Below are 72,089 nucleotides of genomic sequence, written 5' to 3'. Positions count from 1 at the left end.
CATTATAATATTAATTCTTATTATCACTCTTAAAATAATTTTTGAATTTATTTACAAACTTTAAAGATCAATTGAGATAGTGCCTTATTATTATTTTTGTTTTTATTTTATTATCTCTCTTATCTGGCCCTGCCAATGCTTCCCCAATTACTCATCTCTCTCCCTTTTCTCTATTTCCCCATTGTATGTGTTATGGCTCCTATTAGATCTCTCCTACATGAATAAACAGTCAAAACTACTCCTATACAGGCAAACAAGCAAAACTACCCCTATACAGGCAAACTACTCCTCAACATATGAATCCCGAGGGCAACTAGGCAACAGAATAGCCACCTATAGAGAAAACTGGGAAGAAGAAACTGAGTCTTCTCAGCCATATATGTGAGCAAGAAGACAGTAGGCAATATGACATACATCATATTCTATAAGAAAATAAACATGCTATCTAAGAATTCTATATCCAGCAAAACTACCTCTCAAATATGACACAGAAGAAGAGGTATTTCCAGACAAGAAAGAAAGTTTTAAAAATTTGTCAAAACAAGGCCAGCATCATAGAAAAATATCAATGTGATCAGTATATAAAGAGACTCAACACTCTTAAGAATAACATACGGGACAACATCACCCAGAGTTCCTCACAACTAAAGCACCACTCAAAACAACACGGAATTAGAAAAAAAGCAGAGACACCAATAAAATCACAAAAAAGAGAAAGAAAAGCAAGCAATGCAAGCAGCAAAATGACAAAAACGAAATTGCATATATCATTAAAATAGAATATCAATGGATTAAATGGATCAATCAAGAGGCAGAGAGTATCAGACTGGATTAGAAAACAAAATCCATTTATATGATGCCTACAACCTCAGAGGACAATAGCCCTGTTCAGAGCGGCCAATGCACAGGGATGACCATATGACTGGCCCCATTGCAAGATGCAACATCCTGCACTGACCCATTGCCCTACATGGGACAGCACTGGAGACGCAGTGTAGGATGTGTGATTGAGCTGACCCCACTAAACCGAGGCAAAACACTAAAGCCATGCAATAGCATGGCAGGGGAAACAGAACAAGGAATTCCTGAGGGAGTATCAAAAATAGACTTTGGGGTCAGTGCATGGCACCCCATCACATTTGTCTGGAAAACGCTCCTAAAGATCAACAAAGAGACCTTGAACTATTAACAGGCTTGTTTTCTTTTTTTTTCCTTCTTTTAGATTTTATGTCATTGGCTTTTTTGTTTGTTAGTTTGTTGTTGTTGCAGCCGTCATCACCTTGTTTTTATGTGACACTTTGTTTGGAGTTGTTGAGGCCATCCCCAATTTTATGTGCATATTATTACCTCTGCAGGTTTATCTAGATAAGATAGGCTAGATAAACAATGTGGAGAAGAAAACAGCTGGTTCTAGGGAGAAATGGGAGAGTGGGAGGTTGGGGAAGGGGAGAGGTTTAACCAACCCAGGGACAAGGGAAAAACGAGTGATTTGAAACCAGTGGCAAGGAGGGGGTGGGAGGACTGGTAGGGAGTAATCAAGGACAATGTAACCGAGAGGAATTACTGAAATCCAAATGAAGGCTGAGCATGGTAGTGGGACAAGAGGAAAACAAAAGGAAATAGAGAAAATAAGTAGGAGGCAAAGGGCATACATAGAAGCCTAAATACAGGCATGTATATATTTATGATGATGGGGGAAATAGATCTATGTGCATATATTTATAGGTTTACTAGTAGGGCAGCAGATAGACATTGGACCCCCACTCACGTATTCCCTCAATAGAACACTTTGTATAATTAACTGTCATTCTATGATATCCACCTTCCTGACATGATCACCGAAGACAAATGTGTACAAAAGCAAATGTGTTGAAGAAAGCTGATGGTGCCCAGCTATCAAAAGATATAGCATCTGGGGTCTTAAAGTCTTAAGAGTAAATAAGCATCCATCTAGCTCAGAAGCAACAAAGCCCACAGGGAAGAAACACCAACCTGTGTGATCACGAGGTATTGAAGAGATCAGGTAGCAGACACCAAAGAACAAAAATCATCATTGTGTGCTCACCTTCCCCATATAAATCCTGAAGACAAATATGTGCATAAGTAAGTGTGGTGAAGATGGCTGATGGTGCCTGGCTATGGAGAGATATAACGTCTGGGGTCTTAAAGGCTTGAAGATAAACAAGCAGCCATCTAGCCCAAGAGCAACAAAGCCCACATGGAAGAAGCACACCAGCCTGTGTGATCATGAGGGACTGAAGGGACAAGGTATCAAGCACCAAAGAACAAAAAATCATATAATCATGAATGAGGGGGAGTGTGGGATGGGGACCCAGAGTTCATCTCTAGACAACTGGACATCCCTTGCAGAAGGGTAGTGGGGAGGAGATGAGTCACTCAGGGTGCAGTGTCACATTGATGAAAAACACAGATTTCCTCTAGTTCTTAAATGCTTCCTCCTGTCCCCCCCCCACTATCATGATCCCAATTCTATCTTACAAACCTGGTTAGAATAGAAGATGTACAGTGGTGCAGATAGGAACTGGAAACACAGGGAATCCAGGATAGATGAACTCCACAGGACCAGTGGTGACAGTGGTGACACTGGGAGGGAGGAGGGAAGCGGGGGGGGGGGGCGGGTAGAAAGGAGGAACCAATTATGAGGATCTACATATAACCCCCCCCCTAGGGGATGGAAAACAGAAAAGTGGGTGAAGAGAGACAAAAATAGATGAAAAGTCAATGGATGGTGAAAAATCTTCCAAGACAAAAATGGATACTACTTAGTGATTAAATCAGTAATAGGACAAGAATGCATAAACAACATAAAAATATATGACCCCAATGAAAATCCTCAAGATACATCAATCAAATCCTAAAATAGTTGAAGAAAGAAATAAACACAGCTCTATAATTATGTAAGAGACTTCAATACACCCCTCTGAGGAAAAATAGATCATCAAGAAAAAAACTCAGTGAAGACTCAGAAGACCTAACCAACAGAATCAATCAGCCCAACCTCCTAAACATTTACAGAACATCACACAAGACAACGCAGTATGAACTCTTCTCCAGTGCACAAGGAACACACTCTAGAATAGATCACGTTAAGTCACAAAAGCAAACCTTAATAAATTCAAAATTATTGAGCTCCATTTTCTCATATATCAACCCTATAAAACTAGAACTGATTACAAGGATCCACATGTGACCTCCTCCCTGGGAGATGGACGGCAGAGAAGTGGGGGAAGGGAGACTCCAGATGGGGCAAGATATGACAAAATAACAATCTATAAATTATCAAAGGATCGTGAGGGAGGGGGGAGTGGGGAGGGAGGGGAAAAAAAAGAGAACCTGATGCAAAGGGCTTAAGTGGAGAGCAAATGCTTTGAAAATGATTAGGGCAAAGAATGTACGGATGTGCTTTATACAATTGATGTATGTATATGTATGCATTGTGATAAAGTTGTATAAGCCCCTAATAAAATGTAAAAAAAACTCACTTTGATTTATTGCACCCAGTGGCATCTCCTGTGAAGGTTCTCTGGTCACAATGAATTTTTTTGTAAAGGCAGTTTCACTTGAACCTTATTTTTTGTGTGCTGTCAACCATCCAAATAGATGAGTTTGAAAAATGTTTCCAAGAATGGAATCACAGATTTGACAAATTTATTAAGTGTAATGGAAAGTGATTTGAAGGTGATAAGGTTGCTCTGTGAAAATATTTAAATAAATAGGTTTTGAAAAAAATCTTTTGGTTGGGGGGGGTGGGGTGGAGGTTGTTACCTCTTGTATGTGAAAGAAAGAACTTTATGTCAGGAAGCTTTATTTATCAAGAAAACATCCCATTCCAGTTCAACTCATCTCCATAAGTCCCTTTTTAGACTCACACATCCTCATGCAATAATGCAGAATACATGAAGATCACTGGTCTGTGGGTGCAAGATATGTGGATCCAATTGTGGTGTCTCTGGCAGCAATTCCAGGTCAGCAAACTGAAAGGTAAAGGCAGAGAGAGAAAGGGAGGTTCCCAGTGCTCTTCTTATGACAAGGCCACAGACACAAAAAGTACCATCAGGCTGCGATCCAATCGATAGTTTGAATACCACCTCTATTCTTTTATATATCTTCAGATTGACATGAAATCATGTATCCATCACAATTGCTGACATTAGATGGATCTTGCCTCAAAGTAGAGAATACTGGAAAGATTTTTACTTGTGCTTTATTGATTAAACAAAATTATTCAAATGTGTGGATCATAAACTATGGCTTGCATTGAGAAGAATGGGAATTCCAAACCACGTCAGCATTCTCATGTGAAACTTGCACATCATTTGAAACAGAACATGGCTTCAAACCAGGAAAGACATTTGTCAGGGTTCTATTCCTTCATCATATTTATTCCATCCGTATACTGTTTAAATAATCTGAAAAAGCACATTATATGAAGAAGGACATAGCATCAGGATCATTGGAAGGTTTATTAACCGCCTGTAATATGCAGAGGATAAAATCTTACAAGCTGAAATCTAGGAATATGTCAAGCATTTGCTGATGAAGATCAAAGACTACAATCTTCTGTGTGGACTGTAACAGTGTAAAGAAATACAAAATCTTCATAACTGAGCCAATAGATAACATTGTAACAAACATAAAAAAGATTGAAATTGTCAAGGATTTCCTCTTACTTGGACCCACTAGCAATGCTCATGGAATCAGAAGTCAATAAAATATAATCACATAGTCAAGAAGACTTCAGCCTAATTTAAAACAGTCAGAAAAAAGAAAAGGCCTTTCAGAGAATAGTGCTAATTTTACATTAGTCAAATCTGCTATACAGATCTTTTTAAAGTGTTGAAGACAAAGGATGAATAAGACATTTAAGATGGACTCAGCTGAGCTATTCTTCCACTGCACTTGCTTTCAACTCTGATGATGTCTAGCTGATGGATAGACTGGTCTGGAACATCCAGTATAGCTTTACTACATGCTTGATTTCAATTTGCATTACTTTAGACTGCCTTTGTTTAAAACGATGAATGGAACACCAATATTTGGCCTCATTGGTGTTGGATTGTGAGATTAGTTGAATTTCTAACATGGGAACACAATGTCTTAGACTGAGTGTTTTAAGGAACAGGAAGTGGAAGCTAATGTATCTCTAAGATTTGATTCTAGAGACTAACAGAATATTATGTCTGCTGCCTATTATTCATCAAACAAGTCATAAAACATTACAACATTCAAGAGGTTGAAGCATAGACCACACTTATTCATGGAAAAATCTGTTGATACCATGGCAAGTTATACTCATCCAATTTAGAAGCTAAATCTCTGTGCTACAAAGTTTAATTGCTGAAATATTGTTTACTGGCATGTTATATTGGCATCAACATAAAGAAGCTATGTGTGTAATGAACCAGAATGAATTACATGGAGAGTGGATTAGAATGATATAGCTTCCGAAAAAGTGAATCTGAGACTCAGAATAACTGAAAATGTGATATTAAATTACCAAATCCTTCTAAAGTATTTCACCAATATCTAAAAAATAGAAAGAAAGAAAGAAGAAAGAAAAGAAAAAGAAACTCCTTGTCATGGAGTCAGTGCTAACTTATAACAATTCCCTTTGAGTTTCTGAAACTGTAACTGTTTACAGGAGTAGAAAGCTCAGTCTTTTTCCAACAGCGCTTCAGGTTGTTTCAACCTGCTGACCATGTAGATCACAGACCAACTCATAACCACTACACCACCAGGGCTCCTACCAAAAGCCTCAATGAGAATAAATTATATATTGCATTTTAAATATAAGTGTAAGGAATATGTGTTGCTACTAGGTTATCAATTCATATGATCACATGTTTAAATAAAACATTAAAAATATGTCTTTGTGATTCATGCATGACTGCAGACAAGTTCTTTCATTAATACACTTATTTTAGTCCCATTTTATTGTCTTTTTTAAAAAAGTGAATCAGAAAAAGTTTAGAATGAAGTTTAGCTAGCTCAAAGACTTATCCTTTTTTACATGTCTTTTAATAAGATCAATGCTAATAAAGATGATATTGTGAAATTAATAATAACCAGTGACAAGTCCTTAGTTTACCAATATAGTCCAGAGAGCAACATTTAATAAAAGTAATGACTTCTTAAAGGGACTACTAAGTAAGTCAGAGTCAAGGTAGAGAAGTCAGCTTAGAAAGTGATGGCTAATCTTTGTTGACAGTCTCAAGAGAAAATCTTGATAGATTTTCTCAAAGGACATGGCATAGTCATGGGGCTTATTATAAAGAAATTTTCAGTGGATGAACAAGTAAATGTAGTGAAGAAAGCTGATGGTGCCCGGCTATCAAAAGAGATAGTGACTGGGGTCTTAAAGGCTTGAAGATAAACAAGCGGCCATCTAGCTCAGAAGCAACAAAGTCCACATGGAAGAACACACCAGCCTGTGTGAGCGAGTGGTCCCAAAGGGATCAGTTACCAGGCATCAAAGAACAAAAAATCATATCATTGACTGCACACCTCCATGATAGGATCGCTGAAGACAAATGGGTGCATAAGCAAATGTGGTGAAGAAAGCTGATGGTGCTCGGCTATCAAAAGAGATAGTGTCTGGGGTCTTAAAGGCTTGAAGGTGAACAAGCGGCCATCTAGCTCAGAAGCAAATAAGCCCACATGGAAGCAGCACACCGGCCAGTGCGATCACGAGGTGCCAAGGGACCAGGTATAAGGCATCATGCAAAAAAAACCACAACGATATAAGTGTGTGTATGTATGTGTATATATGTGTATATGTATATGTATATATATACCATATTAAATGAAGGGGGAAGTGCAGAGTGGAGACCCAAGGCCCAAGTGTCGGCCAATGGAGATCCCCTCATAGAGGCATTTAGGAGAGGAGATGGGTTAATTAGGGTGCGAGGTAGTACCGATGAAGAACACAGCTTTCCCCCAGATCCTGGATGCTTCCTCTCCCAAACTACCATGATCTGAATTCTACCTTGCAGGCCTGAATAGGACAGAGGCTGTACACTGGTACATATGAGGGCTGGAGGTACAGGGAATTCAGGGTGGATGATACCTTCAGGACCAAGGGTGTGAGGGACGATGCTGGGAGAGTGGAGGGTGAGTGGGTTGGAAAGGGGGAACTGATTACAAGGATCCACATGTGACCTCTTCCCTGGGAGAGGGACAGCAGAGAAGGGGGGAAGGGAGACTCCGGATAGGGCAAGATATGACAAAATAACAATATATAAATTACCAAGGGCACATGAGGGAGGGGGGAAAGGGGAGAGAGGGGGAAAAAAAAGAGGACCTGATGCAAGGGGCTTAAGTGGAGAGCAAATGCCTTGAGAATGATTGGGGCAGGGAATGTATGGATGTGCTTTATACAATTGATGTATGTATATGTATGGATGGTGATAAGAGTTGTATGAGTCCCTAATAAAATGTAAAAAAAGAAAAGAAGAGAAAAAATGATTAGGGCAAAGACTGTACAGATGTGCTTTATACAATTGATGTATGTATATGTATGAACTGTGATAAGAATTGTATGAGCCCCTAATAAATTGTTAAAATTTAAAAAAAAAAGACATTTTCAGAAAATTGAAATATGTACCTGTGGGTAAAAGGCCAAGGATTTTACAATGATATTTTTCTCCCCTTAATACAACAATGCAGCTGCTTATTATTTGAAGGTAAGAAGAATGTCTTATGATAATATTCTTGGGAAAATGCATCCCATACATCCTAAAACAATGATATTGCCCCTTCAGACTTCTTTTGATTCCCCAAACCCCAAATTCATGGAAAAAGAACATGAGTTACATTCCTAGAGAGTGCTATTTTGATGAGGTATAACTATAAGAGTGTAGCATTCTTCAGCAAAGGATTAAGGGACATAAAAAAACAATGGCTTCATAATGTTATAGACATAGATGTAGGATAAGTTGAAAAATAATAACTACATTTTTATATTCTTATTTAATAAAACTTTGTGGCAATGCTCTTTTTACTTACTCTTGTATGCTCTAGTGAAAACTATGTTATTTGCCTCTTCTGGATATCTATCCACTGCCATGGAGTCCATTCTGACTCAAAATTATCCTACATATGGTTTCAGAGACTTTGTAAATCTTTTCAGGTTGTAGAAAATGCATCTTTCTTTCTCAGACTGGCTGGAGGATTTGAAATGCTGACCTTGTGGTTAACCTGACAGCACTATGACTTAGGTTGCTCATTCCATTGTCCTGGTTCAGTTTTTCTCAACACTTACTTTTCTTGCCTTTGTAAGTACTTGTGGTAGTTACATAATCAATCCATGTCAACTTGGTAAATAGAGTGAAGGGTGGACTCAAGTAGGACACAAACCTGATGAAGCTTCCTGATGAGTGTGGCTTTCTCATGAGGATTCTGGGACCTTCCTCTTTTCCTCCCTGGAGGCTGGATGCACTCTCTTTGCTTCACCTTCCTATTGAGGAGCCGCAGTCAAAGTCCTGGAGGAACTAGTCTGCGATGCTTCCACTGGCATTGAATTCATAAGACTTTCCACCCAGCAGCTTGTGATCTTTCTGCATTCAGCATCATTGTATATGCTGTGTGAGTCTGAAGAGGAATTTATGGACTAGTATTGGACAGATGGTCTAATATCACACTAATGAACTTGATCTGGACTTGGCTGAGCTGTTTTTCCTCATATAAATATATAAAGCTCTTCCTTATGCATATATGAGTGTGTCTCTGGATTTGTTTTTCTAATCAACCTGGTCTAACACATCAAATTACTTATTTAATAATTTCTTTAGGGATACACTAGTTTGAGCACAACCAACAGTTATGCGGTTAATATTTATATTCCCAGCTGGTAGAATATACTGACGCCTTCTTGATAGATGGTACTCACTGCAGACTAGCTTCCCCTGATCAGTCTTGTCTATAAAATGTGAGAAAGGCTGAGCTGATCTTGATGGTTAGTACAGTGATATGTCTACTTCTAAAAGTGTGCTATGGTTCAAGGATGGGTCATGAAATGGAAAAGGGAGATCGTGGAGGAAGAGCCATCCCCCCACAACTAATCATGTTTCAATAGGCACAATTGTACCGTTAAGATAAATATAAAGACTATAAGGTCATAGAGAAATGGGAGGGATAAGAGAGAGAGTCAAATAAAGAAGCCAGACACATTTCATAGTAGCATGCTCACCTCCTGGATGGCCATGATCTCAACAGCCAGGTCCGCAGAGCACGGGCCAAAAGGGCAGGAGAGAGCGGCAGAGAGAGGGCCGTTTATTGCTAACCAAGGCTTATCATATCTGTTTAGGGAGTGTGATTATAGGTAACCATGTCACAAGAAGGGGCTACACAACAGGCAATACATCAACAGGACGGGGATATACATGGGCATAGGTGAATCAGGAAGGGGATGAGCTAGGGGTGTACACATGATAGTGAGGGATGGAACTAGAGGGATGTATGTGACAAAATGGGCAGACCCTACATTCATGATGGAGACCTAACCTTGGTCACCCTTGAGTGGGCTTGACCTCCCTGGGCTCTCCTTCAGGGAAACAATTTACTACTATCCTTATCAGAAGGGAGTGGCCCCTACTGGAGTCTGCTTGCTCTGGATGGCTGATAACCCTTAGGGAGAATAACCCCTGACTTACTTCTGCTGGCCTCCAAGTGTATAGTCATTTACCATGTGTAGCAAGCAGCTAAGTTTGGCATAGACTGGGGGGGAGACAACGGGGAAGAAATTTTTCTCTTTCCCACAGGAGATTCTTGAGAACTTTGAATGATCTCCAGAGGATTTAATGCTTAAGTAACTACACCACTAGGTTCCCATCCAAAATGATTAGCACTATGGAGACTCCATGGCAAAAGTTTTTGTTGTTGTTGTTTGGTTTAGTAGCTATATGGTGGACTATTTAGATTTGTGAAAGTTTACACACTACTTTGTCCTCCACTTTTAAGATGTATGCTGATGTTTTATTGCTTAATGTCATCATAAAAATATACTGCAAACTAATGGCTTTGAAGATCAGAAATTTATTTTCTCATCCAGAAGGCTAAACGTCTAACTCTGGGTATCAGCTGTATCAGTTTATTCTGAGTCCGTTTCTTAGTTTCAGATGTCTGCCAGCATTGTTTGTTTCTTGCCTCTGTCTTCTCCTAGTGTGCCTATTCTGCTCCTTTTATAACTCAGAAGGGATTTGTTAATTTTCAGATCTGATTGAAATGTTCTCATTAATGCAATAAGAGGAGCTATATATATGTAGGATTATATTCGCAAGCACATGAGTCAGAAAGTCAACACATATTTTTAAAGGATACAATTCAATTTATTTACAAACTGCTAAAAAAATGAAGTGTTGGATCAATTTCAGAAATATTAATATGACATCTTTATATATATCCATAGTAATATATACATTTTTAAATGTGTATGCATGTATGGATATATTTCTTAGCTCTCTCGGGTAAGTAAGGCTAGAAGTATTGACACCCCAGATTACCACCCTGTTGGCTTCTAAATGTGCCCTTCAATAAATGGAATCAGGGCTTCATGGAGAAACTGTCTGATTCTTCTTTTATAGAACATGAGAAGTTCATGATATGACTGTAGTATTTTCTTGTGTTAGAAAGTAAGAAAGTGCTCAAAAAATTGAAAGCAACAGATAAAATTGACTGGCCAAATTTAGGATAATCAGAGTCTCAAAGCAGATAATAGTATTAATGAATGAAACTCATTGAATAAAAATTGAAATTGAGCTTTATGGAACCTATTACGTCTGTACTGATATAAATAATTGAATAAGTATCATTTCTAAGCTATTATTTATTGTAAATCAGGTGGTACTTTTACCTTTTAGTTAATTAATTTTGTGCTCAACAGTTTAAACTACTTATTTACTCCCCACACCAATGAAGAAGTGTAAGTGAGCAAATAAAGCTCTCTTCCTTTTAGTGCTGATATTGAATGCAGGAAAAAGAAATAAAAAATGCAACCTATCATCATGATCATTGATTCAGAAGGAAGCTGTAGGATACTGTGGAGTAAATATGTCTCTTCTAGCCACTATCCTCTATTCTGTGGTGTATTTTATAAATCCTAGCTTCCGTGTCTGTGGCTATGGTCATATTTTTGGATTGAGTTGTCCGTTATGCTCATGAGGCAGGATTGAGGTGGGCTATATCCTGAATCTCTGCCTTACTTTAGGATATGCCTCAAGTCAAAATCCTGTTTGCTTCGGGTATGAAAATTAACTATTATCAAAAAAAAGAAAGAAAATTAACTATTATCTTCATTTGTGTTAAAAGAAAAACTAACTTCTAGGGTCTCATAACTGGCTGAAACCAGGTCTGGCCCACCTAATACATATGTTGTTTTCATTTGGTGCCAGTGAAACAGTTCTGACTCATAGCTACCTTATGTATAACTGAATGAAACACTGCCGAGCTCTGCACCATCCTCACAATTACTCCTATATTTGGGCGCATTGTTGCAGCCATTATGTCAACCTGTCTTATGGAGGGTCTTCATCTCTGTTGCTGCCCCTCCACTTTACCAAGCATAATGTCATTCTCAGAGACTGGTCTCCCCTTAGAGCATGCACACAGTATGTGGGATGAAGTCTTGCCATCCTGCATTCAAGGAGCATTCTGGCTGTACTTCTCCAAGACAGAGTTGTCTGCTGCCCACGGTACTTTCAATATTCTTCACCAGTGCCCAAATGACAAAGTGTCCTCAATCTGATTCGTCTTTTTTAGAAAGCTAAAATCATATGTACATCAATGCCTGAGATGCATGTTAAACAATGTAAGCCCTCAAATGTGAAATGCTGAGAAAAGTCCATTGCTTCCGTGTTTTTCCTGCCTTGTAAATAGGATAGGAGTCTAATGATGAAGAAATATGAAGTGAACACAGATTTAATATAATATCATCTACATTTATTATCTATATCTTTTAAAACTTCAAGGCATAAGAAGAACAGAAAAACTGAGGAAGTCTTCTAGCTAGACAGAACTTAGTAAAGAAGAATGACCACTAAAACCAATGAATGTTCTTTGATGGCATCTTGAACTACAAAGAAAAAGGAAATTCAATGGAACAGTTGATGACACTTGAATGGGGTTTTTGGATGGGATGGTTTTGTTATATTAATGATTTCTTAATTTGGAGTGTTATGTAGTGGAAGTAAGGCTTCTTGTCTGGTGAAACTGTTTAGTATGGTTGGCTGCTGTGTTAGGCTGGGTTGACTAGATAAACAAATACAGTGACACACATAAATGTGCAAGGAAGCACTTTATATCAAGAAGTAATTATATATCAATAATACATCCCAGGCCAGTCTAACTCAAGTCCATAAGTCTGATAATAGTCCTTAAGTCCTTCTTCAGACTCATGTAGTCACATGCAATGATGCAGAATGCAGGACTATCACAGGCCAGTGGATATTCCTGCCAAGCCACGTGGATCCAAAGTCGGTGGAAAACATCCTAGGACTCCAGGAGAGAGGGAGGAGGAAATTCCCAGGGTCCTTCTTATGAAAAGGCCACACCCACAAAAGGCACTTTTAGACTGTGACCTGGATGACAGGTAAAACACCACCCCTACATTTTTACATATCTTCAAGTTGACATGAAATCATGTAACTACCACAGCTGCCAACTAAAAATTCCAGGTTTGAGTTGCCTTCGACGAAGGACTTGGTGATCTACTTCTGAACAAATCATCCTTTACAAACCTTTTCGAGTATAATTCTACTTTGACACACATGGTGTCGCCAAGACTTATAATGAATGGACTGAGGGATACCCATACATATTCAGTGTATGTAAAAGAGTGATACACAAGAAAGAGCTGAGAGATTCTATGTGCAAGCTATTTAAATGATGATGGTGTTGACTAAGATCTATAGGTGCAAATGTGACTTGAGAATCTAACTCTAGTTCAGTAGTCATTATCAAATTTCAGCACAGAATGATCTTTTTTGCCAACATTAGCACTGTTCTCTGGAAAACCATTTCCTATTTCTGACTCGGTTTTTAAATTGAACTGAAGTCGTCTATGCTTTGTGACTATATTTTCCTCACTGTTATCTATCCGTCCCTGGGCTGTTACAGTTTTCAATCGATTGTGCTAGAGCTTGTGAAGTATTTTTATTCTTCTTCCCAGTAGACCCTTCGTATGTAGAGTCATCAAAAAAATCATGAGGGAAAAACTACTGTCTTTTAATTCCATTTATTTGAAGTGCCTTGCTCTCTGCTTCTGATAGCTGTTCTACTGCTATAACAGAAACACTGAAATAGAAGGTGAGAAACATAAGGGACATGGTGAGCTGATATAATAGAGTTGTTTCAATGTAGAGCTGAAAACAGTAAGCCCCACAGGTCAAGAAGTAATCTTCTTATAAACTGTGTGATAAGGGCACGGCTAATGTCGGTGCATTTGTCCTACTGCAGTGGTTTGCATGTTGCTTTCATACTGGAAGCCGTGCTGTAGGGCTATTCAAATACCAGCAGTCACCATGGTGGACAGGATCAAGTTGAGCTTTCAGATTAAGACATACTAAGAAGAGTGACCTGGCTTTTCCTTCCAGAATGTAGTCAGTGAAATCCCTATGGATCACATCAAGAGAGTGCTGCAAGATGAGCCTCTGGGATAAAAAGATATTTAAAATACATAATGGCTCTTACTATGGACTGGAGCATGCCAAGGATTGCAAAGGTGGTGCAGAACTGAGCAACATTTTTACATGAGGGCAAATCAATGGTGAATAAAAACATTTGGTGGCAATCATTATTAATGCCTTGAGCTCTTAGACTTAGTCCAGTGTTGTCAACAGATGGGACATAGGAATCTTTGTTTGAGTTTAGAGCTTCGTAAGTATAACTATGATAAACACTTATTAGTACACTGACTTTCCCAGGTCAATTTCTTTATCAAGTTCATGGTTATAATGAGATGAGAAGCCTCTGAAAATCTACCTTATATCTTACATCTTTTATGCCACTACACCTGTCCTCTTTGTAGCTCCTTAAATATAGTAGGCCTTCTTCATCCTTAACATTTAGCTATCTTCTTTTCCTAGTATGCTCCTCTTCCAGACATGCTTTGGAAAATTCCTTTTCCTCATTCAAATCTCTGCCCCTACCTCAATCTCTGAAGAGGACCTCTATTCAATACTGTACACTTTATACCTATTTCTATAACATTACCCAATCTAGTGCGCATCACTTCCAACCCTCTTACTAATTTTTTATTATGTTTATTATTATTTTGTTTCACTCATCAGAATGTTAATTCACAGAAACGGGGTCTTTGTTTTATCAACTAAGGTGTTCCAAGTGCATTAGTGTAGGGCACAAAAAGTGTTTGCATAAAATATATTTATTGAATTAATTCGATATAATTAATGTACATATCCATAATCCAGTAGAATCAGTGTCATCAGGGAAATTGTTAGAAATGCAAATCCTGAGATCCCACCCTAGACATTCTGAGTTTAAGGCCCCTGGATCTGTTGTTCTTCAGGCCCTTCAGGTGATTTTGATGGATATTCAAGATCAATGAGTTCACTGAGGCTGGAAGCTGATGATTTCCATCGATAACAATTATTAGACAAAATCAGAGACTTGTGGGTGGGAAACAACAACGTATATCACAATATTCCTTGTTAAATGTGTAGCTAATAATTACTCTATTTAGAGTCATACTCCATGGGGGGTGGGTTATGAGGAAAATCTTCAAGAGGTTGTAGCTTTTAAGAGAAATCTTGACTGTTACCATGGCTTGTTGTGTGGCGTAGTATAATCAAATGGATTCCAACTTGTGGAACCTACATATGTGTCAGGACTACTACAAAATGTTTTCATTGACTGATTTTTTTCAGATGTGGCTTGCCAGATCTGAAGCACTTGTGGGTGGATGAAATGACCACCCTTTCAGTTAGTAGTCAAATGGGTCAACCTTTAAAAAAAGTCTATGGATAGGTGTGTGCAGATGTAAATACATTAACTCATAAAAATAGAGGTATTGGCCTATGTACATATATATATATATATAGCAATACATGGAGGTAGTGGGTGGACTTCAGGCTTCTAGTCATGGCCTCCCTCAACACAAGAACATTTTGTTCTAGCACACTGGTATTCTGTGATGCTCACTCTTCCAGCACAATCACTGAAGACAAAATGGGTGCACAAGCAAATGTGGTGAAGAAAGCAGATGGTGCCTGGCTATTAAAAGATACAATGTTTGGGGTTTTAAAGACCTGAAGTTAAACAAGTGGCCACCCGGCAGAGAAGCAACAAGTCCACATGGAAGAAGCACAACTGCCTATTTGAACTTTACTCTAAATTTTAGTCAGAGACAGTAGAACAAGTTCAGGCTCTCTTTGGAACACAAATACATAATTACTCTTACTTGTTTAAATGTATTTTTCTAATTTAAAAATGAGTTCTAAATCCTATCGACAGTTTTTCTATCTGAATGTACTAGAGTAAAATACAGAATTTGCTTTCCTGGAAAAGCACCTAGTATAGTAGGAAGTCACATAAATAGTGTTCGGTAGCTTAGCCTAGGGAATTGGGAAGTCCATTTATGCATGCCCAGGAGAGCCAGCAAAGGACAAAAGCTGGATTTTCCCACCAGTGGGCCCAGATGGGCGTTACACCTGGAGCAGCCCACCTGGGCCAGGTGACTGCAATTCAGCCAATGGGATCAACCTGGGGTCGTTCACCACGCCTCCCCCAGGAACCCTTGAAAAGGCAGGGACCGAGAGGGAGAGGGGTCTTGCTTGTCTTGCTTGGTGGTCTGGTCGTCTTCTTGGGAGGAGAGAGATCTTTGCGTGTCCCGGAGCAGTCTCTGCCAGGCCGCATGGTCAGAGGAATCCTATGGGTGCCACGTAAAACCTGAAGCTTCTTTTAACTGTCATTAAATTCACTTGGATCACGAGCCCGGCTTCGGCGTGAAATCTTTCTCGCACGGAGCCAAGGACCGAGGCTGGAATCTAGTCCCAGAGAGAGAGACCTTACACTAGGTAAGTGTAATTAGAAAGTAAAATGATAGAAAAAAAAAAAGAGAGGCAAGTATAGGCAGACAAGAGTAGAAAAAGTAAATATTATTTCTAAAGTAATGTTGATAAGAATGTAGAGCAGTGGTTCTCAACCTTCCTAATGCTGCAGATCCTTTAACACAGTTCCTCATGTTGTGATGATCCCCAGTCATGAAACTATTTTTGTTGCTGTCTCATAACTGTAATTTTGCTACTGTTATGAATCAGGCAACCCCTGTGAAAGGGTTGGGCAACCCCCACAGGGGTCGTGACCCACATGTTGAGAACAGCTGATGTAGAGGATTAATATTTAAGGTTAAAGAAGTTCAGCAGGGGCCTGAAATATTTAAACTTGCTTCTAAAATAGGAATAAATTTAATATTAAAATTAACTTTCCCCTATTCCTTTGCTCTGTCTGATACCCAAATTAATCAATTTAAAAGATCTCTCCTGTTTCCCTTATCTTCTTTGTAGGAAAAAAAATAACACTGACATATGGACACTAGGCAACTTGACAACTTCAAGTTATAATGGTAGTTCTGTCTGCTGTTGAAAAACATCGAAGATAGGAGTCTCACGATAGAGACAATATCTGGATTCCTTCTCTTACTCTATGTACCAGGTCATGATGATTATGTGTTTAGATGAGGTCTGCAAACATTTCAAACTTTTTGACATGGCATGGTAAACTGAACATGGCTAATATTTTTCCTAGTTTGGTTAAACAGGTGTTTTTCTTTTCCTAAAATATCAATGAATAAAAAGGCCATTACCATGGAGAGAGGTCATATGCTCACAGGCATCTTCCCTGAAGGCAGTCCCTGCCAGACTGCTGTCTCCCCACACCATAGGGGTGGGGGCCTGCGTCCATTAGCTTGGTTCCTGTAGGTGGAGTTCACATCCCACTGATAATGGTCTCTATCAGTTGAGCCAGGAAACAGGCCAAACCGTTCCTGTGACATCCAAGGTTAAACTGCCAACCCAAATCTTGTCACATGTATAACCCCAATCCCTCCTCTTCCTATTGCATGTATTTTCCTAGACCACCCCCTCTCATTATATTGTATTACCTAAAAGACAACCCCTTCCTGTGATGTATGTCCTCACCTCTAATTAGGGGTCTTGCATGTCCCCAGAGAAGATGAAAGTCTGGGCTAGCATTAAATCTCTCTCTCCATGTGGAGCACCAAGTGGGGCTGAGGTGAGCATGCTACCATGAATCGTGTCTGACTCCATTTATTTCAATACTTCTTCTCTATCTCTCATGCTCTCTATAACCTTACTATGATCTTTACTTATTATCGCTGTACAATTGCGCCTACCGGACCCGTAATGATGTGTTAGGGGCTGGCTTCCCCTGACATATGACGCCCATTACATGGGGCCCCATAGGAAAAGAACTCTTTTGAGTTATATCCCATGCAACAATTGTATGGCCTCATCAGACAGTGAGGGTGAATCGGGAAATTTTTTTTAGTTTATTTTTTCTAAGTATGAAGTTTTTAGTCCGATTGAGGTTTGGATCAGGCAAAGAGCAAGGATACAGAGTATAGAATCACTCTGCCACCTCTTGAAGAAACAAAATGTAGTGGTAACGAACAAGAGAATGAAGGAGTTTCTTCAAGTGGTAAAGAAATTTAATCCTTCTTTTCTGGAGTCAGGAACCTTTGATATGGAGATCTGGGAAAAGGTAGCCATTAATTTAAGAAAAGCTCACAGGGAAGGACAGAGCATACCCATGGACACCTGGGATCTGTGGGTGCAGATTAAAGCAGTGTTGGAGGGGCTGCAGGGTGAGAGAGCAAAAGATGAAGACCAGCAGAGTAGTGAGAAACCTCTAAGCTAAGCAGACTTAAATCAGGTGAGAAGCAGGCAGAATGAGTTTCAGGCAGATGAGAAAAATTTAGATGTAGCTAGGAAAATGAAGTTTGAATCAGAAAATTTCAGAGTAGAAGTATCTGCCCCGCCAGAGTATAGCACAGGGAATCACAATACTATCAAGCAAGCCAGGGCTGGAGGAGAAGAGATTACATCCAAAGAAATGCAAATAGAGAGACTTAACCTAGAAAGTGAGGCTTGGAAAGTGAGAGGCAAAAAGTAGGAAAGCACCTTTGCTCTCACGGGCGGAGGAGAGTAGAGCCCAAGAAGTAGACTTAGAATTTGTTAGGCAGGTAGGCAGGGATGGGATGTCCATTGAAGCATGCCCAAGAGAGCCAAGCACGAGAACAAAGGCCTAGGTTTTCCAGTGGTGGGCGTTAAACCTGGCCAGGTGATTGCAATTCAGCCAATGGGGTTGACCTAGGGTCATTCACCAGCCTCCCCCTGGAATCCTTGAAAAGGCAGGAACCCAGAGGGAGAGAGGTCTCTTTTTTTTGGAGGAGAACTTGGGAGAGAGATCTTTGCGTGACTCCGAGCAATCTCTGCCGGGCTGCATGGTCGGGAGGAATCCTATGGGTGCCGCGTAAAATCTGAAGCTTCTTTTAACTCTTGTTAAACTCACTTGGATCACAAGCCAGGCTTCGGCGTGAATTCTTTCTCGTGCAGAGCCAAGGACCGAGGAGTAACTCTAGCCCAGAGAGAGATTTTACAAATTCAGAATTTACAAATTCCTGTTAGAATTATAGACAGGGAGCCCGATGAGCAGCACCCTGAAGTGAGTCAAGAAAGGCGATATACTGCCTTTCCCTTTAAGCTACTGAAAGATCTCAAGCAAGCAGTATCTAGTTATGGTCCAGATTCACCATTTGTAATTGGTATGGTCAAGAATATGGCAAATATGGAATATTGGATCCCGGCAGTCTGGAAAGCTTAGATGAAAGTGTGCTTTTCCCCTTCCGAATCTTTGCAATATCAGATGCTATGGAACGAAGCAGCCCTTGCATGAGCACGCAAAAATGCAGAGGAGGGCAGAGATATAGGGGATCATCAGCTGCTAGGAGATGAGAATTCTATCACAGTTGAGTCTCAACTACAGTTTACTGAAGAGGCAATAGGACAGATACGTGAGGTTTGCTTAAGGGCCTGGGAAAAAATAATTCCATCAGAAGAGAGAAAGCCGAATTACACAGCTATAAAACAGCAGAATGATGAATCTTATGCTGACTTTGTGTCCCGACTGGAAAATGCTGTTTCCAAATGTGTGAAGAATGTTCAGGCAGTAAGAGACCAAGTGCATAAGCTATCTTATGATTTCTCTAATAAGCACTGTAATAATGCCTTGCGTCCCTACAGGGAACAGGGCACTTTGCTGAATTATCTTAGGATATGCAGGAATGTAGAGGCAGAGGAACACAACGCAGACCTCATGGCAGCGGCCTTGGCAAATTATATCAGACCTAGAAAGAGTGCTTAGTTACGGAAAGACAGGTCATCTTCAAAGAGAGTACAGACAGCACAGGCCGATCACCCTGGCCGTGAAAAGCAAACTGCGGCCTGCGCCAGTGCATGGGCCAGGGCCACCTGATTGCTGTTTAAAAGAACCTGAACTCTGCCCCCGCTGTAGGAAGGGAACTCATTGGTCGAGTCCATTTCACTCAAAGTTCAACAGTGAAGGGTTGCCATCAGCAAAGGCTTCCTGGCGGGCAAATAGATGAAGGAGCTTCATCCAAGTCCCGCCTAACAGAGCGCAGAAGGCAAGGCCCCTGCCTAACCCAGCAAGAGAATCTTTGAATGGCACATTACTATAAAGGAAGGTGTGTGTGTGTGTGTGTGTGTGTGTGTGTGTGTGTGTGTGTGCGCGCGCGCGCGCATGATTTGAATTCTGCATTTAAGCTTTCAAGGGTTCTCATTATTTTAGATGTTTTCAATATATAAAAAAAAGTAATACAAAGTATTTATTTAACTGTTAGGAATGTACGTCTAAAGAAGATACCTAAGGAGTTTGACTTTAAATGAAAATATACTGCTGTAATTCAAGTGGCAATAAGTAACATTTGAGTTTATAAGAAATATGACACCTTATAGTAAAATGATAGGGTTTGTGGAATAAAATCAGACAGAATGAAGCAGACATCATGCCATAATCATATAAAACTACAGAGATCTTGGACAGAAGTTATTGCAGACACTGTTAGAATGATGGGTATTGGATCAGAGTGTTGTAATGCTTAAAGGGACAAGAGTTGGGAAAAAGACAACACAAGTTGGGAAAAATAAAGGGACAAGAGTTGGTGAAAAGTAAACCAAAGATAAATGGTGAAAATATAACTCCTTTTTAGCATATAGTTGGCACAACTGTTAAAGTATTCTCACAAAATTTTAATTCCTATTTATGCAAGGTTGAGTTGGCTGTCTTTTCTGGAGTAATGCTGATAACTGTATAGACACCATTCAAAGTTAAAGAAAAATTCAGTGAAGGTAGGAAATATTTTACCTTGCTTCTAAAATAAAATAAATTTGATCTTAATATGAAGTTTCCCCTTATTCCATTGCTCTTTGGGGTGGGCAGGGAGTGATTGGTTAGCATTTTTCAGGTAGCCCGAGCTGGAAGGCCCTTTCTGGAACATAAGGTGAGCGTTTTTTTTGTTTTTTTTTAAGGTGAGCGTTTTGTGTTCGGTGCTCCCATTCGTTACACCGACTGTCTGCTCTTTGCAAAACCTGCCATTCTTTTCATCATTCTGCCCTCTGAAACGACTTTTGTGAAGAGAACCATTGTTTTGAGAGACTCCGTGAGGAAAGATCACGCATCAGTTATCCATGGCAAAAAGAGTATCCCCATATGTAAGTCTAATACATAACTCCCCACATTTTCCTAGGGAACTCACATACATTTTTGGTATTTATTGATCCGTGGAATCTTTTTATTCCACAATCAGTGGCATGCAAGGTATCAATGACATATCCCAGGGACTAACAGTAAGCTTACAGCACTTAATTCCTCAAAAAGAATCAGGCAAAAGTAACCACTAACAAATTACTGACACAACAAAATTCAAAGCGTATTTTAAATTCCAATTGTAGTGATCTTTCTTCTAGAGGAAATTGTATTTGTTTTACCATGCTGCATTTGTAAATGAGAGGAAAAGAGAATTATGATTCAAGTTACTTACATAATGCAAACGAATTTACATTCCTTTCCATAACTTGGGCTGACACCTAGAGAAGATAAACATATACTGTTAGAAGAGTTCTGTGTGGAGAAGGAAAGCAAAATCTGCATTATTCATCAAGTATTTTAAATCACAAAATTATGGTTGGCTTACACTTAATATTACTTATAGTACAGGATGATTAACATATACTGAAACAGATAAATTCTGTGATTTTTTATTGAAAAGGCTTTGGAAAGGGTTATTATTATAGATAGTTCAAAAATGTTGACAAGTGGGTTTGGTACAGCTGAGCATTTGAGACCTGTCAAAAGCTAGCGCATGACACACTGGGATTGAAGTAAAGTGAAATGTTTTCTAGTAACATGTTGCCTTTTTCACCATATCAGTTGGATGTGCTTTGCACGGGGTGAAAATCAGCATTCTGTGTACTCTCTCCCATGGTCTGATGCCCTTGTATTGAATGTGGCCTGGGTATTAAATCTGAAACTCTCGCACCAACTCCTTTTATTCTCTATCACAAATGCTTAGATATAAATATAAGGCCTTAGAGATCTAACCTTCTAAATCCAAGCTCTCTGTCAGAACTCGGACAGTTGAAAAGAAGTTGGTCCTCGTGGATAAAAGAAGCAAGTATCTGCTACCATTTGCCCTTCCAGCTACCCATTTGTTTCCACCCATAAATAAAGCATGATTGTTTTCCCCTTAAAGAGTTTGTGTTCAGGGAAAGTGTTAAATCCTTGGGAAACAAACATACAAAATGCATTAGAATAAATTAATTTTTTGACTCAGGAAAAGGTATTCACATTGAAGAATCAATTTTTGATGGCTAGCAGAATTGGGAGGGTAAGAATGGTAAATTACTGAGTAGAGTGTGGACCCATGGGTGAATGGGAAGACAATATCCATAAGATCAAAACAATAAGGGAGACAGGAAGAGAAAAAAAAGAAATTAGGTGAAAAGAATATAAAAACCATATTTAAAGTTTAGCTAGTTGTGATCCCCCCATCCCCCACATCCCCCCAAAATGATTTCAAGAATGTGCCAGAATCATCCATTTTGTCTTTCCTAACCCTCTCTGCCCTAATGCCATGGTTTTTGGTAGACACAATGGTGGCACAATATGAAATATGAAACCAATGTCATTGAATTATAAATGTTAAAGTTGTGGTGAAAATGCTTTTGTATTCATATTTTTATCATAATTACTTTAAATATGAGGAAACATTTTTTGGCAGTCTTGGAAACCCTATAGGACAGTAGCATTCCTATGATTTAAATCAGCTCAATGACATAAGGATATGGTGTGTTTAAGTTACCAGTTGCAAATAATCATCTTGCCTTGGTTAGGGTTGGTTTTGCATTAAGGCAAGATGTAGACTAATGGTGACAGATACAAATGACCATATCTGTAAATGAATGATCAGATGAAGCTAACAAAGTTAACATAACATCAGTTGTGTTAAGGAAGTTGTGCTGAAATGTTCAACCACATACATTCTGTTAAGCAGCTGTGATTCTTTTTGTTGTTGTTGTTGTTCTTGTTGTTGTTATAGTGACCCTATGCACGACAGAAAAAAAACAAAACCCTGCTTGCTCGTGAAGAGTCCTCACACTCATTGCTATGCTTGAGCGGTGTCAATCCATCTTGCTAGGTGTCTTTCTCTTTTTCTCTGCCCCTCTGTTTTACCAATCATAATGTCCTTCCCCCGGGTCTGGTCCCTCCTGATAGTATCATCAAATATGTGAGACAAAGTCTTGTTACCTTCACTTCAAAAAAGTATTCTGATTGTATTTCTTCTGGCAGCCCATGGAATATTCAATAATAGTCATTAATACCCGAGCTGAAATGCACGCGCTCTTTTTTGCTCTTCCTTATTCATTTCCAGATTTCACATGCATAGGATGCAGATGAAAATACCATGGCTTGAATAAAATACACTTTAGTCTTTAAAGTGACATTTCACTCTTTTATACTTTAAAAGATCCTTTGCCACTGTGTCAATCCATCTCATTGGTCTCTTCTGATAGCTGGTCTAAAGTACACAAGACTATCACCATCTTACCTTCCAAGAAGCTTTCTGCTTATGCTTCTCCCAAGGCTCATATGTGTATTCATCTGGCAGTCAGCAGTGCTTTGAACATTTTTGTCCACACCATCAGTCAAATGCATAACTTTTCCTTTGGTCTTCTTTATTCACTATTCAACTTTCACATGTATGTGAGACAATTGCAAATACCATGGCCCCACATGGAAGCAGCACACCAGCATGAAGGGCCGAGGGGACCAGATTTCAAACAACAAAGACGGGGAAAAAAATCACAACCGTGAATGAGGTGGAGTGCGTGATGGGCACCCAATGCCCATCTGTAGACAGCTGGACATCCCTGGCAGAGGGGTAGTGGGGAGGAGATGAGTCACTCAGGGTTCAGTGTAGCAACAATGAAACTCAAAACTTTCCTCTAGTTCTTGAACGCTTCCTCCTCCCCAATTATCATGATCCCAATTCTGTCTTGCAGACCTGGTTAGACCAGAGGATGCACAGTGGTGCAATAGGGATCTGGAAACACAGGGAATCTAGGACGGATGAACTCTTCCGGACCAGCGGTGAGAGTGGCAACACCGGGAGGGAAGGGGGTGTAGAAAGGGAGAACCGATCTCGGGGATCTATGTGTAACCTCCACTCTGGGAGATGGGCAATGGGAAGGTGGGTAAGGGGAGACGTCAGGCAGTGTAAGAAAGGATAGAGTAATAATTTATAAGTTATTACAGGCTTGTGAGGGAGGGAGAAGCGGGGAGGGAGAGGGAGGGAAAAAGGAAAATGAGCTGATTCCAGGAACCCAAGTGGAAGGTGAATTTTGAGAATGATGAGGACAAAGAATGTGTAAGGGTGGATGTATGTATGGATCATACATACATGTATGTATGGATTATGATAAGAGTTATATGAGCCCCAATAAAATGATTTATTTTAAAAAAGAGAGAAAACCTTGGCTTGGGTTAGACACATCTATGTCATTGGTAGACAGAAAATCCCCATTCCCAAATGCCCATGCTCAAATCCTCTGAACCTATAGATATGTTATTTTCAATAACAATAGCGGGTTAGGTTTTAGATTGAATCAAGGTTGTTCATTATCTAAATTTAAAAGAAAATTATCCTGGATTTTTTTAGTTGACCAATGCAAACACACAGGCACTTTAAATATAGATGAAAAAGGCATAAAAGACAAAATAGAACCAGAAATACTTCATTTTCTAAAAACACTCAATTATCCATTGCTCACTTTTGAGACGGAAAGAGGCCATGAACCGAATCCTGCAGGCAGTCTCTGGAAGTTGGAGAGGAAAAGGAAACCAGTTCTCCCTAAAGCCTGCAGAAGGAATTCAGTTCTCCCTAAAGCCTGCAGAAGGAATTCAGTTCTCCCTAAAGCCTGCAGAAGGAATTCAGCCCTGAAAGTCATGCTTTCCATCCAATGAGATTCGCTTTGTGTTTCTGACCTCCAGATAGTAAAGTTTCTTGTTTTCCGCCTAGGTTTGCGGTAATTTCTTACATATAGAATAAAAGAGTAGAATAGAAACCTTGGGTAACTTTTTTTCCCTTTACTCTTTTGCGTTCATGGTTTTATTTGATTTGAGTGTAAGCTTACATACAAACAGGTATTCCATTCAACAATTTATATGTATTTTGCTTTTGATTTTTATTGCAAGCACTACCAGATATCACTTCTGCGCTGTGCTTACTATTTACATCCATCCTTCTTTTCTATACCTTTCTGGTTTTTGAACTTTATCTCTGGGAAAATGATACTCTTCTAATCTCATATTGTTGACTGTTCTAAAAAGTGTGTACTTCCCTAATGTTATGCTATAGAGGAGGCTTTCTCCTCCTGAAAAATATACAGCCCCAGAAACCCACGGGACAGTTCAACCCTGTCCTATAGGGTTGCTGTGAGTCTCATCAGCTCCATGGAAGTGAATTTGTTTTCTGTTAACATATCAGTAAGCCAGAAATATATTTACAGAGTTTTCTTTTATGCTTTTAAAAATAATTTCATTGGGGGCTCATACAATTCTTATCACAGTCCATACTTACATCCAGTGTGCTTAAGAACATATGTGCATTTGTTGCCATCATTATTATCAAAACATCTGCCTTCTACTTGAGCCCTTAATATCTGCTGCTCATTTTCCCCCTCCCTCCCCACTGCCCCCTACCTCATGAACCCTTCATAATTTATGAATTATTATTATTTTGTCATATATTACACTGTCTGATGTCCTTCTTCTCTGCTGTCCCTCCCCCAGGGAAGAGGTTATATGCAGATTCTTGTAATCAGTTCCCCCTTTCTACGCCACATTCTCTCCACCCTCCAGGCATCGCCACTCTCACAAATGGTCCTGAAGGAGTCATCTCCCCTGGATTCCCTGTGTTTCCAGTTCCTATCTGTACCTATGTACATCCTCTTGTCTAGCCAGATTTTTAAGGTAGAATTGGGATCATGATGCTTTGTTCCCTGCAGTGGTATAGAAGTGTCCCAAGCATTAACTAGACCAGAATTTTTCATTGCTGTCTCTTGGGCAGTATAATTCTTCATTGCAAAATACTGTCCTGTCTCTGCATTGGAGCTCTGGTGGCATAGTGATTATACACTGGGCTGTGATCTGCATGCTCAGCAGTTTGAAACCACTAGCAGGGAAGACTGCTACTCCCGTAAATAGTTACTGTCTCAGAAACCCACAATGGGTCACTATGAGTCAGCATTGACTTGATGGCAGTTAGTTTGATTTTTAGTTTTGGTTCTGTGCATTATAAGATACAAACAGTATCCTAGGTGTCTTAGCATGTACCTACTACATGCTAATAGATTGCCAATTGAGACAACCAAAATTATTGCCTAAAATTAACCAGATGAGAACAATTGAAAATAGCCCTCATCACCAGTATGCTCAAACTTTTTTAAAAAATTCATCTTGAAGAGGCTTCTGAACTTCTAGACTACAAAAATATCATGGCTAGAGAATTCTCCAAATTGAAAATGTTCTCAGTATAATCCTGAAGTTAATTATGCAAGCCTTGCCGGGGAAACGAGAGCAAAACAGAGCTCCGAGTCCCCTGGGTAAATTATATTTCATCCAATCTTTATGTTCTTGGATATCCTAAAATAGGCAGAGGAAAGAATGGTTTTTATGAACAAAGATGAAATTCTCTTCACTCAGGGCAGGATTTGATCATTAAGGATTTCAAATTTAAGAGAAGGAATTTGTAAAATTATGTGGTGTGAAATGCACCAAGTCAGACTGTGTAAAGGCCATACTTTCATTTCCTTATGTGTCTACATTTCTGTGGTTTTCTGATTATAGCTCAGATTTACCTGATAGCAGAGTACCCAGAATACCCTCCTTCAATGAAACATATAGCAGAATGGTATCCATATCCTCAGAAGACAAAGTAAGGCATGAAGGGAAGATTGTCTAATTTTGTAATTGATGGTTTCTACTCTCCTGTCTGTTGGTATCCTCAGTACTGCTGGCAGGAGAAACTTGCCAGGCTAGTGAAAAAGTCTAACCAGCGTGCAAAGATTTGTAGTGTTGTTTGTTTGTGAAGTGTGCAGGTTTCAATGACCCAACCAAGGCAGTGTTATCATTGCCAAACAAAAAGATAGCATCCCATAGTATTTATTATGTCCCTTCCACAGCTGAGACTATAGGTCTTATTTTAGTTTTTTGAGATATCAGCAAGCAAGCTAACTTTATTCTGCAAGCAATGAGGACTCCATGCAAGTTTTTAAAATAACTTAAAAAAACCTTTAAGCTTTTTCATGGATTACAGAAAACTGGAAAGCAAAAAACAAGAAGCAAGACCACAAAATTCATCCAAAATCATTTTGATGATTTGCCATTTACTATTTGACATGTCTTTCTATATACTGTGCATGAATAAAACAACTGAGCAAACAAATTTAGGTGGTTGAGTTAGGCAGTATGAATTCATATTTTTTCACACATGAATATTTACCTATGCAAAATCCAAACGTAAGTATTTTGATTTACAATATGCTTACTCGATCAGAAAAACAAACAAACAAACAAAAATCCTTTGGTGTTGGTGATTCAGAAAAGACAAGATTGGTTACAGGACTCTAAATAAAAGCAGATACCCTCTAGATACCCGGGCATAGATATAATTAAAATACTATATTCCCTTAATGCTCAATTAAAAATAAAACATAAATGAAGAAGATGATAAGTGTATCTTCTAAGGGAATTATCCAATTTTAAACTATTGAAATATTACCAAGGTGTTTCCCTAAATTCAGTGTTTTTCTATTTTACAGCCAAGAGATGCACACCTACATCAACGGTTATCATCAAAATGAAAATCCCAGCACATTCTTGCATACTCTCCTCCCCCTGCACATCTTGCTGCCCTTCTGCAACCAACCTAATCAGAGGTAGGTTACTGCCAAAGGTAGACTAAGAATTACAAGTCTAAGATGTTTTCCTAAAATATATCAAAAAGATATTTATAGATTGGTCATCTCATTAGTACTACTTTTGTCATACATTTTACCTCAAAACATCTAAAAAGCTTAGATGCTATAAAATAATAACCATTGTCCAGAATAAGCACATGTATTTTATAAACACTGCACATATATACTTACTGTTATAATTGAAAATAGTTTCATATATATGGAGATACTCGCCAATGGCCTTTTCCTCCACCTTCCTCCTCTCCTTCCACCACTTCAATGACTAAGTACAGAGTAACCAGCTCCAAGAGGTGAATTAACAAAGGGAACCCCACTGAAGACAGTCTTTCCTATAAACAGAAGGACATTAAGAGATTGTTTTACTGCCTCTACTTTTAACATACTTACTTTTAATATACTTTGTGCATTTCTAAAGATTTAGAAAGACTATATGTTTAATTGTTTTTTTATATCATAAATTTAAAAAAAAACATTTTATTAGGGGATCATACAACTCTCATCACAACCCATACATATACATCAATTGTATAAAGCACATCTGTACATTCTTTGCCCTAATCATTTTCTTTCTTTTTTTTTCCTTTTATTTTTTTACATTTTATTAGGGGCTCATACAACTCTTATCACAATCCATACATATACATACATCAATTGTATAAAGTACATCTGCACATTCTCTGCCCCAATCATTCTCAAAGCATTTGCTCTCCACTTAAGCCCTTTGCATCAGGTCCTCTTTTTTTTTCCCCTCCCTCCCCGCTCTCCCCTCCCTCATGTGCCCTTGGTAATTTATACATTGTTACTTTGTCATATCTTGCCCTATCCGGAGTCTCCCTTTCCCCCCTTCTCTGCCATCCATCTCCCAGGGAGGAGGTCACATGTGGATCCTTGTAATCAGTTCCCCATTTTATATAAGAACTTATTTGTCCACTATATACATAGTAGTGTTGAATAAACTACACATATGTAACAAAGGTTATATTGGAAACTGTCTTCTAAATAGGAACATTCTGGTCCAGAAGAATTCTTCTCCCCCACAACCCTGTGGGCAAGTATAGGCACATGTACATAGATGCACTTTTCACTCTTTCATTTCCAATGAAACAGCCTTTCTGTGGTTTTAAACACAGTGTAAACATTACTAACTCTACGTCTGTCATATATTGGCAACCTCTTTAATATCTAGAGATTAGAGGTTATAAAATCAGGATGCATTTGTCTAATATATAGACAACATTTACAGTATAGCAAAGTTAAATGAAAAGCATGAAACATAAAGGGCAATGGAGTACCTGGAATTTTCTAACACTGTTTGCAATTTCTGCCTAACTTCCTCCACTTAACCAAATGAAAAAGCAATACACAAGTAGAGAGTTCACACAGGTGTTTTACAATTCCATTCCTAAAGATAATATTGTCCATCAATTGTAAGAAGCAATTTACAAACGTTAGCCTACTTAAAAATACGCAACATATCTGAACATCTAGAAAGACGAAATATTTCAAATAATAATATACATATCCACTATATATACAGTACTGTTAAAATAAAATTGCACACACATATCTATGGTTATAATCTGAGGTATATTCTAAGTATGGCCATTTTAGATTTATCCTCAAATCCTTTCAACCACCAATCCGGTAGACAAGTACAGTCATTTGTAATGCTTTGAGGTAGTTAAGCAAATTCTTATCCAAAAGTCATTTACAGAAAATAAACTTTCCTATGGACTCAAAATGTATATAAAATATCCTATTTTTATTAACTCTTTTTGGTCATAAATTGGCAACCTTTTTAATACTTATAGGAGTGGTTCTCAACCTTCCTAATGCCGCGACCCTTTAATACAATTCCTCATGTTCGGTGACCCCCAACCATAAAATTATTTTCATTGCTACTTCATAACTAATTTTGCTACTGCTATGAATTTTGATATAAATATCTGAGATGCAGGATGTATTTTCATTGTTATAAATGGAACACAATTAAAGCATGATTAATCACAAAAATAATATGAAATCATACATTGTGAAATATTTATTTCTAATAACAAAGAAATGAAATTTGCCTTGAAGCTGGTGTAGCATGGGTAACAGTCTTCATGCTGGGTACTCATATGTAGGTGTATCTACATGTGGGTGGCCCACTTGGAGATGGAGACAGGTATGGTGTCTCGGTTCCTAAGACCGTCAGAAATATGTGTTTTCCAATGGTCTTAGGTGACCCCTGTGAAAGGGTCATTCAACTCCCAAAGGGGCCTTGGCCCACAGGTTGAGAACCGCTGACTTAGAGACAAGAAGTTGCAAAATTAGGATTTGTTTGTCCATTATGTACACCACAAAGTAAAATGCTTGCTACAGAAAAATGGTTTTGTCAGAGACTTTTATCTTTTGTAGTCCCTTCCTACCCACCTCTTCCAAACCATGAGCAAGAATAGACGTTTGCATACTGCCTATAGGTGGTTTAACAAGCCTATTCTCAAAAGAAAACATTTCCTATGAATGTTAGCAATGAGATATATACAAATGTGATAGTTTACTACTTCTCCTTTAATACATATCAGGAACTTCTAAACATCCAGGTAGATTAGATGTTTCAAATAAACACTGTTAATCCACAATATACAATGCATAGTATTCACAGTTTGGAAAAAATGCACAAACAGAAGAGTTAAAATGTGGATGTTTTTGAAATATGTACATTCTGGCTTGCAGAAGCTTCCTCCTTTCTCCCTCCTTCACTGTGAAAGTTAGGTTTATTGTGCCAAACTGGCCAACAGGAACATGTGGGTGGAGATTAATCAGGTCAAAGCTTGATTGGAGGGCAAAGAGATAAATGTCTCTGCAAGGCTTTCCCCTGTCTCTTCTGCTCTCTGGTGATCAGACCAACTTGCTGCTGCTTTAGCTAGTTCTCTGTCTCAACCTTTGTGCTACACTACCTGTGGGCAAGCCAAGCTGTGGATCCTGTCACTAGAGCTTGAGGCTCTTTCAAGACCTGATTTGCCATGCTGCTGGTGTGTTCATTGCTTGAACATGAGGCGGGTGGATCCTGTCGCTTTGCATTGCTTGAGTATAATATCCCATCTGGGCCTGCTCTCATAAGCTTCCACGCTGACCCACCCTGCTGTCTGCTGCCTTTGAGCAGACTGCCTGTTTTGCCCGAGGGGAGACTCTGCTGTCTGCTTCCTTGACCGTGGACTGAAGCTTCTTCTGTGAGCTGAAGGACTTTCAGTTTATTAACTGTTCCACATAAGTGAGTTGAACTGATCCCTCTGTAATACTGTATGGACCAATTAGCTGTTATATTACTTCTCACTGTATAAACACACCTATCCTTTCATAGATATAGTTTCATAAGTGTCTTGTTTTGTTTCTCTAGAGAACCCTGCCCAACACATCCACTAAACTAATGAACTATAAATGTTCCGATTTCAGAAAACAATTCTAAGAATTTTAACACAAAATGTATTACTTTTGCAAAGTCTACTTTAATCAAATACTGGCAAACTAACATCTAGAATGACTAGATGTTTTAAATTGTGAATCATTTGTCCTTTATCTACACTACATACACAGAAGAGTAAAACAATGGACAGGCATAAGGGACCATGGTAAATCTGGCCTCACTATAAACTCATTGGCAGGGAACATTTTGCACTTCCTTTTCTTCGCTCCTTCTCAGACCAGTGCACAAAACTAGTGTGTACTGCCGGAAGAGGTGGTCTAGCCATTTAGTTAAAAAAGCTCAAAGAACAAAAAAAAAACAACCCAATAGTTAATATGAATTTTAACAGAAGATGTTACAAATTGTGCTATTTTAATGTGGATCAGGCCTTTAAGAGCATCCCAAACGCCTAGATAATTTTAAGGTACTTATTACTGTCAACTATATAAAATGCACATGCATCACAATGATTATAATATGAAAATGTCTTCCAGTCTGGCCTTTACCCCTCTTCCCTTCTTCCTCATGACCACCTGTTCCATTTTTCATCTAAGCCACTGAACAAACATGGCAGGTGTTGCACGTGATGTGCAGGCTAATAATTCCATTTAAAGTCATTTCAAGAAATCATTGTATTCATATTTTTAAACAAATGGACATTTCTGATCTGATTTTCCAATTCTCCTTTTATCATGTCAGCAATCTCTTTACATTTAGAAGGTCCACATGTAGCAAATGTCTTCTTTTAAAAACCTGCATGGGTAATTGAGAGCAAGCCTTCTAACAATGGGCAGTAGATTGGGCACCTCTCATTGGCCAAAGGTGACTTGTTATTCTCCCATGTCTCCCTTTCAACAGCAAGGTCTGGCAGAAAGACTGCCTGCCACTGATTGTTCCACCCCTGTCCTTTGAAGCTTCACTCACTGTCCCAGCCTCTTAAGGCCTGTACTTTGCACCAGGCACCATCTAGTCCAAGAGACAGAGCAGTCAACCCAGGTCCTGGCTTCACCAACTTTTAGGGTCCAGGGTCTTAGGAAGTGACTGATCTTGTGTACTCATTTTGGCCTGAGGAGCCCTAGTAATGGAGTGGTTACACGTTAGACTGTGGTCCACATGAAACCACCAATGGCTCCGTGGAAGAAAGACTGGGATTTCCACTCCAGTAACCAGTTAGTCTCAGAAACCCACAGGAGGGTCACTATGAGTCAGCATTGACTGGATTGCATTGAGTTCTGTTGTTCACTCTCTGCCACACTGACCACTCAAAGGAATGGGGGCTTACCTGCAGTTCCATAAGTTTGGGTCCAGAGACACAGCGGCCAGAGGAGTGCAAGCTCAGTGAGATCGCTGCCTTCAGGTCCTAGCGGGGAGAAGGTTCACCCCTCCTTCAAGGCCAAGATGGGTAGATATGTAGCTACAATGAGGGCTCTGATTTCCGCAGAGCTATAGCCGGGCTCCAGTTTACCCACTGGTCCAAGGCCGATAACCCTACAGGGTTGAAGGATCCTGAGGGCACGGAGAGCAAGGGGCCTCTGGTCTCACCCTGATTCCCTCTGCGCTTTCTGTCGGAATTCAGGATGCATTTTTAATAACTGATAAAAGTATGTGTATCTGTTATGTACTCTGGTGACTTGTTTGCTGGTGTGATGCTGAAAGCTATGTCACTGGTATTTCAAATAGAAATAGAGTCATCAGAAGTGTACAGGTTTCAACAAGAGTAGATTACAAAAAAGAAAAAGGCAATCCACTTCAGAGGAATTAAAGAAATGAATGAAAATCCTATGGATAGCATTGAAAATGTGTCTGTTGCTGAAAACGTAAGCACAGCAATGTCAGAGATAGTTCCACAATATAATCCCCTCAGGTCAGAAGGCATTCAACGCAGGACTGAAGAAAGCTGCCTTCCCAAAGTAGAGTCTACCATAATGACACCGATGGAGTAAGTCTTTGAAATCTCTATTTGATGATGGGCACAGCTCAAAATGAGAAGTAACAGCTATAAACATTCATTAAAATTGAAACTTGTAATGTATGAAATAAGAAGAGAGGAAAATTTGGAGTCATTAAAAATGAAATGTAACACATAAAGATCAATACTCTAGGCATTAATGAGCTGAAATGGATGGCTACTGGCCATTTTGAATCAGGAAATGATATTGTTTAATATTACCGGAATGACACAATCAAGAGGAGTGACATCGCATTCATCCTAAATAAAGGACATTTCAAGATCTATTTAAAAATAATTTTATTGGGGGCTCTTATAACTCAATGAAATCCATACATCTATTTTATCAAGCACATTTGTACATATATTGCCATCATCCTTTTCAGAATATTTTCTTTCTACTTGAGCCATTGGTATCAGCGGCTCATTTTTCCCTCCCTCTTCCACCCTCCTAGCCTCATGAACCCTTGATAAATTATAAATTATTATTTTTAAATCTTATACCATCCACTGTCTCCCTTCACCCATATTTCTGTTGTTCGTGTTTGTGTTTGCTGATCATTGTGATCAGTCCCCCTTTCTCTCCGCACTTTCCCTGTACCCTCATGGTATCACTACTCCCATTATTGTTTCTGAGGGGGTTATCTGTCCTGGAATCCACGTGTCAAGACCTCTTATCTGTACTGGGGTACATGCTCCAGTCTAGCTGGATTTGTAAGGTAGAACCGGAGTCATGATAGTGGGGAGAAAGAAGCATTAAAGAACTAGAGAAATGTATGTTTCATCAGTGCTATATTTCACCCTGGCTGGCTCATCCCTTCATTGTAACCCTTCTGTGAGGGGATGTTCAATTTTCTACAGACAGGCTTTGGGTCTCCACTCTGCACCCCCCCTCATTCATATTGATATGATTTTTTGTTCTCAGTCTTTGATGTCTGATACCTGATCCCATCGATACCTCATGAACACACAGGCTGGTGTATTTCTTCCATGTAGATTTTGTTGCTTTTAAGCTAGATGGCCGCTTGTTTATCTTCAAGCCTTTAAGACCCCAGATGCTATATATTTTGATAGCCGACACAATCAGCTTTCTTCACCACATGTACTTATGCACCCATTTTGCCTTCAGTGATCTTTTCAGGAGGGTGAGCATCATGGGATGCCAGGTTAATAGAACAAAGTGTTCTTGTGCTGACTAGTATCTGAGTAGAGGCCCAATATCCATCTGCTACCTTAATACTTAACATAAATCTATGTCCAAATTCATTATGTATAAATATATGTACATATGTATCTGCCTGTATTTATACCCCTATAAGTGTCCTTTGCCTTCTAGTTATTTCCTCTATTTCCTTTTATTTTCCTTTTGTCCCACTATCATAATCGACTTACATTCGGCTTTCACGAATTCCCCTCAGCTACATTGCACTTGATTACACTCCACCTCAATATGGATTTTAGATCATTTGTTGTTCACTTGTCCCTGGGTTTGTCCCTTTACTTTCCCCCACCTCCCCCTCTCCCATGTTTCCTCCCCTCCCCCGAACCATCAGTCTCATTGTTGTCTCCTCTGGATTGTTTGTTTCTCTTATAGACATGAAAAAAAAAAGCCTATAAATAGATCCAGGTCTGTCTGTTGACCTTTATGAATGTTTTCCAATTGAGTCTAATGAGGTGCCAACTCCTGCCCCCAAGTCTATTTTGGGGATTCCTCAAGGACTTTGTTGCTTTGCTCTCCTTGCTGCTCTGTTGCACTCCTTTCATGTTTCACCCTGGTTTAAGGGGGTTAGACTGGGCACAATTTCCACACTGTGTCTCCAGTATGGTTCTTCTTAGAGCTATGGGTCAGTCATGTCTGATGGTGGGGCCAACCCTTTGGTCCTCTGTGTGCATTGGCCGTTCTGAGCAGGAATAGCATCCACAAACTTTGGTGGAACAGGATGCAGTCCACTATCTATCTCATCTCTCTTTAAGTACACTGCTCACTCTGACTGGATAATGTCTATCGGCGTATAAGAAAATCCAATAGATACAATTATTATTCAAATTAATGTATAATTAACTATAGCTATTGATGAAGAATTTGAAAATTTCTACAAAATCCTCAATCGGAAATTGATCAACATACAATCAATATGCATTGATAATTATCTGCAATTAGAATGCAAAATTTAGAACCATAGAGAAAGGATAGAGGTTGAAAAATAAGGTCTTATTGATAAAATGAAGCTGGAGATTGGATGATAGAATTTTATAAAACCAATCATTTCTATCTTGCATTGTCTTTTGTCAGTCACGCAAATGACAACAATATACAAACTTTCCTAGATGTAAAATATAGAAATCAAATTGATTACATCTGTGGAGAAGCTCAATCTCAGCAGGTAAACCGAGACCTGGGGATGCCTGTGGAATATATCATCAATTGCTTATATATAAGTTCAGGCTGAAGTTGGAAATGAAATCAGGTTCTCAAAGGTCAAAATATGACATATCCTACCTGAATTTTGAGAAGAAGTCAAGACAGAAGACCCAAGGAGTTGTGGGAAAATATCAAGAACATTATATATGAAGAAAGCAAAAGGTTATTAAAAGGAAAAGATTGAAACAAAAAATCATGTCAGAAAAGACTCTGAAACTTGTTCTTAGTTTAGCAAAGGCAAATAGAAGAAATGATGACGTCAAAGAGATGAACAGGAAGTTCCAAAGGGCAGATAGAGAAGACAAAGTAAGATATTGTAATGGAAAGTGCAGAAACCTAGAGTTAAAAACCAAAAGGAAGCACATGCTCAGCATATATTAAAGGAAGAAACTGAAGAAAACATTCAAGTCTTGAGTTGCAACACAGAAGTAACCCAACAGAATGCTCAAATATTAGATCAATATCATTTATTTCACATGCATTAAAATGTTGATGAAAATCACCCAACAACAAATGCAGTGACAGGGACATTCCAGAGGTTCAGGTTGGATTCAGAAAATGACATGGAACAAGGATTATCATTGCTAATGTCAGATGGATCTTGGTTGAAAGTAGAGAATATCATAAAGATATTTACTTGTTTTTTATTGGCTAAGAAAAGGCAAGGGACTCTGTCGATCATAACAAACTACGAATAGCTTTGAGAAGAATGAAAATTCAGGAACACCTGATGGTGCTCATTGGGAACCTGGAAATGAATCAAGAGGGATTTGTGTGAACAGGACATGGGAACATTGATTAGATGGTTTAAAATCAAGAAAGGTGTATGTCAGGGTTTTTTCTCCAAATTTGTTTAATCTGTATAATGAGGAAATAACAAGAAACTGAATTATATTAAGAAGAAGACAGCATTAGGATTGAAACCAAGGTACAACCTGTAATATACAGGTGCTACAACCTTGCTAGCTTAAAGTGAAGAAGACTTGAAGCACTTGCTGATGAAGATCAAGAATTGCAACCTTTAGTATGGATTATAACTCAGTGTTTAAAAGACCAAAATCATCACAACTGGATCAATAAGTAAAATACATAACAAATGGGGGGAAAGATTGAAGTTGTCGAAGTTTTATCTTGCTTGGATCCGCAATCAATGCTCACAGAAGCAGCAATCGAGTTCAAATGATTAATCACATTGGGTAAATCTGATGCACAATACCTCTTTAAGTATTGAAAAGCACGGAGGTTACTTTTGGGACTAAGGAGCACCTGCTGAAAGCCATGGTATCTTCCATAGCATCAAGTGTACGGGAAAGTTGGACATTGAATAAAGAAGACCGAAGAAAAATTGATGCATTTATTTTGAACTATAGCATTGAGAAAAAATATTGAAAGTAAAATGAACTGCCAAAAAATGCGAACAGATTTGTCTTGGGAGAAGTATAGGTGAATGTTCCCTAAAGGCAAGGGTAGTGAGACTTTTTCTCATATGTTTTGTATATGTTATCAGGAGAGATGAGTCCCTGGAAATGATGTCACACTTGGTAAAATGGAGAGGCTGTGAAAAAGTTAGCCCTTGGCAATATAGATTGACACAGTGGCTGTAACAATCGACTAAAACACACTAATTGTGAAGCTAGTACAGGATTGGGGAGGGGCTCGTTCTGTTTAACATAGTTTTGAGTCCAAACAGCCTGTGGGTACTTAACTATAACTGTGCATGTAGCAATATTAAGTTGAAAGGTATCTGCATAATCTTCACCCTTTTCCTATCCCCTGGGATGTGATAGATGAGGACATTTGGGTGATTCATGTTGCTTTTGTCAGTGGGAGCTCATCCATTTTATCTTATATATATGGAGAAAGCAAGGCCCAGGTGTATTCTTTCTGACACCAAACTTAATGTAGTGACCCATTATCTTGGGAAACATAACACAACCCCTTACACTGGTTAGCACATTTTAGTCATGAAATAATTCTTTTAACTGCTAAATTCAGAAAAAAATTACTCCAGTGAAGTTTAGAAAATGTAAATGATGTGCTATGAACCCAACCTCTGCTCACTTTATAAACTTGGGCATCAAGTTTTAACCAGTTTAATGATGCTGAGATTTTGTATGGCCCAGTAGCAAGGTTAAAAAAGCCAACCAAACAAGTAAAAAGCTTCAGTTTCAAAACTTCATGAAAGGCTTGTTGGCAAAGGGCTTTCTCTCTTTAAATGATCCAATGTCCGCGGGTGGTTTTAATAGTTAATCACTGTGATGCCAACTACCTAATATAAGTTTAAGACCACCTCGCAGGGCCTCAGAAGAAGGAGCTGAACAACATCTGCATAATCAGCTATTCAAACCCTGAGGCCTACAGTTCTATGCTGGCACACAGGGTGACCAAGGGTCAGCCAATGGGGTGAAGATTGGTTAAGGACATAGCTCATAGAACCAGTTGCCTTATTTTGTTTTTAAAATTAACTCAGGCTATAAGCAACTTTGTATGCTTCTCACAAACCCAGTGACACAATTTCTTTGAGAATCTATTCTAAGTAATTTAGTTCTTTTAGAAGCCAGGCTATTGTGAGGAGCCAATTAGGATTTCATCAAATACAGTGTATTAACTCTCTTTGAAGAGACTTTTTGTTCAAAAGTGATTCCAGGGTTTTAGAAGGTCATGCTAATAAGTATAAGTGGAGTTTAAAAGTAGATCTTAAAATTAAGAAGAAAGAAAAGTACATCTCTCATCATTGTGACATTTCTGGTTTTTCTCCATTGAAATTATGTATTAATTTCCTTTATTTCATTATTTTCTTTTCTGCTAAAGGGAAAACATCCCCATTGAAATTTCTATATATTCAATATAATTCTGAAAACAAATCTAACTGCTTTTGAAGCTCAACTTGGAGGTTTTCATCTTTTTAAAGATACTGTGAGTCATCAGAACAGATATTGAGTGGAGAGCATGTATGTCCTCTTCTGTAATTATTTTAATTCTAGGTATTTAGTCATTTTGGGAATAACCAACTTTTTGGCTGGATTTTAGATTTCTCTTGGAGTAAAGGGGATTTCTGATTGGCCCTCACCAGGCCTAGTGGGCAGAAAGTGGTATTGAACTCTTCTCACTGTTACTTTAAGCCACTCTCCTTGACTTTGATCTTTGCCTTGAGGGAAGAAATAGATCTCACACAGGTCTGACAGAACTCTTCTTATTGTTGTGGAAGTCAAGGATGAATTATCCAATCAGCAAACTGAGCATTAGCTTAGTTGTGACTAATTTTTACTTAAGAGATTCCTGTGGTTTCATAGATTAGTAAGTAAGCACTAGTAAGTCCATGCTTCTCTTGTTTACTGGGTAATGCTAATCTAGTTGGAGGCTGAAAGAGGCTTTGGTTCCATAGGAAATACTTGGAATAGGGAGAGAGACAAATGACAGTAAAAAAACAAAGGAAGATATTCTGCCTTCACTTGGAATTTTAGCCAATGGAAGTTATTTTGGACTCTGAGCTCCAGAAATAAATATAACAAAAGATATTTGTGATTTTTATGACAAAAGTAATAAACTAATATGCTCCTCCAGTCTTCAAAGCAGTTAAAATTCACAAGAAAATTGATATTTGTAATGATTTTTATCATATAAGAATCACATACACACTATAAAATGATGGTAAAGAGAAGGTAAGTGAAAAATCACAGAGATGGATCGGCACAATTACTGCAATGATAGTTTGAAACATAATGACGTTTGTGTAGATGGAAACAATGGCACCTAAAGTAGCTGAAGTGAGAACCAACTCTGTAAAATAGGGTGAACCTGACCCTTAGCATTTCTAAAGCTATAAATCTTTACAGAAGCAGACTGCCACACCTTGTTGTGGACTACTAGAGATATCTAACCATTGATTTTACAGTTTGCATATGAACACTTAACCACTGTGCTAACAGAGTTGTGTTTGTTTGGGTATACTAGAGAAACAAATTGATGGACACTGACATATGTGTAGGAAAGAACTTTATATACAAGAGCAATTAAATATTGAGAACACATCCCAGCCCAGTCCAGATCAAGTCCATAAGTCTGATATTAGTTCATATGTCTGAATCCAATCTATAAAGTCCTCTTCAGACTCACAAAACACGTGCAATGACACCGAATGCAGGACAATCACAGCCAGTGGCTTGGAAGTCTTGTGGATCCAGTGGCATTGTAAGCATCTCAGCACTAGCAGGGGTATCTATGTGTTTTCTTCAGCTCCAAAACTCTGACTGCCTCAGAGTAGCTTCATGTGGCTTCTCCTCAGAAACATTTCGCAGGGTGTGTCTCCAGCCTCCAAGGAGGAAAAAAGGAGTTGCCAGAATCCTCGGGAGAAGTCCATGCCCACACAAAGGCCTCATTGGCTACACAATGATTGACAGGCTAGACTCTACCCCTTCGTTCTCAATCCTTTCAAGTCTTAAATTGAATTATGTAATTAGCACAAGGGTTTCTTGAACATCATTTTATAAGACACAGATAACTTATCAAGGAGGGACTGAGCATTTAACCATTATTAAAAAATAATAGAAAATGGGCAAAAACATAGAAAATAGCAGAAAAATCACAAATGAGAAATAAGCATGAAAGGAAGGTCAATCCCATTATTAATTACAAGAAAAATTTATTCACAGGAGATATTATAAATGCAATAGGCAGACAAAATTAATTATTGTAGACAATATGCCTGTCAACTAATTAGAAGTATAGACAGAGCCCCCCAAAAAGTAAATAACAAACTAATATTAATATAAATGATACCACCATCCAGAAGTCAACCCAGATGTAAGTATGCAAAATAAAACACCCTTACAAGACTGAAACTAAGGATTCAGAAATATTAATTTTTAATAAACACTATTACAAAGTAAAAAGAAGGAATAGTGTAGTTTTAGAACTTCCAGATGGAAATTAGGTAGATTTCCATTTGGAACTTGGGTGAAGGGGAGAGCATTATACAATAAGAGAGATGTTGGCAATGAATGATGGAGGCTGGGGAGGACATAGGAGTACAACAAAGATGAGCTACTGTGAAGTTGGTCTAACTCATAGTAACTGTGATGATTAGGAATTATGTCAACTATAAATTGCTGGCTGAGGGGTGGAGTCAAGCCTCTCAATCAAGTTGCAGCCTGATGACATCTCCTTGTATTCGAGCAAGATGAACAGAGACAATCTCTAATTCACCTTCCTCCTCACTGGGACTTCACTGGGACTGTGTGTCTGGTGTTGGTCTCCAGAGGTGGCCGAATGTGGGCTGCTTGACCTGAGAGCTGTTGGTACCCTGTCAGGTTTCTAACTAATTTGGATACGCGTGATTCTGCACACATCAACCGGTGACCCTTCTGATTCCTGCTTCAGTTTTCTATGTCACCAGCCTGCTGCACTTGAATCTGAAGAGGGATTTATGGACTAGCATTGGGCTTATGAATTTGAGATGAACTTGGATGGGATGCCTTTTTGGTAATTACTATTTCTCGATACAAGGCTATTTCTTATACTTATATGAGTGCCCCTGGATTTACTTCCCTAAAAAAACCCAGCCTCACTCAGTGACCCTATGTACAACAGTAAAAAACACTGCCCAATCCTGTGTCATTCTCACAATTGTTCTCTCTTTTGAGGCTAGTGTTGCAGCCACTGTGTGAATCCATCTTGTTGAAGACCTTCCTCCTTTATGCCAGCACCATATTTCAACTACATCAGCACTTCTTGTATCATTCTTATTGAATGTCCAAATTTCACATACATATGAGGCAACTGAAATTGTTATTTTATTTCTTTTTATTGTTTAATCATTTTATTGGTGGCTCTTACAACATTCCCTACATCAATTATATCAAGCATATTTGTACATATATGCCATCATCATTTCCAAAACATTTCTATTTAAGCCCTAGGTATAAGCTTCTCTTTTTTCCCCCTCCTTTCCCCACCCTCCCACCTTCATGAATCCTTGATAAATTATATATTGTTACTATTATTTTGTATCTTACACTGTCCATTGTCTTCCTTCACCCACATTTCTGTTACGTATACAGCCGACGTTGTGATGGGTTTTCCCTTTGTCCCTCTTCCCCCTCACCAACCACCCCCCTACCTTCATGATATTGCTACTCCCACGACTGTTTCTAAGGGGTTTATCTACCATGAATTCCACATGTTGAGAGCTCTTATTTGCACCAATGTGTGTTTTCCAGTCTAGCCAGATTTGTAAGGTATAACTGGGTCATAGTAGTGGCAGGGGAGGAAGCATTCAGGAACTAGAGGAATTATGTGTGTATACTGCACCTTGGTTGAATCGTCCATTCCTTATAACCCATCTGTGGGGGAATATCCAATTGTCTAACAGATGGGCTTTGGGTCTCCATTCCAACCCCTCTTGTTCACATCAATATAGTTGTTTGTTTTTAAACTTTTGATATCTAATACCTGTTCCTTGGTACCTTATAATCACAGAGGCTTGTGTGCTTCTCCCATATGAGGTTATTTTCTTCCTTGCTAAATGGCTGTGTATTTAACTTCAAGTCTTTAAGACCCCAAGGCTTTGATAGTTGGGCACTACCCATTCTTTTCACTACATTTGTTTATGCACCCATTTTGTCTTCAGAGATTGTGTTGGAAAAATGAGTATCAAAGAGTGCCAGGTTATTAAAACAAAGTGTTCTTGTGTTAAAGAGGCCTTGAGTAGAGGCCCAAAGTCCATCTGTTATCTTAATACTTAACATAGCTGTTCTTAACCTGTGGGTCATGATTCCATTGGGGGTCGAATAACCCTTTCACAGGGGTCACCTGATTTATAAATGTAGCAAAAAACAGTTATGAAGTAACAACATAAATAATTTTATATTTGTGTGGTTACTACAACATGAGGAACTGTATTAAAGGGTCACGACATTAGGAAGGTTGAGAACTACTGACAACATATCAATATACCATATATACTTGAATATAAGCCAACCCGAGTATAAGTCGAGGTACCTAATTATTACCTGGGAAACCAGAAAAACTGATTGACTCAAGTATAAGCCTAGGGTGGAAAATGCAGAAGCTATTGGTGAGTTTCAATAATCAAAACAAATGAAAATAAAATTACTAAAAATTGAGACATCAGTGGGGTAATGTATTTAAATATTTATTTTAAATATGAAACATAAATAAAAGGACAACAAATCATTTAATATTAGTAAACCAGCACACTAAGTGGAAAATAGGCTCAACAAAAACAATAAGGTCTCAACAATGATACCTTAAGAATACTATTCCCTGAGCTCAATCAGCAACCAAGCTAAACTGTAAAGAGTTAAAATTCTTCAAAACTGGATTCCTCATCATCATCCGTATCCCAACTCAGAGCTTCAGCTGGTGTGAGGTCATCATAGAAGCTGTCCTCACTGAGGTCGCTGTCATCACCATCACTGCTGTCATGTTCATACAAAGCGCAATCTTCACTGCCATCCATAGCATTACTAATACTACATTTCTGTTAGGCAAGTCACACCATGTCTTCTGGAATGTCTTCCCATACATCTCAAGCCCACTTTGCTATTCATTCTATGTCAGGCTTCATGAGATTTCCTCCTTTTGTTAGTCGGCGTGATCAGATTACATCAATTCATGCCACATCCTTCATACACAGTCTTTAAAAGGCTTATTCAAAGATACATCCAGAGACTGCAGTACAGTTGTAAGCCCACCTGGAATAACAACTAAAGTAACTTTACTAGATTTTGTCAATTTTTTTATGTCATCCAATAGGTGGGCTCTGAACATATCCCAAACAAGTTAATGACGGCTTTTTCTTTAAGGCTGCTCCTGGTTGTTGGTTCCAAATTTCTTCCAACCATTTTTTTGTTCCATCTTCATCCATCCAGCCTTTAACATATGCATGCACAGTAATTCTTGGTGGGAAATTGATCTTTTTAGGAAAGGTCTTTCTTTTAAAAATAATGACAGGACGCAGCTTAGTTCCATTAGCCAAACAGGATAGAACAACTGGAAAGTGGTTTTTTTTCTTTTCCTGTGGTTTTGAGAAAAATGTTTTTTTCTTCTAAACTTGACACATCAAAAGTCTTGGACATTCCTTCCATATTCCCAATATCTACCAGGTCATAATTATAAATCCTTCTTTGTTTGATAATAAATGACTAGAATGACATTTTTTCTTCAAGGTCTTATGGCAATTTCTGGGAAATCTTTGTTCTTTGTCTCAAACATAGTAGGCCAACCCTATTCATGAAGCGGGTACACCATCCTGCTGACACAGCAAATTTTTCAATGCCTGGTGCTTTATATTTGTCATCCTTAGCCATTTGTAGAGCACGTATGCGGATTCCATGCATGTTACGCAGTAACCATTTTGGCGACACTCCATAACCCAGTTATGCAATTCACTCTCTAGAGCCCCATAAAAAGACGTTAAACCACGACGAGCTTTTTTAGCTTTTGGAATCTGTCCCAAGTCAGCCTTCATTTTCCGCCACTCCCTCGCTTGCTTTTTATAAACACAGAATTCCCTACTTGCAATACTGTTATTGCTCTCTTCTGCTCTTGACACAACCTTCGCTTTGAAACCAGCCTCATATGACCGGCGTTTTTGTTTTGGTTCAAGAGTATCCATTTCTAATAGGATAATAAAACAAGACTTTGAAAAAGAACTTTCATGGTAATGCCCCCCACCCCCACCTCGCGACATGTTAGTCAGGAGGAGTGGGGGGAGTCTGTGTGGGCGGGGGATGCAGGATGTGAATTAACACAGAGACCAGAGGAGAGAGACAGTGCAGCCACAGACACATCCTTACCAGTTCAGCTGCCAGTGTAAGTAAATCACTACGGGTGCTTCTGCAAATTGGCGCCATCCACGTCATAGGACGGCTCTGATTGGTTAGATGTGAGTAAACAAACATTCAAATCCCTGCAGTGTCAGTGGGGCTTTGAATGAACAACAGAGAAATGGAAATCACTCGCGAGATTAATGGGTGCTCATCCCGTTACCTCGGAGGGACCTCAGCGAAGTGTAACACCTCGCTGGGGTATCACTGACCCATGTATAAGCCAAACCTCAGTTTTTCAAAAACTCGACTTATACACGAGTATATGCAGTATGTACATTGGTCTCTATCCCTTTCATTATAAATTAGTATATTTACATATATACATACCTATAGCTATACCTCTATAAATGGAATTGCCTCCTATTTCTTTCCTATATTTCCTTTCATTTTCCTCCTATCCCACTATCATGCATTAGGCTCTCAGTAATTCCTCTAGGATACATTGCACTTGATTAACCGCCCCCCCCCCCAGGCATTATATGCCTTTCCCACCATCGATTTTAGATCTCTTGTTGTTCCCTATCCCAGAATTTGTTGCCACTCCAATCCTTCTCCTCTTCACCTCCTCTCCCATAACTGCTGGTCCCCTTTTTTTCCCCTCGGAATCTCTGGATCCATGTACACGTTCCACATGATCACAATAAAATGTTCTGGAATGTGAAGGATCCACAGTCGAATGCCTTTGCAAAAGTCTTATAATAATGATTATCAATGAGTAGTAGATGCATGGATAGATTATGGGTGTTGGAGGGACAATTTGAATGTACCAAAATGTATATGCAGGATTCACAGGGGATGCTTATTTTATATAGGTATTTATACTTACTGGAACAGAGGATGCTTATTTACACATAGATATTTATACTTACTGAAAATATATTCATGAATGTGGTGGAGCATCTCTGGGATAAAGTTATGTAAACTGCTTTGAAATAATCCTGAAATTTGGAAGAATGAGTTACTATGTCTGGTCTGGGCCTTAAGATCACAAAAGTTAATTGGTATAACATTGACTACAAATTTGCATCCAAATTTCTTGAGTGGAAAATTGAGTGTTTAAAGTTCAGGTTAGTCATCTAAGTTGCAACTATTGATCTTTCCCTCTCCAAAGGAAATAAATTGTATAAAAGTGAGAAAAACATGAAACAGCTAGTCCAGTAGACTAATGGATGATGTAAGCATCTCTCTCCACAATTCTGAGATAGAAGCATTAACTAGTTCCTGACTTCCACTACCAGTGGCTCAGAAAGAAATCACACGAGAAAGCCCTGAATATAGTGAAAGAAATGTGGTACAACAACAACAACAACAAAAAATGAAGGAGACCAGGCTTACTGCTCACATAGGGACTGATGGAACCTCAATATGGTACATAATTACCTTTCAGGTTAATAACTGAATAAAGTCCTTTGACTCAACTTTCAGCCAAATAACAGACAGGTCTTATAAGAGGAATGATACTACTACTGAGGTGTGCACACCTTATAATTACTAACTACATGAGAATAAGGGGGTGAGTATGTATGAAAGAACAAACTTCAGAAGGGGTAAGAAAAGAGTACTGGAGACAAAAAGCCAGGTGGGGATAAGGACAGGTAATATTACATAGAAGGATTGCAGTGACTCTGTATAACTCTTTGAGGGTAAAACAGTCTGCTCTGTAAATATTCACCCAAATAATGATTTAAAAAATACTCAAAGGTAAAGCATCTCAGAGTAGAGATTATAAAAACTAGAGAGGTCTAATTTGATCCTAGGATTTGCTTTTCCTTGTGAATTGTTTTCATAGGTGGTAATTAGGTCATAAAGTTAGTTTTAACTTTGACAGATTTTCTCACCACAAATCCTAGAGGTTCTCGCATTATTGAAAAATGCTTTGCATAATATGTACAGATTCTGGAACTTAATATTAAATGAATTCCCAAGAAACAAAATTATTCTGGAGAAAATCACTTTAAATTCAAACATATAGAACTTATTTCATTGCTTTAAAGTAGTGTAAGAATGACCACATAGAAGACACAGTCACATTTTGACTAGAGAATATGGTCACTTGTATCAAATATACCTTCATTATTATAAAGGGATTTTTTCCATCCATCCATCCATCCATCCATCCATCCATCCATCCATCCAACCATCTATCCATCATCTTTCTGACACATTTTGCTAAAAGGTTAGCCATAGAAAGTTAGAGACTACTAAAGCATCTAGAACTCCGTTGGATTTGGAGTCAGGTTGCATAGAAATGAATCCCACATCTATCACTATATTGAATAGGGAAGACTGAAGAAGAATCATTACATTTGAATTATGGTGCTGGTGAAGACTATTGAAAGTATCATGGACTTTCAAACGAATAAACAAATCTGTTTTGCAACAGGTGCAGCCAGAATGCTTCTTAGAAGTAAGAATGGCAGATCTTAACCTCAAGCACTTGGGACGTGTTATCGGGAAAGACCAACCCCTGAAGGACACCATGCTTAGAGCAGAGGGCCAAACTTAAAGGGGAAGATCTTCAACAAGACATATTGGCATAGTGGCTGAAACAATGTGTTCAAACATTACAATTGTGAGAATGGCAAAGGACCAGTGTTTCATACTGTATCATTCAATATTTGCACGTAGAATATTTTAATATTGCAACTCGAGACTTCAGTTTTTCTTCAGTTCGTTCAGTTTAGGGGATGCTGGATGTTTTTCTTTTTTGGTTTTTTAGATCTAGACCTTTGCATATTTCATTATAATATTCGACTTATCTTCCCTTTGAAATTTTCTGTTCAGTTCTTTGACTTCATCATTTCTTCCATTGGCATTAGCTACCCTATGGTTAAGAGCGAGTTTCAAGGTTTCTTCTAACACCCACTTTATTTCCTGTCTTTATATAGTTTTTAGCTTGTTTCATGAACAGTGTTCTTAATGCCCTTAATAGCTCATTACGCCTTCTGTCATTAGTGTCAATGCATCAAATCTATTCTTGAGATCTTCTCAAAATTCAAGTGGAATAGGTTCAAGGTTGTATTTTGGTTGTCATAGACTTGATGTAATTTTTTTCAACTTAAACTTTGATGTCAACAATTAATGGTCTCTTCCACAGTCAGCCCCTCACCTAGTTTTAGGTGTTGAGATTGAGCTTTTCCATCTACTCTTCCCACATCTATTTCAACTTCTGTCTCCTTGTACAGTCAGCTTTTGGTTCTTGAAATAGGGATTTGTTATAAACTCAAGTCAATGGCCTTGCAAAATTCTATCATGTGATCTCCAGCTTTGTTTATATCTCGAAGGCCATATTTTCCAAGTACTGTTCCTTTCTTTTGTTTCTAGTTTTTGCATTCGAATCACCAATAATTATCTATGTGCCTTGCTTGCATGTTTGATCAGTTTTGTACTGAAGACATTGCTAGAATTCTTCAATTTTTTCATCTCCAGCTTTTGTAGTTTTTGCAAAATTTTAATAATAGTTGTTTTGATTGAAGTGCTTTGAAGAAAGAGAGATATAATCCCATCACAAACAGCATTATATTTCAAGATTGCTTTTGAAATGAACATTTTTGATAATAACTTTTTTGGCAGAGTCAATCTTGTGATTTTCTGATTCAAAATGGCCAATGCCAGGTTTTTTCCACTTACTAATGCCTAGGATATTAATTTTTATGCATTAAATTTAAATTTTGACACCTTCAATTTTCCCTAGATTCACTCTCTGTACATTGCAATGTCTGATTATTAGTAGATTTACGCAGCTGTTTCCTCTTACTTTGAGCTGTGCCCAATCAGTAAAGGCACCATTCATGTCACTATGATTGCCTCTTCTTTGAGAAAGTGGCTCTTCTTCAGTCACATTTTGAGTGCATTCCTAGCAGACTGGCCCAACCTATGGCACTTTTAAAGACAATGTTCCACTTCTATTTACCAGGACTTCAGTATTTGATAATATTTAGAAGCTATGCATAAGGTTTTCACTGCTACTTCCTCTGAAATGGGCAGCCAATTCCTACTTTGTTGTTTGTATTGGTCTGGAAACTCCACTGAAACCTGTTCACTTTGGGTGACTGTGCTGGATTTTGAAATACCCATGAAATAGTATCATACCAGTGAAACATCAGTATCAGAGCAACTCACAAGCCACCACACTACAACATGCTGACAGAAAAGGAAATCAAATAGCATCTGCACTCCTATTACAGAGAAATGTTAGAAAAACTCCAATGAGGCGTGAAGCATGGAGCCAGAAGAGATGTTATGGACAGCCCCGATCACAACTACATGGACACATCTTCCTCTCCCCCCAGGAGAATTCACTTCAGAGGACAGCACTGGAGCTACAGTTCAGGGAGCTGTGTGATCAGAGCACACAGCAGCAAATGAAGAGGGAAGGGGAGGAGAGTGGAAAACATCCTGGCCCACCAAGCCCAGGGGATGATATTCTTGCTTAGAGCAGCCAATGCATAGAAAATACCACAGGGCCAGCCCCGCCATGAGACACGGCCTTTCTCACTAACCCATAGTGCCGCTAGGGATAGCACTGGAGTCACAGTGTGGAAATTGTGTCCCACCTGACCCCACCACACTGGGGTGAAATGCTAAGGGCCTGCAGCAGAGCAGCAAGGAGAGCAAGGTAATGAAGTTCCCAGGGAATACCGGAAATAGACTGGTGTCAGGGTGTGGTACCCCACCTGACTGGACCAAGAAACATGCCTAAAGGTCAACAAACAGACCTGGAATTATTTTATCTTTTATTTTATGTCAATTTTTTGTAGTTGTTGTTTTGGGTTTTGTTGTTGTTGTTTTGTTTGTGCTGTCTTGTTTTGTGCTTATTCTTGTCTCTCATGTCTATCTACATAAGATAGGCAGGATAAACAATTTGGAGGAGAAAACAATGGGACCAATGGTTCCAGGGTGAGGTGGAGGAAAGGAAGTGGATGTTAACAAACCCAGGGACAAGCAAAGAACAAGTGATCTAAAATTTATGGTGAGGAAAGAGTAGGATGCCTGAGTAGGGCTTGATTGAGGGCAATGTAACTGAGAGGAATTACTGAAACCCAAATGAAAGCCGATCATGATAGTGGAGCAAGAGGTAAGTAAAAAAGAAATAGAGAAAAGAACTAAGAGACAAAGGATATTTACAGAGGTCTAAATAAAGGTATGTAGATATGTAAATATATTTATATATAAGAATAGGGAAATAGATCTATGTACATATATTTATATGTTAAGTATTAAGGTAGCAGACAGACATTGGACCTCTAATCAAGTACTCCCTCAACACAATAAAACTTAGTTCTATTAACCTGCTATTCCATGATGCTCACCTTCCAGACATGATTGCTGAAGACAAAATGGGTGCATAAGCATATGTGGTTTAAAAAAAAAAGCTGATGATGCTCAGCTATCAAAAGATATAGCATCTGGGGTCTTAGAGGCTTGAAGATAAGGGGGCATCTAACAAAGAAGCAACAAAGTCCACATGGAAGAAGCATACCAGTCTGTGTGAGCATGAGGTGTTTATGAGATCAGGTATCAGGCACCAAAGAACCAGAACAAAAATTCATATCAATGTGAATGAGGAGGAGTACAGCATGGAGACCAAAGCCCATCTGTAGACAATTGGACATCCCCTCACAGAAGGATCACAAGGAGAAAATGAGACAGTTAAGGTGCAGAACAGCACCAATGAAGCATACAACTTTTCTCTAGTTCTTTAAAGCTCCCCCTAATCACCCCCCCCCACTATGATGACCCCAATTCTACTTTACAAATCCGGCTAGACCAGAGCATGTGTACAGGCACAGATAAGAGCTGGTAACACAGGGAATCCAGGACAGATAAACCTCTCAGGACCAATAATGAGAGTAATAATACCAGGAGAGGAAGAGGAAGGTGGGAGAGAATAGGGGAACCGATCACAATAATCTACATATACCCACTCCCAGGGGGACCGACAACAGGTAAGTGGGTGAAGAGAGACATTTTTCTCTTCATTTTCATGTCAGTGTAAGACATGAAAAATATTTATAATTTATAATTTATCAAGGGTTAATGAGGAAGGAAGGATGGGGGTGGAGGAGGGGAAAAATTAAGAACTGATACCCAGAGCTTAAGTAGCAAGAAAATGTTTTGAAAATGATGATAGCAACTTATATACAAATGTGCTGACACAATGGCTGTCTGTATGGATTGTGATAAGCGCTTTAGAAGCATCCAATAAAATAATCTAAAAAATAAAACCTATGACTAGAAAATTCTGGGAAATAATAGAAACACTTCCCATTCATTGAATACTGACCATATTTCTAAAAGTGTTGTAAATGAATTACATACATTATCATATGCAGTCCTCATTAAATAGTATAAAGTAGGTATTGATTTTAATGTTCTCATTTTGAATATGAGGAAATGAGTATTTAGTAGTTAAGATTTTTGTCCTGTGAAACACATTTGGACAATAGTTGGTGTTAGGTGCTTTTGAGTCAGATCTGACTCACAGTGAACTTAAGTACAACAGAATGAAACGCTGGTCCTATGCCATCCTCTCAATTGTTGTAATGTTTGAACATATTGTTTCAGTCACTGTGCCAATATGTCTTGTTGAAGATCTTCCTTTTCAAAGTTGGCCTTCTGCTCTAAGCACGATGTCCTTCTCCAGGAACTGGTCTTTCCTGATAACCTGTCCCAAGTGCTTGAGGTTAAGGTTTGCCATTCTTATTTCTAAAAAGCATTCTGGCTGCACCTGTTATAAAACAGACTTGTTTATTCATTTGAAAGTCCATGAAATGTTCAATATTCTTCATGAGCACCATAATTCAAATGTACTGATTCTTCTTCTTCAGTCTTCCCTATTCAATATAGTGATAGATGTGGGATTCATTTCTACACAACCTGACTCCAAAGCCAACTGATTTCAGGAAGCTTAAGTATTCCTACTTTCTATTGATAACCTTTTAGCAAAATGTGTTATATAGATGATGGATGAATTGATAGAAAGAAAGACTGACAGACAGATAGATGATAGATAAATAGATACATATATGCATACACACATACATACATACATGCCAGTGAGCAACTTTGAGTCTTGGTGATCTTATCATGTCATGATAGTTGTGATGTTCAAGTCCATTGTTGAGAATATTTTTTTACTTCATCTTCCAAAGGATCCTCCCTCTCTCTTTATGGCATTTTCCTTCTTCAAACATGATGCACTCCTCTAAAAGTTGATCCCTGTGGATGACATTGTGTCCAAAGCAGCCACTTGTGCAGCAGTGTTTTGGGATTCATGGATTTTCATCGACTACTAACTGAAATTAGGTCACCATCCCTTTCATCTTTACTTGTGTTACACTGAAAGCTCTGCTGAAACCTGTGCACTATGGGTTACCCTACTTATTTTTAAAGAGCTGTTGACATAGTCACCACTGTCATAGGAAAAAACAAGAAAAATTCAAGCCCTGAGTTTAAATATTGAAAGAATTTATCACTAAAATATTGAATGATACAGAAAGAATCAAAAGAAGATGGAAAGAATATGCAGTCTCTGTACCAAAACGAACAAGTTAACATTCCACCATTCCAGTAGGTATCATAGAAACAAGAACCAATGGTACTAAAGGAAGAAGTTTAAGATGTATTGAAAGGACTAACCAAAACCAAGTCTCCAGGCATTGTGGAGTACCAATTGATATGTTTCAATAAGCTGATGAAGTGCTGGAAACACTCACTTGTCTAGGCCAGGAGAGTTAAATATTTGAATACAGCTACTTGGCCAACTGACTTGAGATCCATATTTATAACCATTCCACAGAAAGGTGACCCAAGAGAAGGCTCAAATTCATTAATATCACATAAAAGTAAAATTTTGCAGAGGATCATCCAACAATGGTTGTGTCAGTACATTGACAGGGAACTGCTACAGCTTCAAGCCACATTCAAAAGAGAATGTGAAACATAAGATATTATTGCTGATGTCAGATGGATCTTGTGGCTCAAAGCAGAAAATACCAAGGAGATTTTTACTGTTGTTTTATTGACTATGTCAAGACATTTTACTGTGTGGACCATAACAATTTCTGAAGAGTCTTGAGAAGAATGGGACGTTCAGAGCACTTCATTGTGCTCCTATGGAACATGTATGTGAACCAAGGGAAAATTGTGTGAACACAACAAGTGAATGAATATTTCATGGTTAAAATCAAGAAATGTGTACATCACTTGCTAATGAAGATCAGGGATTTTGTCGTTCAGTGTGGATTACAACTCAATATAAAGAAGACTAAAATCCTCAGAACTGGACTAATCAGTAACATCATGGTAAATAGAGAAAATATTTAAGTTGTCAATGGTATTGTCTTGAATGCGTACAGAATCAATGCTTATTGAAACAACAGTCAAGAGATCAAAAGACAGGTTGCTTCATGTCAATCTGCTGCACAACTATACTTTAGAGAGTATTGAAAAATATGTTACTTTCGGGAGTCAGGGGCACCATACCCAAACCTCATTATTTCCAATTGCCTCATATGCATGCAAAAATGGGGCATTGACTAAGAAAGGTCTAAGAGGAATTGATGTGTTTGAATTGTGAAACTGGTGAAGAATCTTGAACATTGAAGTACCAAGGGCTGATGAAAGGACAAACAAATCTGTTTTGGAGCCTGGTCCTACTCACATGGATACTCTGCAAAACAGAGCAAAACACTGCCCAATCTTAAGCCATCCTCACAATTGTTGTGATGCTGGATCCTATTGTTGCAGGCACTGTGTCAATCCATCTCACTGCTTGGTTGCTGTTAGGTGCAATGGAGTCAGTTTTGACTCAGTCTGACTCTAAGGACAAGAAAAAACACAACCCATTCTATGCCATTCTCACAATTGCTCTTATGTTTGAACCCATTATTTCAGCCACTGTGCAAACCCATGTCTTGAGGGCCTTGCTTTCCTCTTTTTCACTCCCCTGTGCTTTACAAAGCATGTCATTCCCCAGGGACTGGTGTTCCCTAATTACATGTCCAGAGAACCTGACCTGCAGTTTGTCATCCTTGCCTATTAAGGAGAATTCTGGCAGTATTTTTTCCAAGACATTGTTTGACATTTTGGCAAGCTATGGTACTTTCGATATTCTTTGCCAGTACCATAATTCAAATACATAAATGAGTCTTCTGTCATCTTTACCCAACGTTCAACTTTCAAAAGCATATGAGGTGATTGAAAATACCCTGCAGTCAGGGACATCTTAGCCCTCAATGTGACATCCTTGCTCTTCAACATTTTAATAAGGTTGTTGTGTAGCAGATTTACCCATTGCAGTATATTGGATGATTTCTTGATTTTTGCTTCCATAAGCACAGATTTATGGATCCAAACAAGATGAAATAAATTTCATTCTGTTTGCCGATTATCGTTATGTTCCCTGTTGTTCCAGTTGTTAGGATTTAGGTTGGGTGTTTTTTGTTTTGTTTTTTTTACATTCAGCTTTGCTTTTTGAGGTTTTTTTTTTTTCAGTTTTGGGGATTTTATAAAAAATCATTTTATTAGGGGCTCATCCAACTCTTATCACCATCCAAACATACATCCATTGTGTCAAGCACATTTGAACACTTGTGGCCATCATCATGCTCAAAATATTTGCTTTCTACTTGAACCCTTGGTATAAGCTCCTCATTTCCCCTCCCTCCCCGCACTCCCCTCTCTCCTGAACCCTTGATAATTAATAAATTTTTACTATTTTGTCATATCTTACACTGTCCAAAGTCTCCCTTAACCCATTTTTCTGTTTCCATCCCCCATGGAGGAGGTTATATGTAGATCCTTATAATCGGTTCTCCCTTTCCATTCCACCTTCCCTCCACTTTCCCGGTATCACCAATCTCAGTGTATATCCTCTGGTTTTAGCCACATTTGTAAGGTTGAATTGGGATCATGATAGTGGGGGGAGGAAGCTTTAGGAACTAGAGGAAAGTAATATGTTTCATTGTTGCTACACTGCACCCTCACTGGGTCATCTCCTCACCATGACCCTTCTGTAAGGGCATGTCCAGTTGCCTACAGATGGGTCTTGGTCCCCAATCTGTACTTCCCCTCATTCACAATGACTTGATTTTTTTTGTTCTTTGATGCCTGATAACTGATCCCTTCAACACCTCGTGATCACAAAGACTGGTGTGCTTCTTCCATATGGGCTTTATTGCTTCTGAGCTAGATGACCACTTATTTGCCTTCAAGCTTTTAGTACCCCAGATACTCTTATCTTTTGATACCTGGGCACCATCAGCTTTCTTCACCACATTTGCTTATGCAACCAATTTGTCTTCAGTGATATTATCAGGAAGGTGAGCATGATGGAATGACAGTGCAATAGAATAAAGTATTCATGCATTGAGGGAGTATTTGAGTGGAGGTCCAATCTGCTACCTTAATACTAAACCTATAAATATATGCATAGATCTATTTCCCCATCACTATATAGAATATATTTACATATGTACATGCCTTTATTTAGATATCTATAAATGCCCTTTGCCTCCTAGCTCCTTCCTCTATTTCCTTTTACTTTCCTCTTGTCCCACTATCATGCTCAGCCTTCATTTGGGTTTCAGTAATTCCTCTCGGTTACATTACCCTTGATCATGCCCTACCAGGCTTCCGACACACTCCTCAACACCAATTTGGATCACTTGTTGTTCCCTTGTCCCTGAGTTTGTTAACACTACTTCTTCCCCGCCCCCATGTCCCCTTCTCCCATGTCCCCCAGAAACCTTCAGTCCCATTGTTTTCTCATCCAGATTGTTCATCCAACCTATTTTACTTAGACACGCCTGCAGAGATAAAAACATGCACAAAACAAGACAGAGCAAAACCAAGCAACAAAAGAAAACAAAACAACAAACCAATGACAAAAAAGAAAAGAAAATCCTGTAGATAGTTCAAGGACTGTTTGTTGTCCTTTAGGAGTGTTTTCTGGTTGAGTCTGTTGGGGTGTCACACCCTGGCCCAAAGTCTATTTTGGGTGTTCCCTGGAGACTTCGTTGCTCTGTTCCCCTTGCTGTTCTGTTGCATGCCCTTAGTGTTTTACCTCGGTGTGGTGGGGTCAGATCTGGCGCATTTCCCACACTGTGTTTCCAGTGCTGTCCCCTGGAAGACTATGGGGCAGTGAGGGAGATCTTGTCTCATGGCCACATGCTCTTCTCTGTGGATTAGCTGCACTGGGGGGGGGGGGGGGGTTGGATCTTGCTCAAGGCTTGGTGGGGCAGGATATGCTCCACTCTCTCTTTCACCCCCTTCATTTACTCCTCTGTGTGCTCTAATCAGATATGTCCCTCTCCCTGAGCTGCAACTTCAGTGCTGTCCTCTGAAATAAATTCTTCTGGGGGACAGGCAGCTGTCCACGTAGTTGTGATTGGGGCCGGCCTTTCAGACTTCTCCTGCCGGCATGTTGCATTCACATCTTGGAGCATTGGGTCCCTTTTTCCCTGTGGAGATATAAACAATAACCTCCCCTTTGGTGGGTTAGAGCCTTGTTTCCCCCACTACCAATTTCTTTCTTTCGTTTTTCCCCTTCCTTATAAGTTGGCTACCATAGGTATCCGTGGATTTGGTCTGGCCCCTTCCATGCTAAATGGACCTCACCCAAGGTATGTTTGTATTCAGTAGCCTTTTCCCTGTTCCCCTTTTTCCGTTTTTAAGCTAACTTCAGTGAAATCATGTTGTAGTTGTCCTTGTGTGCTTGGATTACTTCACTTAGCATAATTTCCTCCAGTTCTTCCCATGAGGCAATGTGTATCATACATTCATCACTGCTTTTTACCGATGCGTAGTACTCCATTGTATGTATGTATGTACCACAGTTTTCTATTCCATTCATCAGTTGATGGAAATTTGGGTTGTTTCTAACTCCTTGCAAATGTGAACTGTGCTGTGATGAACATTGAAGCACAGATGTCTGGCCATGGTTAGTTTCCTGCCTTTTAAGGGTATAGGCCCAGTAGGGGGGATTGCTCAGTTTTATGGTAGCTCAATTTCCATCTGTTTTACATACCTGCAGGTCCACCAGCAGGGGATGAGAGTTCCCGTCTCCCCACAGCCCCTCCAATGCTTGTTGCTTTCTGATTGTTTGAATTGGGCTATCTTTGAGAGTGTTCGGTAGTATCTCATTGTTGTTTTAATTTGCATTTCTCATGGATAATGATCGGGAACATTTTTCTCATATGTTTATTGGCCATTCAGATTTCTACCCCTGTGAAACTCCTGTTCAGGTCCTTTGTCCACCTCCTCAGTGGGCAATTAGTTTTTTTTTTTCTTTTTGTAAGCTAGCAGAGTATTGTAGATTTTAATAATAATGCCTTTGTCTGATGTGTCATTGCTAAAGATGTTTTCCCAGTCCATGGACTCTCTTATTACTCTCTTGGTGAATTATTTCTATGTACACAGGTGTTTTATCTTAAGTATATCCCATTTGTCAATTTGTGACTCATCTCTATTTGTGTATTTCCCTATTTCTAATAGCCTATGTATTCCCTGTGCCAAAGTTCTTAGGTTGGTCCCAATTCCCTCATTGATGGTTCTAATAGTTTGGGGTTTTACCTCGAAGTCTGTCATCCACCTTGAGTTTATTCTTGTGCATGGAGTGAAATAAGAGTCTTGCTTCATTTTTCTGCAGGTAGATATCCATTTTTTCAAGCACCACTTGTTAAAGAGTGTATCTGCTTCCCATTGGATATTTTTTGGGCCCTTATCAAAAATAAGTTGTCTGCATGCTGATGCTTTTATTTCTGGGTTTTCAGTTCTTTTCCATTGGTCTGAATATCTGTCATTTTACCAATACCATGTAGTTTTGACTACTGTGGCTGTAAAGTATGTGCTAAAGTCAGGGAAAGCAAGCCCTCCCACTGTGTCCTTCTTCTTGAAGAGTTCTCGTCTAATTCTTCCCTCTCCATATGAAGTTGGTAATCACGTTTTCCACTTCTTTGAAGAAAGATGAGGGTATTCATATTGGGATTGCATTAGACTTATATAGTGCCTCAGGCAGACCTGACATTTTTACTATATTGAGTCTTCCAATCCAAGAGCATGGGGTGTTCTTCCATTTATTGAGGTCACTCTTGGTTTCTTGTAATAGTTTTCTGTAGTTTTCCTCATATAGATCTTTTGTTCTTTTTGTCAGGTATATCCCTAGATATTTCAATTTGTGCTTGGCTATTGTGAAGGATACCACAATTTTTATTTCCTCTTCTGTGGTCTTATCCGATGTGTATAGAAGACTTCTGTTTGTTGATCATGTATCCTGACATTCTGCCATAGTCCCTTTTGTTTCCAGTACTCCCCTTGTGGAGTTTTTGGGATTTTCCATATATAAAATCATATCATCCGCAAATAACTATAGTTTCACCTCTTCCTTACCCAGATGAATACCTTTGATGTCTTTTCTTTGCTTTATGCTGTTAGCTAAAACCTCCAGGATGATGTTAATTAAGAGTGGGGATACGGGACATCTTTGTCTGGTCCCTTCTTACAGTGTGATTGTGTTCATCTTTTCTCCATAGACTACCATGTTGGCTATTGGTTTTCCATATATAGGTCGTATTGTCTTGAGGAATTTTGCTTCGGTTCCTATCTTCTTGAGTGTCTTAAACAGGAATTGGTGTTGGATGTTGTCGAATGCCTTTTCCGCATCTATCAATATTATTACATGGTTCTTATGGTTTTTCATGTCAATGTGGTGAATTATACTAATAGTCTTTGTATGTTGAACCATTTCTGCATCCCTGGTATGAATCCCACTTGGTCATGGTGAATTATTTGTTTTATATTCTTTTGCATTCCATTGGCCAGTATTTTGTTAAGGATTTTTGTATTGATGCTCATTAGGAATATTGATCTGTAGTTCTCAATTCTTGTGGGATCCTTGTCCAGTTTGTATATCAGAGTTATACTAGTGTCATACAAGGATTTTGGCAGGTGACATCTTTTTCTATATTTGGAAGAGTTGTGTATGATTGGTGTCAGTTTTTCCCTGAATTCTCCTATGAAGCCATCTTGTCCGGAGGATTTTTTTATTGGTAGTCCCTTGATAAGCTTGTCTATTTCTTCTATTGCTATGGGTCTGTTGAGATTCTTGACGTCCATGAGGGATTGTCTACGGAGGGATTGTTTTTCCAAGAATTTGTCCATGTCTTCCAAGTTGTTGAATTCGTTGGAGTACAATCCTTCATAGTATTGTGTAATTATCCTTTAGATTTCATTAGGGTCTCTTTTAATGTTCCCTGTTTCATCTCTCATTCTTGCTATTAAAATGTGTTCCCTCCTTTCTTTGATTATGTTTGCCAGCAGTTTGTCGACTATGTTTATCCTTTCAAAGAACCAACTTTTAGCGGCATTAATTTTTTCCATAGTTTTCTTATTTTCCCTCCCTGAATCTCAACCCTGATTTTTATTATTTCGTTTCTTTTGCTATTAGTAGGATTGTCCTACTGACTTTGCTCTGGTTGTTATAAATTTTGTGCCTGCATAACAATCCTGAGTCTCTCTTCCTTATTCAGGTGTGCATGTATTGCTTTGAAACTTCTTCTGATAACTGCCTTTGCTGTGTCCCCTAGGTATGGGTATGTCATATTCTCATTCTCGTTGATTTGTAGAAATTTCCTAATTTCATCTCTGATCAGGGCCAGTATGCACTCCTTTTGCAGTAGAGAGTTATTCATCCACCAATTGTTTGCTCTTGTTTTCTTCTTCTTCTTTTTGCTGATTTCCAGCCTTATGGTCAGAGAGAGAGGTCTGTGTATTATCAATGTGCTTAAATTTATGCAGATTCTACCTATGCCCATCATGTGGTCTATCTTAGAATATGTGCAATGTGGGCTTGAAATGAATATGTTGGGTTTTTTTGTATTTGGATGAAAAGCTCTCTAAATATCCATCAGGTCAAATTGTCTAATTGCAGTGTTTAGATCTTTAGCCTTCTTGTTGAGTTTCTTTCCCTGTGATCTATCTTTCTCAGGTTGAGGCTGTGATTTCTTTTTTCATCTTTTGGAGTGTTTGGTTGACGTATTGAGCGGGTCGCTCATTCGTGCAATATATGTTTAAAATGCTTAGTGGTTCTATATCTACTGTTCCCTCAAGCATTATGGAGTGTCCCTCCTTATCTCTTTTTTATGGTTTTCACTTTGAGGTCAATTTTATCCGAGATTAGGTTTTCACCCTTTGCTTTTATTAATTGCTGTTTGCTTGGTATACCTTTCCCAAGCCTTTGATTCTCAGCCTGTTTTTGTCTGTAGTCTTGAGCTTTGTCTCCTGTAGACAGCAGATTGATGGGTTGTATTTTCTAAGCCAGTCTGTTAGCCTCAGTCATTTAATGCCTGAGTTTAGTCCATTGATATTCAGCGTTATTATCTCCATCTGTGGACACTAATGTCATCTTACACCTTTTGTGTTGGGTTTTTCCTACCTCCCTTTCTTAACAATGTGTTGTGCATGTGTGTATGTGTGTGTTTGTGTGTGCGTATAATTCTTGACTACTCTCCACCCTTAATCCAATGCTATCTTGGAGGTTGTTTTCTCTTTGTTGCCCTCTAGGTGAGGTTGTTCTATGTGGAGGTCTCTTATTTATGCTCGGTGAGTGTTGTTCTTCTTCCCATACTGGGTTGGCAAAGATCTTTTGTAGAGCTAATGTATTCTTTGGGTTTATCCTTGTCTGGGTAGACTTATTTCTCCATCTATCTTGATAGATAATTTGGCTGGATAGAGTATTCTTGGGTTTGCATTATTTTCCTTCATTTTTTTGAAGATATTACTCCACTCTCTCCTCTTCTTCAGAATGTCCACTGATAGGTCTGAGCATATTCTTAGTTGGGAAACCTATATGTGATTTCTTGTCTTTCCCTAGTTGTTTTCATGATTTTCTCCTATTCCTCAAAATTGGATAGTTAACTATTATATGCTTTGGTGACTTCTTTTTTGGGATTCAGTCTATCTGGTGTTCTTTCAGCCTCCTGATTTTTTTGCCTGGTTTTTATTCATCAACCCGGGGAAGTTTTCCTCTGGCATTCCAATTATTCTGATGTTGTTCCTCTTCATATTAGACATAGCTCTTAGGTTTTCTTCAACTTCTCTGATGATCTCATTAGATTTTTGTTCTCATTTGCTAACTTCTGCTTGGCTTTCATCTAGGTCACTGGTGAGGTTTTCTGCTTCCTTCAGTTGATTCACAATGTCCGTGGGTTTGTTCCTGGTTTTTGTTATCTCTTCCCTAGTTCTTGTATTTCCCTTTAGTGTATGGCCTTCATCTCTTCTATCATTTCATCATTATTTTGCATTTTTCCCTTATATCCTGTATGATTCCAAGCAGCATTCCGAAAATTTCTTTCTGTGGCAGATCAATGTCTGCCTCTTTTATGCATGTCGTTAGATTCAGGACATCTTCTGCCATTACCTTTTGTGTCTCCTGTTTTTTCATTGAGATCATTGGGGCTGATTGCTGTTTGTGTTGCGTTACTTTAGAGGTGACAGGTGTCATTTTCCAGGGAGTCAAAGAGCACTGACTCTCTCTGTGAAGTTTCCTACGAATGCTTCTTTGAACTGTTTGCAGCTAAATTTCACTATGGAATTGGCCTAACACTTTATCATCCTGTGCCTTCACTCGAGGACAGATAGGAGCTCCTCCATCCACCAAAGCAGGAATTCCTCAGGAAGAAGTTGGGTGGAATATCTTCTGGATGAGGGAGGGCGGGCTTTCCCCAGCTTAAGGCTACCCTGCACAGGGTGTAGCTGTCAGAGTTGGGTGAAGTCCAGCCATAAATTTCCTAGGCTAAGGGGAGTGGTCTGGAGGTCTGCAGTGGCATGTGAGATATATGGAAGAGACAAAGAGGAAAAAAGCAAAAACAAAAATCTTAGCCCACTGAGATAGAGGGGATAGAGAGAAGAGAGGGAACCAAAAGTAACAATAAAGCTGAGTCTCGATTCCTGACCGTGGGGCTACAAGTGTTTATTCCCTGCCCTGAGGTAGTAGCAAACTGTGGCTGTGTTGAGATAAAGTCCCTGTGCTGGCTCCAAATGGTCCCGGCTCTGGCCGAGACAGTGGTTGGGCTAAGGTCAAACCCTAGTTGGCCTCCACTGTTGTAAGCCAAAAGCCCCAAGCCCCTCAAACCTAGTGGATCTGTGCTTGTGGAATTTTCCCTCTTTGTAACTCCTGGGCTTATTTCTGTGGAGTCTCTCTTCTATGTGTTCTTTACACTGAGTTTTAATCCATATAGAAGGTTCTATATCTTCATCAGAAATTGCCTCAAGTTGTTGTTTCCAATAAGATTGTGTGAATTGTGTACAGTAACTTGTTAAAGAGCCTTCCTCCAATCCTAATGCCATGTTCTTCACATAATTAAGCTATATCCCATCCACCATTGAATCTTAATAGCCTATTTGATCCATTTTAAACTGAAGAATTTAGTAGAAATATAAGTATTTTGAGATTCTTTTACATCTACTATGCATAATTATCTACTGTGGTTATGTCTTCTTGTTCAATTGACACTCTAATCCTTATATAATGTCCTTTTTTTTTTAGTCTGCTTTTTGCCCTAATTTTGTTTCATAAGAATTTATTCTTTCCACCCCTTCTCATTTTCAATTACTGATAGCTTGATTTGTTGTTTTAAAATTCTTTTTTGGTCTATTTTTGCCTTTGTGTTTCAAGTGTGTAGAAAGTTTATAGATGGTCTTGTACTGTATGTACTGTATCTCTACTGCTACTCTGTCTCTTGACAGGTGTATTTAATCCATTTAAATTCCATGTAATTATCAGTAGGTATTAATTTATTTCTGTCATTTTGCTTTGTGTTATTTTGTGATGCTGCCAGTTTCTTTGTTCCACATAATTTTCTATGCTGTTTATTTTATTTTGGGATGTTCTTGCAATTTTCTTTATTGAAGTTGCTTTAGTGCTTATTAAATTTTTATTTCTTTTTATTTGATGAGGTTTATTAAGTTCTTTGAGAGTAGCTTGATTTTTTATTTCTTGCAAAGTTTAACACGGTTTGTTTATCTTAAACTCTACTTGACTTGCTCTTTATTTGAAAGTTCTAGAAGTATACTAGTCAAACTTTTTATTTTATAATTGCCTTTATTACAAATTGATATCTCTAGTTTCCTGTTTTTAATCCTGTAAGTTTTCATCTGTTTGTTTGACTCATGAATTGAATTTTCATGTATGTTAGTCTCAGATTGTGGGCTACTATTTTTGGTCTGTGTCTGAAGATCTCTCTTAAGTATATCTTGCCATGTTATTCTGGTCTTTACACATTTTTCAGTATCTTTTTATCTGAAAATATCCTTATAACACCGTAATATTTAACGGATGATTTTACTGGATAGATGCTTCTTGATTTTCAATGTTTTTCTGTCAGTTTTATATGTCACCCCATTTCCTTCATGAATTTCTGGTTTATCCTGAGAAACCAGAGCCTAATCTTATCTGTTCTCTTTAGGTGTTTTTTCATTTTTCCTGAAATTTTTTCAGGACACTTTCCTTGTCTGTCATTTGAAAGTTTGCTTATGATGGCTTAGTGATTTTCTTTTGTGGTTTATCCTATTTCAGATTTCTTCAGTTTCTTGAATGTATATTGTCTTTCATGGTGTTAGAATTATGCTCCAACTACTCAGACAAATTTCTTTGCGCTTGTTTTGTTTCTTTTGATGACATGTAAGCTATTCCTCTTGATGGTGTCTTATGCAATTATATATATATATATATAATATAATTTCCATTGCTTTGGTCTCATTGATTCTCTAGTACATTAGAATTGAGAGTAGCAGATTAATATTGAGATATTTGTCTCCAAATTCATTAGATCAGCTGTTTATTGATTCAGTAATATTGCTTTGTCTTTTAAATATAATATATATTTCTGAAACTGGGGCCACAATCAGAACTCAGAGAAGAGAAAGCTGGGATTCCGGAGGGATAGCAGAGGGATATATTTTTTGGGTTGGTAATCCTGCAAGTGTCTGGCTACCAGATCCAGAAGTATTTATGCTTGTTAAGACGTTAACTGAGGTCAGGTTGTTTTGCTTTTGTCCGTCCACCCCCCGCCCCCCCCCAAAAAAAACTCCTTTTGAACCAGAGGATAGCTGGGGCAATATGGTAGGTTATTTAAGGAGTTCTTGCCCACATAAAGGTGGTAACGATCCTCACATTGAATGTTCTGCTGGTGTATTGAGGAGTTTATGCATTTACAGATGTAGGTTTGATGGGATGGTAAATCACCAAATTGAGGCTCTCACCTAAGTTGGAGCAAAAGTTGTAGTGTGGGCATGGGTAGGAAGTGTCATGTGTGACTGGGTTGGGGAAAGTTTGAATCGGCCAACTTTTAGTCACCAGGAGGTCATGTGAAACAAAGAAAGATATCATCAAAATCCAAAGGGTTTGTGGTTTCACACTGATTTCTCAATCAAATGCTGCTTGCAATAGTTGAAGATCACTATGCTACCAGACAAGCCAGTTATCTGCTCTTTTCTCACTGTTTCTGTTCAGTTTCTTATAGTCATGTTGCTGTTGTAGAGGATCTGTTTTACTTGTTTGCCTAGCATACCATATTTTCTGAAATATTAATAACTAGTAGTACTTTTTAAAAACATATTTTCACAATGGTAATTAGAGAATAAAAATAATGGATATACAATTTCCAGAAATAAAATTTTTTTAATTTGAAATTTAATATGGATTTATCATACAGTGACATACTAAAATATATGATTTATCCCTGTGTTCATCTAATGTCTTACTTCTTATTTTGCATCTTCCCTTTTGTTGATAATTACCTCCAATACTTACTGTCTTTCAAAAGCACAAGTAATAATACAGATGTCTTCCTGGATCTCACATCCCCTTTTAACAACCATTCCATTCTCTAATAATATTTTTTAAAGTCTTGAAAATATGCATCTATATTGGCTTTATCATTTTGAAGTTCTTTCTTCCTTCTAATTCAATTGAATTTTCAGATGCACTTCTTCACAAATATTATTCTAAAAGACATTATTTATAAAGTCATGACTTTAAATGCTAATACATTCAATGATTATTTTCTACTATAAAACAATTATTTATTGAAGATGGCTGCCAGATGGCTGCCAGATGCATGGAAAGATCTAGGTAACTTTGAGAGAATGTCTACTAGGAGTGATATCTTGCACTTCCTGGAAGCAACGCTGCTTTCAACATAAAGATAAGTAGAACCAAGTTTCTTAAAAGTTGGAGAACTATAACACCTTCTGACAGATTCTCCTGTACCAATGACACAATGGGCATACTTCCTGGGGCAGCTGATTTTTTGGTTCCTGAGGGAATCTAATGAGCCAACTTTCTTACTTCACCTCTGAGTGAGCAACTTGGTCACCAAACTTAACCTGTCTGTTTTGTTTCTTCTTCTTTTTTTTCCTTCCTCCTTATTTCCTGCTTAGGATTCCATGCTCTCCAGCACCACTCATCCCTCTTCCTCTGTACAGCACACATGTTAACAAAATAATACTACCAAAGAGCACATTTACCACCCATAGAGCAGTTATATTTTCTAATATATATTATATAACATAGAATACATTTACATTATATAATATATACAATATATTTATATTATATATGATGTAGTTCTGCTATATTATATATGTCTTTTTAACCATATACATTTCTTATATATATATATTTTTCTGTGATGTCACAACAGATCCAAGTGAAATAAACAGTAACACAGTATGTTGAAAGACTGTATTCCAAAATCTTGATAATTTAAAAGAAATAAGCAAATACCTAGAATACATCATCTACCCAAACTATCTTAGATGGCTGTAGGAAACTTCAACAGACCCACACAAAAGAAGAAATACAGAAGATCATCATGAAACTTCCAAGGAAGAAAACCCAGGACTAGATGGTTTCTTAAAGGAATTCTACCAAGTATTCAGTGAAGAGCTGTCAACAAATTGTACACAAAGTATTCCACTATATAAAAAGGGAAATCAAATATCCAACTCATTCTATGAAACCAGCATAGCCCTGATACCAAAACCAGAACTGTTGGGTGGTTTGAATCTGTTGCCTGGATGGTGAAAAATGAATGGTGGCCCGGTATGGGGCTACCAAATCCTAAAGGCTGGGGCGCCCCAGGCCTGGGTCTCCGTAAGTCTAAGGGCTGGGGCGCCCAGACTTAAGGCTTCCAAAGACTAAGGGCTGGGGCACCCCAGGCCTGGGGCTCCCTAAGCCTAAGGGCTGGGGCGCCCAGGCCTGGGATCCCAAAGCCTAAGGGCTGGGGAGCACCGGGCATGGGGCTCCATAAGCCTAAGGGCTGGGGCGCCCCTAGCCTGGGGCTCCTTAAGCCTAAAGGCTGGGGCACCCCGGGCCTGGGGCTCCCAAAGCCTAATGGCTGTGCTGTCCCGGGCCTGGGGCTCCCAAAGCCTAATGGCTGTGCTGTCCCAGGTCTGGATTCCCTAAGCCTAAGGGTTGGGGTGTCCCAGGCCCTGATACCAAAACCAGAACTGTTGGGTGGTTTGAATCTGTTGCCTGGATGGTGAAAAATGAATGGTGGCCCAGGACTCAATATACCAACCATTTTAATGTCTTTTTTCTTTGTTATGAAATGTATTAATCCGGTAGGTGTGTCTCTGTTTCTGTGAATGAATATTATTGCAAGTTTTTCTCTATCACATACCCCATTTTTGTTTAAATAGTTTCCAGTTACTTAGGAGTTTAATCTGTACAAGTCAACAATTCATATATTGGTGTTCATAACTGGGTTATACTCATATAATTTCTTTTCCCAACAGTCTTTTACATTCAATATCATTGGCCAAACTAATGACACTCTCAATGGATAGTAGTTACACATTGCTGGTAACCTCAAGGTTAGCAGTTTGAAACCACCAACAAGCTCCATAGGGGGAAAAGGAGGCTTTCTACTTCTATGAAGATTTGCAGACTCAACAACTCACAGGGACAGTTCTACTTTGCCTTGTATGATAGCTATGCGTCAGCATTTACTTGATGGTAGTGGAAGTATTGTCCCAGGGGGATGATTCATAATATTCTCTAACATAAAATGACAATGGTGTCTCTTAGGTGAACCAGAGACATACATAAATGATAGATGCATGAATGGATTTGGGATTTGCAGTTAATTTAGCCCCAATCTGTTTTAGGTTGTTCTTATGACTTGACCCTTCTCAATCTCAGGAAGAAATCATTGAAGACATACATGCTACAGCAAAGTGTGGTGAAGAAACTAGAAGATGTCCAGTTCTCAGAAAGAATAGCATCTGGGGTCTTAAAGGTTTTTATTTTTTGTTGTTTTTTTAATTAGCCATCTAAGTGAAGTATCAACTAAGTCTACACGGAAAAAGCACACTAGCCAGTGTGATACAAGGATTGTAAATAATATAACCCATACCTAAAGGTGGAGATGGTATCACAGCTTAAATGGTAAACACCTCTTGTTTTTTACTACATGTATTAATAAAATTCTTTGTTGTAAATTTTGCACATTGTGCTTCAACATTACATGCAAATATTTTGTGCATGGATGTCTAACTTTTTAAAACCATATAGTCAGTTCATTTCCATTTTTGTATAGAAGTTTAAGTACATTATTTTTTGACACTGCGTTGATTTAGTTAAGTTTCACAGGAAGAAAAACATTTAATGAAAAGAGATAACCTAAATCGTATGGCAGATCTGTGCGGTTATGAAACTGAAGACACAAGTCTGAAGAAAGAACAAACTAATGAAGACACCTCCACTATTGCCCCAAAGGAAAAGTCACAATGATTTCAGATACAATGTTCAGATTAGTCACTAAATTAGGAATATTTTGAACGAGAAGCTACAGCAATCATCATTGGTGTTCCATTGTTTCATTGAAAGTCATCTTTATTGTTTCATTGAAAGCTATTTAATTTAATTTATTTCATTTACTCCAGCCATTGTCAACCAGCCACTGCAAATGGGCCTCTGGTGATCATTTAAGCAGTATTAAATTATTAAATTAAATTTATTATACTTCTCCTTCAGATGCTGTTGGGATTGTTCTTTATTGCTGTACAAAGATTGTTTATTATCCATAAATAAATGTATTTCATCTAATGAAATAAAGATTTTCTCATCTGAAGTACATTCACATTCACCGAGGATTTCAACTAAGCTCTTGGTACTTTTTCCAGAATCAGGACCAAATGACATTTCTGTGTGTTCTGCAAACTGTGGAACATTTTCCCAAGTTTGAACCCAAACAGATACTTTCTAGAGGTGTAACAGCTTCCTTTGGTCTTGTCACGGTGAAACTGTGTTCACAGTAGTTCCCGAGGGCCCTTGATCGCCTGGATCTTTAATACAGCCTTCAAGCTTTTGGATATGTTCATCACATTTCAACATCTCGCTTGACAGTGAAAGCCGAAACCCATTTGCAGCATGCACACATCAACCAAGTTTTCCATGAATCCCCTTGGATCATAGTTGAGTGATCATAGCCCAGTTATCAGACAGAAAGCATTGCAAACTTGATTATGGAATACATGGGTACAATATAATATCTTATTATTTGATCCTTTTAACCCATTTTAAAGCTGTTTCGTTTTTTTGGAAAAAGTGAAGGGGAGCTCCACATGGATTAAGCCCCTGGTGAAACCCCTCTGGCCGTGCCCCTCTGGCCGTGCTTCAGCGATGTGAATGGCCTTGAGGTCATGCAGTGTGCATTGGAAAGGAGACTGTTGCAGGCACAGTTAGGTTAATATTTAACACTCTATTATTTTATTTCCCTTATAGTCCATTTACATTTGTTCTAGTTTTTAATATTTTCTGCTTTCTTTTTTAATTGAGGTTTTTTTAAAATCTGTTTTACTTTGTTATTGTTCTTTTTGCTTTTAAATGTTTTTCTCTATATGAAATCCAGGATAGGTAAACTCTGCGGGATTAATAACTGGATTAATGTTTTCTTGAGGAACCATTTACTTCTCTTCATATTCACTACTTTACTCAAGGCAGAGCAGCGGATGCTGTGGGGTAGGCTGGATGGGGAGCTAATAACAGAGTGTGCAAGAATGAAGAAAATGTCTTTAAAAGAGCTGAAAACTGTACAACTCTTCTTGATGCAATTGAACTACTTAATTGAATATGTGTATATGCCAATAAAACTGTTGAAAAGTAAATAAATTGATCAAATAATTTTATTGGTTTCTGAGTTGTTATATAGTTCTGTTTTTTTCCTCTTCCTCATCTCTTCTCCTTTTCTGAATCCTTTGATCAAACTTTTCTGTTTTATCTCTAAATTCTAAAATGCCTCCAAGTTTTAGCATGATTTTATGCACCTTCTTTTCTAACTGTGCCCTTTCCTACATCATCTCTTTCAATTAATCAAACTGCCTTAAATATTTTCTATTTACAAATGTCTCTTAAATCTATATATCAAAGATAATTCATAGATCTCCAGACTCAAATATAGAAATTCCAACATTTTGATATATCTATTTCTCTATCTAATATCTATATCTGGTTTACCAAGGTTGAGCAAAATCTTGCAAATTTTTAATTTACCTATTAAATCTTACATTTTTAAAGTATCTTGTCTTTTCTTGATCTTCACCAGACCAGTAATTGTACCATCTCTCACCAAGATGGCTAATCCTCTGTAGGCACTAACTTCAATTTATCTTACTTCCTTATTCTTTTATCCAATGCATTTAAACAATCCTTCTAACTCCTATTACCTGTAATCACAAAATAAATTTTGAATCCATTTAATTTTCTTTATACCCACTACTTTATCCAAGGAAAAACAGCATGATTGTTACACTGTTTTGAGTAATTGAATTATGTCCCTTAGAAAGATAACTTTGAAGACCACACTATTGTACTTTTCAGCATAATCTTCTTGGGGAAAAATCTTTTGTTGTGTTTGTGGTTTTTATCACTAAAGCTAAGCTAAATGAGGTAATGCCAGAGTATAAAATCACTGCTTATCCTAATCCCTTAGGAAAGGTTTCTTATAAAAAGGAAAAACAGGGAAAGAGATTGAAGACAACACGTGAAGAAAAACTACAAACAAAAGGAATGCAGCAGCCACTGGAGACTTTTCTCTCAGAACTCTCAAAAGAAATAAACATGGCTAATGCTCTGAGTTTAGCACTTAACTTTCAGAATTGTGAGGAAATAAATTTATTTTTTTACAAAGTCATCCACTTTGTTGTCATATAGGCACAGTGTCATCTATAAAATAGTGCGTTATGAAATTTAGACAAACAAGCACCATATTATATACAGCCAGTGCCAAGATTTTGAATGAGTTTTATTCCCGTATCTATGTTTCTGTTGAATTTTTTTTAAGTTAGAACAGTTAATTATAGTATTAACTGATATTAGTTAAATATTTGTCTTCATGTTTAATGGTGTGCCTTTCTATGCATTAAAACATTAAAGAAATACTTAAGATAGATTTCAACATCAGCATTAATAAGTAATAACAAATAGTAATGTTTTCATGTATGTACTTCACAAAGTAGAATTCATTTGTTATTGTATGACACGTATGGGGTTGAGCATTTTCCAAGGGGATCTTATGTGGCACATGATGTCACTTCACTCCAGCAGCCCTAAGACCATGCATTTTCTAGAGAAAACAAAACTAGGAGCACTTATATATGTATATATGTAAGAAAAAAACTTTGTATTAAGTGCAAAGAATCATTTAATGCGTTTCTAACTAGCTAAAGTCTCTCACTTCCACCAAATGACATCTTTCTATATGGGTCTGGTAAGAAGTTGGAGAAGATAATGATCCAATTTAGCTGTATTGAGAATAGGGTTCCCTGGAGTGTCATCCTGCTGTGTATAAAGTGAGTCCTCTGAGAAACAGAGAGAGGTATTCTATTACCAGCAAGAGCCAGGAACAGAATGCATTCTCTGAGCCTGATATCCCCCTATGCAGAGAACTTCCTGAACCCAGATGACAAGTACCACATCAGAGGAGCGGCAGCAGAACCAGGAGCCAGAGCACGAAGCAGAACGACAGACTTCCAAATCCTTACATCAAATAAAGCTGAGTGCTTTTGTACAGAAAGCTGCTGTGCAGAATGGGGTGTCTCTGGGCACATAATAGTAAGTTGGGCTTGCTGACCTTCAGAAGTGGAGCTGAGTGCCTTGGGCCTAAGGCTTACTAGAGTGAGGTGCCATAAACAAAGTCCAGTTTAGAAAAGGCAATCCATCAAGACAACAGTAATGTACACCAGTTCACAAGTTCAACATATATAATTTTCATTCAGTCAGGATCTGGTTAGCTCAGTCCTACCCATTCCAAGGTAGGTTGGCAGTAAGCTCAAAAATCCAAACACACCTCCATGCGCTGCAGACTACTGGCCCCTTTACATATTTCTCTAACCTAAACCCCTTGCTCTGTCATGCCAGAGGCTTAGATTCCACAACATTTTAGACTTCAGAACAGCCAACTTTTTATCTTCTCTCATCTCTAGTCCTCATAGACCAGGTCAACAGGAACCGAAAGCCAGATTCCACTCCTCTATACATTGCTGTGTTTCTGCTATGTCCACTGAAAAAGTGAATCCATGCAGTCAGCTAGCAAGCATACCAGGATGTCCACAAGCTCCTTTTAACTTTCAGTGCAAGAAGGCACTGTTCTTTGATGGGCACAATCTTTTCCTGCCTAGCCACTGGTGCCAGCAACTGCTTGCATTCATTACAGTTCCAATCCAGTCACCTTTTCCTTTAGTCTCAGAATTTCTGTGTGGTTTGCATGTTTTTCACATGCAAATATTCTGACACTTCAGGCTCTTGGTGGGGCTCAGCTTTCCCTCTAAGCCCTTAACTCTATGATGACTTAAACCAAAAAACCGTTTCTTCGGGACAATTTCTAACTCTCCCTTTAGCCAATTCAATTAAAAAGAGTGACAGCAGGTTTACAAATCAATGTTCATTTCTATCACACATGAAGTCTCCAACACCAAGTGCAGTCATCTAGACAAATCATTCTAAACACTATCCCTTTAAAGCATTCCAATGTAATATTTTCTTCTCCAGACGATCCCTTTCATATACATTTGGCCCTGGGCTGCTGGCAGGGTAAATCTAGCCTTCTTATTTAAACAACCTGACTTTGGCCACAGAGAACTCCAAAAGTGACTGTACCCTATCCTTCTGCAATTTGAACTATGCAAGACTCAAACGTTGGGTTCCTAGTGCTTTTGCTTTATTTATCTCATCAAACTCTATGCTCATAAATTTGGAACCGTTTCAAGGATTCCCATTCCCTCTGAGTAACCCACAGGGAGACCACATCTGACCTCATCTGACTATAGGAATTGGAGGAATCTATCTCTACCACAAACCAAGCTCGACTGTTATTAAGACAGAGGTCAGACAGGACTATACCTTCCATCCTTATTTTGTACCGTAATTTTGTACTCAATTTCTTGTAACAAGGTATATTACACTGTGTTTTCTAGAAAAACAAAGCCAGTGACACACACATACACACACACACATATATGGGTTCTACCCAGAAAATTTTAAAAAAGGAAAGAAGCTCTGCTATGCGGAGCTTTGGTAATGTGTATTCCCCCCACGAGGCAAGCAATGAACAACTCGCTCTGAGTGAGTGCTCCCAGTGGCATCATCTGGAAAGGGTCTCTGAATTCGTTTTCTGCTCAGGAAAAATGCCACAGAAATTGTTATGATGTTGAACACAGCTTACAAGGATAGCACTGTGGGAAAAACTCGAGTGTATGAGTGGTTGTCCTGTTTAAAAAAGGTGAAATGTCGATCGATGACAAA

This window comes from Tenrec ecaudatus, chromosome 8, assembly GCF_050624435.1.
Source record: "Tenrec ecaudatus isolate mTenEca1 chromosome 8, mTenEca1.hap1, whole genome shotgun sequence".
NCBI classification, from domain to species: domain Eukaryota; kingdom Metazoa; phylum Chordata; class Mammalia; order Afrosoricida; family Tenrecidae; genus Tenrec; species Tenrec ecaudatus.
The sequence above is the reverse complement of the archived record's forward strand: the minus strand, read 5'-3'. Positions refer to the sequence as shown.